This window comes from Microcebus murinus, chromosome 16, assembly GCF_040939455.1.
Source record: "Microcebus murinus isolate Inina chromosome 16, M.murinus_Inina_mat1.0, whole genome shotgun sequence".
Lineage (NCBI taxonomy): Eukaryota > Metazoa > Chordata > Mammalia > Primates > Cheirogaleidae > Microcebus > Microcebus murinus.
The window spans coordinates 65,188,568-65,258,576 of NC_134119.1; the positions used below are offsets into that span (position 1 = coordinate 65,188,568).

Genomic DNA, 70,009 nt, shown 5'->3' on the forward strand with positions numbered 1-70,009 from the left:
CCAGAGCCCTCTCCCGGTGAGCCCCCACCTGCCCCCACCTGAGCCCTGGGGACCCCGGCTGCCTTGGCCTTTGGCTCAAACCTTGCTGTCCTCTGGGCTTCGGGTTCTCCACCTGTGTAGGGGGGACGTTGGGATGAGAAGGGGGTGAGGTTCCTTTAAGACCCAGATTCCGGCTGGGCGCGGTGGCTCACGCCTGTAATCCTAGCACTCTGGGAGGCCGAGGCAGGAGGATCACTCAAGGTCAGGAGTTCGAGACCAGCCTGAGCAAGAGCGAGACCCTGTCTCTACTATAAATAAATAGAAAGTAATTGGCCAACTAATATATATAGAAAAAATTAGCTGGGCATGGTGGCGCATGCCTGTAGTCCCAGCTACTCGGGAGGCTGAGGCAGGAGGATCGCTTGAGCCCAGGAGTTGGAGGTTGCTGTGAGCTAGGCTGACGCCACGGTACTCACTCTCGCCTGGGCAACAAAGCGAGACTGTCTCAAAAAAAAAAAAAAAAAAAAAAAAAGACCCGGATTCCAGGGTCTTCAATTATTAGAATTCCAGAGTCTGGCCCCCAACCTGGGAGGTTCCGAACTGTGACTGCACCCCCAAGCCTGCAACCCAGTGTCCAGGCTCTCTGAACTTTGACCTCATAGAGTCTAGAATGTCTAATATCTTGATTTACGCAAAGCTGGGTTCAGATCTTGTTACCAGCTGTGTTACCCTGGGTGAGTGGGGGCTGGAGGCCTTAAATTCTTCACCTATAGGCTGGGCGTGGTGGCTCACGCTTGTAATCCTAGCACTCTGGGAGGCCGAGGCGGGCGGATTGCTCAAGGTCAGGAGTTCAAAACCAGCCTGAACAAGACCCTGTCTCTACTATAAAAATAGAAAGAAATTAATTGGCCAACTAATATATATATATAAAATTAGCCGGGCATGGTGACACGTGCCTGTAGTCCCAGCTACTCGGGAGGCTGAGGCAGTAGGATTGCTTGAGCCCAGGGGTTTGAGGTTGCTGTGAGCTAGGCTGACGCCACGGCACTCACTCTAGCCTGGGCAACAAGCGAGACTCTGTCTCAAAAAAAAAACAAAAAACAAAAAACAAACAAACAAAAAAATTCTTCACCTATAAAAGGATGATAATGACAAGTGGCCGCGTCATTGGTTGTTGTGAGGGTTCAATGAGATTATTTGTGGGAAGCACCTAGTAGGGGCCTGGCACCTAGCAGGTGCTCAGTAGACCCTAATCTGGATCCTTGAGTGCGGCCTTTATTAAAAGGATTTGTTCTGTAAAATTTGGATGGAGTCAAGGGGCTGCACTTGGGGACCTAGAGGTCTGTAGGTTCCCCAGCATCTGGTGTTGCCTGTCTTCATCCCACTCTCCACCCCAAGAAAACATCTTCTCTCCACCAGAGAAATACACACTGTGACCTCACCCTTTACCCCTGAGACAGCTGGACTCTGCATTGTTTCCCCCTAAAACTCAGACCCCAAGATGTTTAATCCAGGCGACCTGAATGTCTTGGCTTTGGACTCTGATCCTTCTAACCTTCGCTGTTTGCCCCGTTGACCTGCATGTACCCGGCCACTCTGACTTTTGAACACCCAGGTTCAGAACTCATTTTCACTGGCTGTGGGACCCCCTTGTTCCCCCAGCTGCCTGACATTTGAACCCCGCTTCCACCCCTGAGGTCCAGACTATTTACTGTCGATGCATCCCAAGGTTAAGATTTCCTGAAGCCCCTGCTCCCTGTCCCCGCAGGCTGATCTCCCAGATGAACTACTCGTGGGCATGGACAGTGCACACAGACTCTTGGCATCCGGGAAAGACCCCGAGGCAGTGGAGACGGATCTAGACATGGCTCAGGTAAGGGCTGGCATGGAAGGAGCAGTCTTAGCCTCTGTGCTCTGGGGGCTGACACATCTGGGCTTTTGAGACGGGTGGTGCAACGGCTAAAGAGATGAGTGGGTGGGTGGATGGATGCGTGGATGAAGGGACCCTTGTATTCATTGGTTGAATGATGGTGGGTGATGTTTAGGCAGATATTTGGATGGATAAATGGATGGATGGATGGATGTTTGGATGGGTAGATGGACCACTGGTTCATTGGCTGGATAAAAAATAGATAAAGATATTTAGATGAATGATTGATTGAATGCATAGATAAGATGACAGGTAGATAAATAAAATTACATAAATGACATGATGGATTGATTAGTTACGTACTGCTACATAACAACTTACCTAAAAACCTAGTACCTTAAAACAACTAACAGGCCGGGCGAGGTGGCTCACGCTTGTAATCCCAGCACTCTGGGAGGCCGAGGCGGGCGGATTGCTCGAGGTCAGGAGTTCGAAACCAGCCTGAGCAAGAGCGAGACCCCGTCTCTACTATAAATAGAAAAAAATTAATTGGCCAACTAATATATATAGAAAAAACTAGCCGAGCATGGTGGTGCATGCCTGTAGTCCCAGCTACTTGGGAGGCTGAAGCAGGAGGATTGCTTGAGCTCAGGAGTGTGAGGTTGCTGTGAGCTAGGCTGACGCCATGGCACTCACTCTAGCCTGGGCAACAAAGCGAGATTCTGTCTCAAAAAAAAAACAAAACAAAAAAAACTAACAGCTATGTCACATGGTTACTGAGTATAAGGAATCTTGGAGCTGCTTAGCTGGTGGTTTTTGCTCAGGGTCTCTCGTAAGATTGGAGTCAAGCTCTCAGCCAGGGCTGCAGTCATCTGGGGCTAGATGCTTCTAAGCTCTCACACATGAGATTGTTGGCAGTCCTCAGTCCCCCACTGGCTTTGGCTGGAGACCTCAGTTCGTCATACATGAGCCTCTACACAGGCTGCCCTAAGTGTCTTCACAGCATGGCACTTGGCTTCCTCCAAGGCAAGCAATCCAGCAAAGAGAGAGAGAGAGACAGAGAGACAGAGAGAGACAGGCAGGAAGGCAAAAAGATGGCAAGAGAGAGCCTGAGATGGAAGATACAGTCTTGCATAGCCTGTTCTCAGAAGTGATGACCAGGCCGGGCGCGGTGGCTCACGCCTGTAATCCTAGCTCTCTGGGAGGCCGAGGCGGGCGGATTGCTTGAGGTCAGGAGTTCGAAACCAGCCTGAGCAAGAGCGAGACCCCATCTCTACTATAAATAGAAAGAAATTAATTGGCCAACTAAAAATATATATACAAAAAAATTAGCCGGGCATGGTGGCACATGCCTGTAGTCCCAGCTACTCGGGAGGTTGAGGCAGGAGGATCGCTTGAGCCCAGGAGTTTGAGGTTGCTGTGAGCTAAGCTGATGTCATGGCACTCACTCTAGCCTGGGCAACAAAGTGAGACTCTGTCTCAAAAAAAAAAAAAAAAGAAGTGATGACCATCCCTGCTGCCATATTGTGCTGGTCATACAACCCCAGTACAGTGTGGGAAGCAGCTACACAAGAGTGTGAACGCCAAAAGGCAGGGCTCATTGGGGACCTCCAGTGATTCATGTCTCTCCCTATGCAAAATATAGTCAGCCCCTCCCAAGGCCCCCAAAAGTCTCTTCTAATGAAGTCCAGGATATTTTGGGGGGGGGGAAGGGAAAACCAAGCATAAGTCCAGAATCTTATTATCTAAATCTGGTCTGGGTATGGGTGAAGCTCTTTGAGTGCACTTCCTCTCCATCTGTTGGCCTGTGGACCAAAGAGATGAGTCATCTGCCATGCACACCCCCAGCGTAGAGTGGTGGGGCAGGCATAGGGTAACTGCCATAGCCACTCCTATTCAAAAAGGGGTGAAAGTTACCAAGAAGAGGAGGCCTGGAAAAAAAATGAAAAAAAAAAAGTGAGGGGGGGAGGTGAAAGAGGCAGCACACATGTGTCTCTGGTCCATAACAGTTTTGAAATCCGTCTGGGCAAATATGGAAAGTTCCTTGATTAGGATTTATTCGTACTACTTCCCAGGAGTTTTTCTTTTCCTCCGTGGCTCTTAGTGCCACCCTCTAGGCTCTTGGCTGCTTGCTCTGAGTCATCCCTCCTCTTTCATAAAAGGTAACATGTATTTGTAGCTGAGTGGTCTTCTCAACTTGCTTCCTCCTTCTAGAACTTTGGTGATCCAAAGGCCTTTGTTCATTTTATACTGTCTCTATCCCTTCCAGTCCAGGCTGGTGATGTTTCCATTCATATAATTCTCTTTTTAAAACTTTGTGGGTCTTTGGCTCACGCCTGTAATCCTAACACTCTGGGAGGTCGAGGTGGGTGGATTGCTTGAGGTCAGGAGTTCGAAACCAGCCTGAGAAAGAGCGAGACCCCGTCTCTACTATAAATAGAAAGAAATTAATTGGCCAACTAATATATATAGAAAAAATTAGCCGGGCATGGTGGCGTATGCCTGTAGTCCCACCTACTTGGGAGGCTGAGGCAGCAGGATTGCTTGAGCCCAGGAGTCTGAGGTTGCTGTGAGCTAGGCTGATGCCACGGCACTCACTCTAGCCTGGGCAACAAAGCGAGACTCTGTCTCAAAAAAAAAAACACTTTGTGGGTCTTAATTAGCTGGGCATGGTGGCATGTACCTGTAGTCCCAGCTACTTGGGAGGCTGAGGCAGGAGGATCAATTGAGCCCAGGAGTTGGAGGCTGCAGTGAGCTGTGATGACACCACTACACTCTAGGCAGGCGACAGAGCAAGACCCTGTCTCAAACAACTTTGTGGGTCTTACGTGAATTCCTTTGGAGTCAGCTCCACTAGACAAAAGCCACAGCCAAAAATTGCTTCAAGGTAAGCCCTCCTCCACCTCTACTCAGCTTCTGCTGAGATGCTAAGTGATAGTGCCCTTAAGTTAGTTCAGTAGAAGCTCTGTTATTTGATTGAGAAGATCTATGAGGGTTACCTTTAAACTCTAAAGAGTCTTTTGTCTGACCAAAGGACAGGCTGAGGCACCACCTTGCATCTTTCTGGAGCCTGAACAGGGAGTTAAGTCCCACCCTGAGCTTGTCTGCAGCCCATGCTTTCCTGGGAGGGCCTTTCTTTGCTCAGAAACCATTTCTTAATTTTAGCATCCGCTGCCATCTGGAGAGTTCCTACAGTCAGCCAAATTCAAGGTCAACGACACACTCTCTAGACTGCCAAGTCTGCCCGAGCCTTCTGACATTGCTGCAAGTTTGGGGTTCTCCAGAGCCACCCGCACTTCAGACCGGGGTCCCATCAATTAGGAGATTCCCACAGACTCCCTCTTGTTTGAGAATTCACTAGAAGTATTCATAGTACCCAGGAGAGCACTATACTTAGGATTTTTGTTTTATTATAGCAAAAGAATACAAATCAGAACCAGCCAAAGGGAGATATGCATAGGACGGAATTTCTGGGACTAGGAGGGTCCCAAATGGAAAGCTTGCATGTCCTCAGGGACATGTTACAGTCCCAGTGTTTTTCTGCTGCAATAACTTGCAAAAATGTTTTTGTTTTTTTTTTTTTTTTGCTGCAATAACTTGCAAAAATGTTTTTTTTTTCCAATTTTTATTTATTTATTTATTTTTAAAAATTTTGTTTCTTTTCTTTTTAGTCAGGAGTTCTAGTTAAACAGTCCCAGTGTTGAAACATGGCAATGTGTGCATAGAGTATTGCCAACCCAGGGAGCTTCATCCAAGCTTCGGTGTCCAGAGTTTTTATTGAGGTGTCATTACATCAGCATGATCGATTGTGTTACTGTCCACGTAACTGAATTCAATTTCAGTGCCATCCCTACCTTCCCTGGAGGTCAGGCTGGTTTCACGTGGCCCAAAGCCACAGCCCTCTAATCGCATGGTCTGGCATGGCCAGCCCCCATCCTGAGTTATCTCATTAGCATAAACTATCTGGGGGCCTCCCATGAGTCACTTTGTTAGCATAAACTATCAGGTGTGGTCCAAGGGACTCACAGGGGACAGCAAAGACACTGCTGTCACTCAGGAAATTCTAAGGGTTTAGAGGTTACTCCTAGGGGCTGGGACAGAGGCCAGACCTCTCTTTGGGTAAAGTGAATTCTTCACTACATAGGAAGGTTGAGGATTTTCAAAACCTTCAAGCCCCAGATCCTTCATATTTAACATTTCTTCCTTTAAGAAGAAATTTCCTACGCCTGTAATCCTAGCTCTTGGGAGGCTGAGGCGGGCGGATTGCTCAAGGTCAGGAGTTCAAAACCAGCCTGAGCAAGAGCGAGACCCTGTCTCTACTATAAATACAAAGAAATTAATTGGCCAACTGATATATATATAAAAAATTAGCCGGGCATGGTGGCACATGCCTGTAGTCCCAGCTACTTGGGAGGCTGAGGCAGAAGGATCGCTCGAGCCCAGGAGATTGAGGTTGCTGTGAGCTAGGCTGATGCCACGGCACTCACTCTAGCCTGGGCAACAAAGCGAGACTCTGTCTCAAAAAAAAAAAAAAAAAAAGAAGAAATTTCCTTTTTCTCTTGCCTTTTACTATGAGTAGTAAGAAGAGATGAGGCAGCTCCTTCAGCATTCTGGCTGGAAATCTCCTTAGCAGGATCCCCCCCAGTTCATTCGTTAGCAGGCACTGGTGTTGCTAAACTTTCCAGGCACTACACGACAGTCCCCTTTCCTCTGGTTTCCTGTAACACGTTACTCCCTTCCTTCTAAGCCCTCATTGGCAGCCTCTTCAAGGTTCAGATGTTGATCAATAGTTTGTTCAAGGCAATTTAAGATTTCTTTAACGTGCTCTTCAAAGAGTCCTTATACCCATTTTACAGATAGGGAAGCTGGAACTCAGACTCTTGGCCTCAAGCATGCAATGCAGGAGTGGTGGAGTTGGGGCTCCAGCCCAGGTCCACCCGCGCCCAAGGCTCATGCTCTTGACTCCCTCCTGCCCCCCTCAGGACGCCGATGCTCTGGATTTGGAGATGCTGGCCCCCTACATCTCCATGGATGATGACTTCCAGCTCAACTCCAGCGAGCAGCTACCCAGGGCCTGCCACAGACCTCCCGGGCTTGTCCCCCGGCCCCGCGCTCGGAGCTTCCACGGCCTGCCTCCCCCAACCCCTGAGCCCTCCCTGCTGCCCCGCTGGGGGAGTGACCCCTGGCTGAGCTGCTCCAGCCCTTCCAGGGGGGACCCCTCAGCATCCTCCCCTGTGGCTGGGGCTCGGAAGAGGTGAGCCACAGTGAAGGGGGGATGTCACAGGAGTGCAGGGAAGGTCCCTTTCCCCAGTCTTGTCCCTGCCTCTGCATCAGCCTCATCCCTCTCCTTTCCTGCCACCCTGATCTCCACTCTAGCCAGGCCCTCAGTGTCCCCAGCATGTGCCAAGTCTGTCCTAGCTTCTATGCCTTTGCCCATGTTGTGCCCCTTTCTCAAGTCCCCTCGACTGTTCTCAAGGTTCATCCAAATCCCACCTGTCAGCCAGGGCTCTCTCCTGGGGAACGTACTTACATCTGGCCTAGTGACAATTTACATCACAGCTAGAAAGACATGGCCACAATGTCAGGGAAGCTATCTAGAACTAAGTCTTTTCACACCTTTGAGAATCTGATGAAATCTATGGACTCTTTTCCAAGCAAATTTACACACACAATTTTGCATATAATTTTGGAGGGTCTATGCCCCCCTTCCAAAGGCGTTAGATTACTAATACTCAAGTTTTTGCTCTCTAGGTTGCACGCATGTGGCCACTTAGTATCCAGAATGGTCTTTTACTGTCTTTAGGAGGAATTTACAGATACATCTTGGTATCTTCCAAAGCTCCTAGCTTGGGGCTGGGTATACAGTGGGTGCCTGATAAAGACTTATTAAATGAAGGAGGGAGGGAATTATTAATGAATATAGTGGCTAGGTGGATGGAAAGATGGATGGATGGATGGATGGATGGATGGATGGATGGATGGATGGCGAGAGGGTGGATAGACAGGTGGATGAATGGAAGGATGGATGGATGGAGGTTGTAGGGGTGGGTGATGGATGGTCAGTTGGATGAGTGGAAAGATTTATGGGTGTATGGATGGGAGAATGAATGACTAGGCAGATGGATGGTTAGATGGTGAGGGGATGCATGGTCAGAGAGGTGTATGGATGAAAGGAAGGATGGATGGAAGATGGGGTGGTTGGGTGGGTGGGTGAGGGATCATTGGATAGACAGATGGGAAGACGGATTGGGGGTGTGTCAGTAAAGGAACGAGTAGGTGCTTGGGGGAGTGAACGATCGCACATTAGTGCTTACGCTGGGGCCACACCTGCCCAGGTTTGTTGCCTCCTGAGATTCCTGCCTGTTTTCTTCCAGGGCCCTGAGCCAGAGCTCAGAGGACGAGGCCGAAGGAGTGGAGCTGCTGGGAGTCACACCCCCCAAACGACCCCCCAGCCCAGACCCGGAAAACCTTCTGCTGTTTCCCCTCAGCCTGGTATGTTGGGGCATTAATGGGATCCTCTGGCCCTCAGAACCCAGCAGGCTTAAACCTCCTCGTTTATAAATGGGAAACCAAAAAGGAGCAGGGCTGGCTGCAGGTCTCACAGAAGGGCATGGGCCCGCTGAGACTAGGACTTTGATCTTCTAGTTTCACTGAGGGGTGTGAAAGGGCTTTGCAAATGCGTGTAAGTTGGCGGAAGGTGCAAAGAAAAAAAGTTAAGTAGGGCGAGGGGAGAAATGGCAGGTGGCTAGTATCTGCAGGAATCTTCTTTGCTCCCATGGGACCCTCACCCCAAACTAGAACAGGTAGGTCTTGGCCTTGGATGACGGGTGCAGAATAAAGAGTACAGACACTAGAATCAGACGGACTTGGGTTCGAATCCCAGGTCTGCCTTCTAGTAACTGTGAGACTTTGGGCAGGGGACATCACCACTCTGAGCCTCAGTTTCCTCATCTAGAAAGTGGGAATAGTTACTATCTCACAGGCCTGCCATGAGGATTAAATGATACGAGGCCCTTAGCTGACACTCAGTAGGCTGCCCATAAATGGAGTACAAAAACAAACCAAACAAAAGCAGCAACCCCTGCCAGTGTCCCTGCCTTCAGTCTCACCCCTCCTGTCCATTCTGCACAACAGCAACCAGAACACACTTTCTAAAAGCCAGCCTGGGCTCTGTCACTTCCACAAGGCCTCCCTCTAGGACCTCCCATGGCTCCCTAGTACCCACAGAAGTACCCTGGCTCCTCACTCTGCAAAGGGCTATTGTAACATGAGGGATGAGGTTGGCAGTATCAACAGCTTCCGTGCATTGAGTGCCTATTATTTGCCAGATGCTGACTGCACTAAGTGCCTTGCATGATTAATTTATTTAACCCTCACAACTACTCTTGGAAATATTGTTGTTGTTGTTGTTATTATTATATACATTTACATACGAGAGGTTAAGCAGCCGGTGCAGCACCCCGGGGCTGGCAGCAGGGGAAGCCGGCACTAGCCCTAGCCTGAAGGTACAGGCCAGGGGTGGCCACCAGATCCTGGAGCCAGTGGGGTTCATTTGATAAGGGCTGAAACCTTCCCTGGAGGGACACAGCCAAGTCACAGTGACCCAACAGGGAAACAGCTAGAAGAATAAACACCCCTCTTGGGCCTCCCACGAGCTGAACCCAACAGGAGCACACAGAGCAAGGTCGCGTGGTGTTGTAGTCCCCCGTGCACAAGCCAACCTCCTGGGGCGCAGAAGAAAGGGAAGAAGTGGGGACAAGGCCCTAGGGGAACACAAGAAGGACGTCTGGGGCACTGACAGGTGGCTGCTGGACCCCAACAAGGACGTTAACCACTGCACCATCCTGCCTCCTTGGATATTGATGAGGATGAGGATGGTGATGGTGACGATGGCGGTGGCTCTGTCTCTCCCCACAGAGTTTCCTTCTGACAGGAGGCCCGGCCACGGGGAGCCAGCACCCTCCCGCCACCCACCTCCCGGATGCGATTGAGCCCCTGGGTGAGTATCCCAGCTGGGTGTCCAGAAGCCCTGGGTCCCCCGTGGATGGGGAACTATCGTGACAGTTCTTACCTTAAGGAGATGTTCTGAGCGACTCATGGAGATGCCACACCGGAAGGGCTCAGTCCAAGATCTGCTATGGCATAAGCACTCAAGAAACGTCCGCCCTTGGCCGGGTGCAGTGGCTCACGACTGTAATCCTAGCACTCTGGGAGGCCGAGACAGGCGGATCACTTGAGCTCAGGAGTTCGAGACCAGCCTGAGCAAGACCGAGACGCCGTCTCTACTAAAAAAATAGAAAGAAATTAGGTGGACAACTAAAGATATATATAGAACAAATTAGCTGGGCATGGTGGTGCATGCCTGTAGTCCCAGCTACTTGGGAGACTGAGGCAGAAGGATTGTATGGGGCATTGAGCTGCCTTTAAAGTTGCCTTGCTTGAGCAGGCTGCCTCAGGGCCTTTGCATATCCTGATCCCTTTGCCTGGAATGCTTTTCCCTCTATTCTTTGCCTAATTACCACATTGTTTAGCTCTCAGAACAAATGTTACTCCTTTCATGAAGTCCTGCCTTGCTTCCGAAGCTCACAGCTTCTAATGCCCGTCAGTCCATAGTTATAGTGACGTAGGTGTTTGTGTCATTATGTGATTACTGGCTGTCTTCTCCCGATGGGTATGAGACTGTGAGCGCAGGGGCCAGGGCTGCCTTGGCCACTGCTGCACTCTACTTCATGCATGCGGCTGGGCACAGAGAAGGTCTCAGAACATTCAAGCACTCCCTCTGTGCCCAGCTTTGTGCAAAATCCTTTATGTCCCACTGTGGAATGTCAGCCCCACGAGGGCAGGGAGTTTCATCTGTCCTGTTCACTGCTGTGTCTCCAGCACCTAGCCCAGTGCCCGGCACATAGTAGGTGCTCAATAAATGTATTTTGCAGGAGCATATTCTCATAATGAGGTGGGCAGGAAGTCCCCATTTCCCAAGCGCCAACAGCTGACTCACTGAGCGCTCACCAGTACCAGTGATTGCTTAAAGCACTTCACTCGGATTTACTCATTTAGTCCTCACAGCAGTCCTGGGAGGGAGGTACTGTTATTAGCCCATTTTACAGATGAGGGGACTGAGGCACAGAGAGGTAAAGCCACCTGCCTCAGGGCACACAGCAAGGAAATAGCAACACGCAGAGTCAAACTAGAGCAGCGTGTGGCTCCGGACTTGGGTTCTTAACCCCAACCCTAAACATGCAGAGGTGTTTAGAGAGCAGAACGTGCCCAAGATTCCACTGCTGTATAAACTGAGGCAGGCCTGCCTCACCACCCGGGGTTTTCACTCCCAGGAAGGGAAGACAGGTTGGAGTGATAATTCTCCACTGATTGATCTTCCATCTTCCCCCACAGGCCTGGGCCCCTCGCTGCTCTCTCTCTATCCGGACCAGGACACTGCCCAGCCCAGGAGCCACTTCCAGCCGGCGGCAGGCGTGGCCCAGGCCCACTGAGCCAGCCCCCTTCCCTTGTCCCTTCTCCTTCCCCAGCAAGGACCTCAACCACACTCCAAGCTGGCAGCCAACACACAGGACGGGGGTGCCAGGAGAGGGGCCCCTCTCTTCTCCGAGTGCCCCCCGCCCACCTCGGGCCTACCTCAACCCTCCCCCCTCTGCCCGCTCCCAATCTGGGGGCTCTTTGGGGCATCAGCTCAGTGACCTCTGGGAGGGGGTCCTGGCCCCTCCTCCTCTTCCTCTCAGGACTTCGCTTGGGGTTCTCAGTACTTCGTTACCTCATTATCCCTTTCTCAGACTCTCTTGGCTTTATTTTGGGGAATGGGGGGGGAGGGTTGGGGATCAGATCTGTGATTTGGGGCTCTGGGGAGGATGGATAACCGTAACCACATCTCTGTCTATCCCTCTTTTATTATTATTTTTATTTTTATTGATTTCATGATATGGTTTTGAATCACTATGAATTGTTTGGGGTCCATAAGAATGTGGGACTCTGATCTCGCCCCATCCTCAGGCGTCACTGGGGGAGGCTCTGGGCCAGACCTCACCCCCAGCGACCTCAGCCTCCCAAGCTGCCACCCAGCTCTGTCTTCCCCTTCCACTCTGGACTTCCTGCTGCCCCCAGCTCCACCTGGACACGGACTTCATCCACGGTCTTCCTATTTCAGGGGCAGCCTCGAACCTCCTCTGCTTTCAAACCATACACCCTCCAACCTTCTCTGGTTCTAGACTGCACAACCTCCAACCTTCACTGGTTGTAGACTGCACAACCTCCAACCTGGTCTGCTTTAGACCTTATCCTGAAAATCTAATTCTGGACCTCACAACCTCCAATTCTGTCTATTTTCCAACCTCAACAATCTCCAAAGAATTGTCTGGTTCTGGCCTGTACAACCTCTAACTCCCTCTGGCTCTAGAATCTATGACCACCAGATTCCAGTGGTTCTAGAATGCATTCTCTTAGCTTCCTCTGGTTCTAGACTTCTCCCATAAATCCCTCTTGTTCTAGATCTCACTCCCTTCAACTCCGTCTGGTTCCAGATCTTATATTCAATGATTTCCTCTGGTTCTGGGACACCACAACTTCAAGCTTCCTGTTGGGTCTAATCTTCTCAATCTATAATATGGTACATTTGGTTCCAAATCCAGACCTCTTAAGTTCTAAATCATTTTGGTTCCAGACCTCATGAGTCCCAGCTCATTCCTCTTCGACTCTCTACAATCATGACTTGTTTTCCCTGTCAAGAAGAAGTCAAATGAGTTTTATGTCTTGATCTTATAACCAGTTCTATGGCCTCCACCATTCACTGTAGACTGCACAACCTCTAGACTTTGTGACCTCCTGGATCTTCTGATTCCAGATCTGATTTTCTACCATTTTTCTGGTTCTAGAACTGAATTGCAAATGTCTTCTGAGTCTAGATCTCATCCTGTAAGTCCCCATGGTTCTAGAACTCACAGTGTCCAACTTCCCTTCACTGTAGATCGTAGGATTCTAAATGACCTTGGGTCTGGAACTCAGCCATCAAACATCTTATTTTAGACCTTGCCTTATAAATTCCTCTGGTTCTAGACGTTACAACCTCCCTCCAATTCCTTCTGATTCTAGAGCTTATGGTACCAAAATCTCTCTGGTTCTAGAACTCATCCTTTGGGCTTTTTCTAATTCTAGTCTTCACTCTATAAATTCCTCTGCTTCTAGGCCTCACAGCGTCTAATCAGGTTCCTCTGATTTCAGATCCAAATCCCTCTGGTTCTAGAACCTGGCTTTCAAATGCTTCTGATTCTGAAATCTAGACTTTACCTTGCAGATTCCTCTGGTTCTGAATCTTGCAACCTCTGAGTCCCTGACTGCAGACCCCACCCGCCTAACTCTATTCTGGGCTTCCCACCCCACTGAAAATACCCCAATTCCTACCCTGTCCTAAGTCTTCCAGACTCCTACCTTCCAGGACTTCTTGATCAAGCCTCTCCAACCTCATGTCCCTGTAGTTCCTGTCTTAGAAACCCCTCCACTGCCCACCCCAGCTCTCCAGATGTGCACTTACCTTGACTCCACCCCAGATGTCTGGGAGACCTGGGGCTCCCTCACCCCCATGGGGGTTCACAATCCAGAAGACTCTTCCAGCCGCACTGGCACACGCACAGCCCTATCTGCAAATCACAGGGTGGGGAGAGAGGCCCGGACCCCTCAGCTCTCTGCCACCACCTACGTGTCCCTCTTACCTCCCTTTCTATAATGGTGCTACTCTTCGTCTTCCACAGGAAAAGGTCTCCCCTTCTCAGCTCCATTCATCCCCTTTTGGGAAGGGACTGATAGCTCTGTTTTGTCAGGGGGTGACCCGTCCAGATTGGTGCGATGGAGGGAGTTAGGGTCTGTCCCCTCCTTCCATCAGGGGGTGATGTGGGTCCGTAGTGGAGGGAGCTGTGCTGGGCTAGGGGAGAGGAGGGGACCGGACCAGCCACGCTGGCTCTGAAACTCACTAATCTCTGTACCACCATAAAGACCTCACCTTGGCGGGCACCGGAGCTCTGTGTGTTGACTCATCTTTGGGATCGCTGCTGGGGCTGTGGGCGCACTGGGCAGCTGAGAGTCCACGTTATTAACACTTTCTGATTCTGTGTGTATGCGACTGTCTTCCTACAGGGGTCTGTGTCACGTGTGTGTCTGATGATGTGGTCATTCTGTGTACACACGTAGGTCTTTGTGACAATTCCGTGAACCTGAGTTGGAGAGTTGTAATTCCTTCCACGTGTGAGTGTTAGTATCTGGGTGAGATGATTTTGCCTTCTGTATCTCTCTGGTGACTTTGGGTGTCGTGTTCTGGAGTGTGAGAGGTGTGGTGATTCTTTGGCACCTGTGTATGCCTGTGTGACGTTGTGATTCTGCGTATGTGTGTGGGACCGTTTGACACTGTGGTTCTGGGTACCGAAGTGTGTCTGTGTGCCATGATTCTCTGTACTTACGTGAGCATGTGAGTGGGAGAGAGAGTGTGTGTCCATAGATTCACGTGCAGGTGGGCATGTCTGTTCTGTCTCATCTCTTTCGATCACCCTCATAACCTCTCTCTGCTGGTCCACGTAGGAATATTTTCAAGAGAAGAAAACCACTTTTAAGCCTTTGAACTTGCTGTTCCTTCTGCCTTAAATGCCGTTCTCCTTTCCTTCCTCCCCTCACTTGGTTATCTCCTGCTCCTACTTCAGATCTTGGTTCAGACACCCTCTCTTCCAGGAAGCCTTCCTTATCTGCCCCAGTTGGGCAAAGTCTTCACACAACCCTTTGAAAGCTCCTGTCCGCATCACAGCACTAAGCACTCTGCCCCACTCTTGAGTATTTGTAATGGAGTGAATATGAAAAGAACTTACTCTGTGTTAGGCCCCCTGACATTATAATTCTACATAATGAGCATAAGTTATTATCCCCACTTTACAGATGTTGAAACTGAGGCTCAGAGAGGGTGATCACTTGCCCAAGGTCACACAGCCAGGAAAGGACTAAGGGGGACTTAAATCCAGGATTCAAATCCATTATGGCACCCTCCCCACCCCGTAAAAAACAAAAACAAAATAAAAATTTGCAAATCCTCTGGCATATACAGAGGCAGTAGAGTAGCGATTAAGATGACAGGGACAAATTCAAATCCTGGCTCTGACACATCCTTGCAGTTTGACCTTTGGCAAGTGTATTGACCTCTGCAAATCTCAGTGTCCTCATCAGTGAAATGGAGATGACACTGATAGCTACCTTCTAGGGGGATTGTTGGTGGTGGAGGGAGGCGGTGGTTGAGGTGGCGTTACATAGACGGGACAAGAGGTTTAGGCATGGGATGGCTTGTGCCGCCAGGAGGGGAGCCCCAATAGAGCCTTAAAGGACTTAGTGCTACAGTTCCTCGTGCATAGAGGCTTAGGGCTTGGAAAGGGTGGACTAGAAGGGTGTACAGTGTGTGGGGGTTGAGGGAAGGGGGTAGGGTCTGGCTAGACTATTTAGGGTTTCATAGGTCATCAAGAGTGGGTGTTCTCCTAAAGGCACCAGGGAGCCATGGAAGGCTGGGGGTGGGGGTGTGCCATGGTCTTATCCTGTCTTAGATCTCTCTAGCTGCCATATGGAGGGTAAACTGGAGGAGGGAGACTGAATCAAGCAGCAGAGAAGGCTGATGGTGTGATCCAGGCGAGAAGAAAAAATGCAGACACACGCACATGAGTCAATTTGAAGATTCAGCAGGATTTGGGAACCGAACACAGGGAAGAGAAAGGAGATGTACAGCAAACTTCCGTGCCTTGCTCAGGACTTGGGGACCCAGGATGACTTCAGTTCAAAATTTAGAAACACTGACCCTCAAGGTTGGAAATTTATTTGGTTTGAGAAGTCACCCACTTTCCAGAGAGGGTTCGTTGAGGCCCTGGAGGAGGGGAAGATTTGTTGAAGGTCACGCAGGCAACTGGCAGTGGGGCTGGACGCCCAGCTCCGAGTCCGCGTCGGCCGGCACGGTGCTGCCTCGCAGAGCAGGCGGCATTTGCAACCCCCCACCAACCGGAGAGGAAGGCGGGGAACCCCGACTTTAGGACCCGAGAAACTTTTGCGGCCTCGGAACACGGCAACTTTGGGATCAGAGGCCACACCAGGTCTTTTCCTCGCATGCCCTTTTTCTCCTTCCCTATTGGCTCATTCTACAACGGGTGTCGTCTGGGGATCCTGTGGTCACCTTGTCCCCGCGCACTCCAGCGAGAGGGCTCTGCGCAGGCGCGCGAAGAGGCCCGCGCTTTACGACACTTGTGCGACAGCGGCTGCAGCCACCCGGCCCTCCTTCGCGACGGTTCGGCCGGGTGCCGCGGGCGGCCGTTGCCAGGGTGGGGGTCGCTTTGCGGCATGGCGATGGCGGAGGGCGAGCGGACTGAGTGTGCTGAGCCCCCCCGGGACGAGCCCCCAGCTGATGGCGCTCTGAAGCGGGCAGAGGAGCTCAAGACTCAGGCCAACGACTACTTCAAAGGTACGCCCGCCTCTGGGGGACGGTGGACAGCGGCCCCGGCCGAGGGGTGCCGGGCCCGCGCGGAACCATGGCAACGCGGAGCTGCAGCCTGGGCGCGGGGCAGACACTACCAAGTGACCAGGCGTGGGGAGGCCCAGGATGGCGCTCCCAAGGGGCGACATAGGGGCCTTTGAAGAGGAGGGGTAACACCTAGAAGTGGTGGCCGGAGCGGGTGCTACTAAGTGGGGAGACCCAGGAGGGCGCTACCAAGTGTGGGGCCGCAGGGGGACCGGAATGAGGGCGCTACCAAATGTGAGATCTGGAGAGTCGCTACCAGGTGGTGAGACCTGAAGAGGGCGCTACCAAGCAGTACCATGTGGCAGGGGAGTGATGGTGGTGCTAGCTAGTGGGGAGACCTGGGGTGGATGCCACCGCCTGGGGGGTTCGGGGGGACAGTCCTAATAGAGAAGGCAATTATGGGGGTCGCGAATAGAGCATTAGATGGTGTTATGGGGGGTCAAGAAGTGAGAGATTGGGGTAGCCCGAGCAAAAACGATGTGTGGGGTGCCTTTGGGAGCAGAGGTGGGGGAGTCCCCCAAAATAGCATGACTTAGGATTTGGGGGAGGACTGAGGTGTGGGGACATTCATTCATTAAAAAATGTTCATTAACTACCTACTGCAGACCAAAGATGGCGCTAGACTCTGGGGATATAGCAGTGAATAAGACAGACATTGCCCTGCCCTTAGGCGGCTTGTAATTGAGTAGGAGAATCAGACATTGAGTAGACATGCAAATAAATAAAAGTCTCAAATAGTGATGAGTGCTTTGAAAGAAAACCGGTAGAGTGATGAAGTAGAGAATAAGGGTTGGAGGCTACTTTAGATAGGGTGGTCTTGGAAGGCCTTACTGAGGAGGAGGCATTTAAGCTGAAACTCAGAGAAGGGGAACTGGGGAGGAGTGTTCTAGGTGGGTGGAGCAGCATGTGCAAAGGCCCTGGGATGGGGAAAAGGCTGGCATGGCTGGAACTTTAGGGAATTAGGGGGGAGACTGATACAAGAGAGTAGGACACAGGCCAGACCATGCAGGGTCGCATAAGTCATTGCAAAGACTAGTTTGGATTTTACTCAGTTATTCAAGAGGACACACTGAGTAGGTAGATGGGCCAGTCTGGACTGGAGAAGAATTTGGGCGTGATCAGCCTGTGGTTGGAAATGCTCCGAGAATGGATGAGGTCATCTAGGAAGAGGGTCTAGGGAAGGGGCCTAGGACAGTGAGGTGGAAGGAGAGCCAGAAAAGCTGAGAGAAGAGATGCTTCTGGAAGGAGGAGCTGGTGCCCCGAGTCGGATGCTGTCAATGTGAGCACCACGAATTGACCGTTAGATTTGGCTGCATGGATGGCGGTGGTGACGTTGACAAGAGCAGTTGCTGGGGAATCGTGGGGCTGGTAGCCAGCCAGGAGGGTGCTGAAGAGTGAATGGGAGGGGAGGAAATGGAGACAGCAGATGTTGACAAATGTTTGGAGTATTTTTGTTCTGAAGGGGAGTGCAGAGATGGGGGAGGGTGGCAAGAAGGGGAATGGGTGGTGTCAAGAGAAGGTGCCTTTTTTTTTTTTTAAGGGGTGGAAGAGGGTAGAATATGGTCTAGTAGAGACAGAATTGATTCTGCAGGAGAAAGGAGAGACTTGCAGCAGCAAGGCCCTGGAGGAGGTGGAGAGTGGGAAGGATCTAGAGCCTTAGAGGAGAGTTGGCCTCTAATGGGAGCGGAAACAGATTCAAAGAGTGGGGAAGTTTGATCAAGCAGGAGCAGAGAGGTGGAGGTAGGCCCGGTGAGATAGGAGGCCAGAGATAAGCCTTAGAGGCCAGATTGGGGAGCACAGGTGTCGTCTTGACGGTAGTAGGGAGCCATGGAAGGTTTTAAGAAAGGGACAACGCGGTTTGATCAGTGTTCGAAAGATATCTCCTGACCACTGTGCAGAGACTGGACACCAGGGCAAGACTGGAGACCAGGAAGGAGACTAGGATGGTAGACAGGTGAGGGGTGGTGGTGGCCAACCAGGCAGGAGGGACAGAAATAGACTTTAGAAGTGTTTCAGAGAGGAAGTGAGAGTGGCTGCCCAGAGAGAGGGGGAAGGGTACTCTAGGCAGAAAAAACTGGGTGGCAAAGTCCCAAGGTGAGCAGAGCCTGGCACCGAGGTGGTGAGTAGAGGAGGCGGGAGTTTTTGCTGAGGCTGCAGGGAGGAGCTGGGGCTTTCTGCTGAGGGTTCTGGGAGCCATGGGTGGTTCTGAGTAGGGTAAGGACAGGGTCAGGGTGGGCTTTAGAAACACCCTTCTGCAGGGGCAGGACTGGAAGCTGGGAGACCAGGGTGGAGGCTGGGGCAGGCGCCTGAGCGGGCGAGGACAGAGGCCAGACCAGGGCGGGACGGGGCCAAGAGGGGTGGAAGGGAGTGTGTGGATCTGAGAGGTGTGCAGCAGCCTGATTTGAAGAACGAAGTGACCACCAGGCTTTGAGGGTTGAGGGGTCGGGGGTGTCCTGGAGGGGGCCCATTCTCAGCTGGGTGTGGGGCTGGAAGGTGGCCTGTCCCTGAGATGGTGCTTGGGAAGAGCAGCCAGGCCCGGGATCGCTGCCGAGGCTGTGAGAATTCTGGGGAACCATAGCCGTTGGGAGGAGCCCCTTGTCCCCCAGGACTAGGGATCCAAGCTCTCGGGAGCCGTGGGCCTGGGCAGGCGGCCAGAGGTGCCTGGCTTTGAGCTGGCAGGGAGGAGAATACATCCCTGCTGGTCCAGCCCCTCGCTGTCTGGCAGGCAGTGGCAGGCACAGAGCCCCAGGCTCCAGGGCTGTGGGAATAACAATAAAAAGAGTAATTACAGCTCACCTTAATTGAGCCCTGCCGTGGCCAGGTAAGCCACTGGGTTTAATCCTCCCTCGGGGCTGGGAGGTAGGTAGGAAGAGCCCTGTTTGTTTTATACACAGAGGAAACAAGGCTCAGAGAAGCGAAACCACTTGCCCAAGGTCAGAGTGTGTGAGCTGCAGGGCCCGGATATCCCCTTCCTTGCCACGTGCTTGGCTCCCAAGTTCAGAGTCCCTGCCAGAGCCCATTCTAGTCCTGTTAGAGAAAAAAGGGGCCCCCGTGGGAGGAAGGGTCCCAGGAGCTCAGAGGGCAGCCCCCCACCAGCTGTGGCTGGTTGCTCTGTGAGCTCAGGCCCATTCTAGAGGTCCTGGGGGGGCAGAGCCTGGTCCCTGACTCAGGTCCAAGTCCAAGGGAAGTGGCTCTGCTCTCTTCCCCTCAGTGTATCCCTTCTGTGAAACAGAGGGTGGGGGTTCTGCTTAACCCCTAAGGAGGTGCCAGGTCTAAGAGTTGGTGGAGAGGAAGCACGTCATCATAAGAGCTCAGGCTGCCTGGGTTCTATTTCTTCCTCTTTCCTGCTCTGGAATCCCTGGGCAAATAACCCAACCTCTCTATGCCTCAGTTTCCTCATCTCTAAAATGGGGAGTGTCTTGACGCTTACATGTGCTCATATTTCTGAAGCGCACAGAGCAGGCCCAGGATGCGGTGTGTAGGCCCACGTAGCAGGGCCCCACCCATTTCCTCGCCTCCCTCTGCTACTTCATTAGTCATTTATTCATTCACTTCTCTTACAAGCATCTGCCGACTGCTGCTTCTGCGGAAGCCAGTCTTCACGAGTGGGTTCAGAGAACCCTCACAGCCACCCAGGGAGGCAGAGCTGGTCGCGATGCTCAGGTTCCAGGTGAGCGGATGAGGCTCAGAGAGGGGAGGCTGTCTGCCTGAGGCCTGCTGTTAGGGATCTGCAGAGCTGGTGTCAGGCTTTGTGACACTGGGCTCTCCACCCGGTGCCACTCGAGTAAGTAACAGCTCACCCGTCAAGGGCGCTGGCCGGCCGGCCTCTGGAGCACAGCCAGGAGGCTGGAAGGAGTCCTCGAAGGCACTGGCATTCCAGGGAGGGTCAGTCAGAGCTGGGCTGCCCAGCTCTGCCCTGGCTTGTTTCTGGAAAGTCCTGCCCGCCTGCGGCTCACAGTGACAGCTAGAGTGCATAGGACTGGGATGGGGGCGCAGGGGGCTGGGGCAGGCCGGTGGGAGCACTGGCCCTGCCTGGGGGAAAGGGAGGGCTTCACATAGTGGGGACAGCTGAGCCACTTGAAAGATCGCCAGGAGTTAGGCTGGCCACATCCCCAGCACCCAGCTCCTCCTCCTGTCTCCAGTGTCCATCTCCTTCTCTGGGTGCCTCCCTCCCGGAACCTTTCATGGAACCTGGGACTCCCTTCCTCCCCTCCTCTTTCCCTGACTCGTTCTCATCCTCCAGGTCTCAGCCGCAGTGTGCCCTGGGCTGCCGATTCTGGGGCCATCCCTGTCTGGGGATGGAAGTGTCTTCTGTGAGCTCTGGGAGGGCAGGGCTGGGGGCTGCTGTGTCCCCAGACAGGGCAGGGGCTCAAGGAATTAAGACAGGGCTCAGGTTTGAAGGGGGAGATGGATACCAAGCAGACAAACAGAACAAAGGAAAGTCATGGTTTAAAGTGGGGCTTAGAGCAGGGACTCTGTTTAGAAACTCAAGTCCAGCGGGGGTTCCCAAGTGGCCCAAGGACACCCAACTAATAAGAGGCAGAGTTAGGAATTGGGCCCCGACCTCCTACCCCTGCATCTGTGCGTGCCCCTGTGCCAGGCTCCCACCCAGAGGTCACCCTGGCATGGGAGGTGAGAGTGGGCATATTTTGGCCTTGGTGTGGCTCAGAATCCCCGTCTGTCTTTTGCTGTGTGACCTTGAGCACAGGCCTTACCTCTCTGAGCTTCACTCCCCTCGTGTGGAGAATGGGGCAATGCAGTCAGCTTGGGGTTGTGAGGGTTGAGTATGGGCCTTGTGAAACCCTGCGTGGCACCGGGCACATCACAGTCCCCCAGTGTGGGCAAGGCTGTAAGGCTGTCCAAGCCTTGGTTCTCCTGACTGTCAAATGGGCATGTGGGAGAGGTCAAGTTGGCTCTTTAGGTGCAGACAGGGGGGCTGACCTTGACCAAGACCCTGTGGCTTGTCTAAGTGAGTACCAGGTGGTACTTACGCCATGGAGACATACGTGAGGGTTCCACAGGTCAGGATGTAAAGTGCAGGGCACAGCCATGGCTTATCCCCCTTAGCCAGATGTCACAGCCTGTGCTCTACATTAGAACATCAATGTCCAGACCACGCTGTGGCTGCCAGGACCCTGGGGATCTGTCCCTCCTGCCTCCCTGCCTGCTCTCCTCCCAGATCCCTCCACGCCGGCCTCAGACTGGAGATTCACCCTGCCTCAGGGTCTTTGCTCCTGTTGTTCCTTCTGTCAGAGCACTCTTCCTCCAGGCCTGTGTCTCGCTCCTTCAGGTCTCTGCTGATGTGTCCCCTTCTTCTTGAAGCCTAAGTAGGTTCCTTCTTCCCCACTTCCTGGTCTCCCCTCTTTGGGCTTGTTTACTTGATTTGGGAAACTACAGGGGGCTCAGGACAGACTCAGCATTGCCTGATTCAAATCTGAGCTCTGGCCCTCACTAACACACCCCCTGGGGACCACAGGGAGGATTCAAGAAGCCCCTCCTGAAGTCCTGAAAGAAGTAGTGTCCAGCTGGGTGGTGGGTGGGTGTGTGGAATCAGTTTGGGTCCTGGAGATGGTGGCCTGAGGGGACAAGGCCCAGGCTAGGGAGGCATGGTCAGTACAGGGAAGAGGGGCAGGCTCAAGAGACGCTTCCGGCGAACCTCAGCTTTCCCACCTGTGAATGTTGGGGACCGGGCCATACCCAGCCTGGGGTGTGTCCCTGCCGGGGTGGAGCACCACCTCATGCCTCCTCCTCCATCCCCACAGCCAAGGACTACGAGAACGCAATCAAGTTCTACAGCCAGGCTATCGAACTGAACCCCAGCAATGCCATCTACTACGGCAACCGCAGCCTGGCCTACCTGCGCACCGAGTGCTATGGCTACGCGCTGGGTGACGCCACGCGCGCCATCGAGCTCGACAAGAAGTACATCAAGGGCTACTACCGCCGCGCCGCCAGCAACATGGCGCTGGGCAAGTTCCGGGCTGCCCTGCGAGACTACGAGACGGTGAGCCGGGCCGCGGGGCGTGGGCCAGCGCTGGCACCTGAGCCAGGCGGCTGCCAGGGGGCGGGTGTGAGGGGCCATTCTTGTCTTCGCTCATTGCTCACCCATCCAGCGAGTACTCGTGGGTCTCTTTGGCTGGGAGCAGACTGCCCGGGTCACCTCCCTGCTTGGCTATCCCATGCTTTGTGATCCCGGACAAGTTACCCGGCCTCTCTGTTCTTTCCTTTCCCCGTCTGTGAAAGGAGCACAGGAGGACCTTCCCTTAAGGGTTGCTGGAAGGAATAAGTGAATTTTTGCTTTTCATGCTTAGACCAGTGCCTGGCGCCCACTCAGCGTCCTGTGGTGATTAACCTGATGGTTATTGTCGCTGTTGATGGTGGTGGTGACTAGTGGCCACACACTCCTTCTGGTGGAGTTTGTAATTCAGGCGGGAGCAAAGAAAACCCCACCACTGATAGATCAGCAGCATAATTGCAGACGAGGATCTGAGCTTTGAAGAAACTAGAGCGACATGCTGTCTCTGCCAGCAGATGCGACATATTGCGATGAGGTGATGAGAGAGGGGACCTGGAGCCCGGCTAGAATTCACTAGTGTCCTCGAGGATCTGCCACTGCCGGTGATGTGCTCTGATGATAATCATGACAGTCGTAAGGACCTGCAGGGCGAGCGCACACCTTCACACCAGGTGTGTTCTGCCCCTTCCTTCGCAGAGGCTGGCTGACTCCAGTCGTTGCAGCAGCCTGGGAAGTGGGCAGTGGGATCGCCCCCGTTGCACAGAAGAGCAAACTGAGGCCCAGAGGTGTTAAATCACATGCCCAACAACTCCCAGCTGATAAGTGGCGGAGCTGGGATTTTAACCCATTTGGCCGGGCCTTCAGGGCCTTGTCCCCTCTCAGTCCAGAGTGGGCTCCCCGAGAGTAGGGGTGTGCATTTGCTCTGTTCACTGGGACGGTACAGCAGCAGCCCACTCAGTGTGTGTTCTGCTCCCACACGCAGACGCACCTTCGCTCCCCGCTTCCACTGCATCCATCACACGCTCCAAGCAGCTTCTGTCACCTAGGGAAGGGCAAACAAGGGGGGCCGAGAAGCCACAGTCTGCAGTTGGTGGGAGCCAGGTCAGACGGCCTGGACTGGCTGCTGGCCTGGGGTGGACGGTAGACTTCAGGCCAGGTAAAGGCTTGAGCCAAGCCTGGGACCAGCGGATACCTGTGTCAGAGTGGAGGCAGAGGCAGGCATGGAGGGGGCTGGAGTGACAGCCAAGAGGGTAAAGGACAGCAGAGCAGAGTCTTTCCGAGCTTTGGCTCCCAAGCCGTCCCCTGGCTCTGATGATGTGGCGTGAGTGCAGGTCACTCGGGTACAGGGCTCAGTAATGGGTAACCAGGGAGGACAGTCGGGGTTGGTGGGGGCTGGGCTCCCTCCAGACACCTCTTGGGACAGATGCTGTGTGACAGAGGACATGCCCAGGCCCTGTCCTCTTAGACCAGAAGCTCACTTCGGGGCAGAGCCGAGATGGGACCTTGGTGGAAGCTAACAAGCCCGAGGCTGCCTTTTAGCAGCTGGGGTCCTCGTGGGAGCGTGTGCTGGTGTGCTGGTGTTCCCGTGTGCGTGCTCACTCTGGGCCCAGCACTGCTGGGAGCTCTGTGTGTGCCTGAATCCAATCCAGCCTGTTTCACAGGAAAGAAACTGAGGCATGGAGAAGGGAAGCCCTTCCTCCAGGGTCACACAGCAGGGAAGTGGCAGAGCTATAATTTGAACCCAGAGTCCGTGCTTGGAACGTTTGTGGGCAGCAAAGTCAATTGAATGTCTTGAGATCAGCACTTGTGTCTTCCTTAAATAGAGAGGAAAAAGCTGTTCATTGTTTGGAGGAAGTGTGTATATATTGTTTAATGAAAACTACTTTTCACTTACATAAATACAAGTGTGCATTCGGTTGGTGTAGAAGGGCCGGGGTTGGAGGTGCAGGCCCAGGCTCAGGATGTCCAGGTTCACAGCCAGCTCAGACCGGATCCCAGCTGTGTGTCTCCCAGTGCCTCGTCTCCTGGGCCTCAGTGTCCTCATCTGTTAAAGAGGGTGAGAATATAGGAATAAAAACCAGTGTTTTTTTCTATTTCCCACTGAGTAATCAACACAGAAAACTGTGACCTCCGGTCGGTCACCAAGAAATATGTAGAGATTTCTTTTTATTTTTTATTTTTTTTTATTTATTTTTTTCATTAGCAAAGACTTCAGGAATATGTAGAGATTTCTTCCCACCAGCTACTAAGCATTCAATTTTGTAGGGGACGCTAGCTGGGTGTCCTGTAATTCAGTTCAATTCTGATATTATCTATCAAGATAAGGGCAGATCCCACAAGTGGAGGCCTTAGTCCCACAAGACTGTCCCTGGTTCTAACGCTGATTGTAAGCCTAGGTTATTTTACCGGTGCCTCTGACCAACTGGCTGTAAATCAGGGCTCCCACGGCCCTTTCTTTGGGTTCAATTAATTTGCTAGAGAGGCTCACACAACTCAGGGAAACACAGTTACTGGGTTATTACAAAGGATATGGGTGAAGAGATGCATATGGGAGGTATGGAAAGGATAGTGGAGCTTCTATGCCCTCTTGTGGCGCACCACCCTCCAGGGACCTCCACGTGTTCACTTACCTGTAAGCTCCCAGAACCTAGTCCTTTTGGGGTTTTATGGCGGTTCACTAGGCAGGCGTGACTGATTAAACTGTTGGTGATCAACTGAACCTTGGGCCTCTTTCCTCTGTCTAGAGGTTGGAGGGGTGAGACCAAAAAGTTCCAATCCTACATCCTGCTTTGGTTTTTTTCAGTGAGCAGACCCCACCTTGAAGCTACCTAGGGGTGGCCAGCCATCTGTCAACTCTTTAACATACCAAAAAGACACTTATCACTTTGGAGATGCCAAACATTTTAGTAGTTGTATGTATGGGAATGAGATGAGATGGATACCAAATATGTATTTCACAAATCACAGTCTGCACTTAGTCTCCGAACATGGTTCCCTTACATCAAAAGGATATATAACTCAAAGATATTGACACATTATTAGTACAGTTCCATTCAGCTATTATTAATCTAGTCTGTTGACTCAAATAAATGACCGAGGCAAAAATCTCAATCAAGAGGTTTATTAAACCAAACTGGGGACTCACCCCAGAAAAATGCTAACCACTGGCAGACCCGCAGCTATTTCTCAAAGGGGAAGTTGGAGCCTTCAGCATTTAAAGGCCTGTAAGGACAATGGAAGGGGGACTGATGAGGCAAAATAGTTATCGTCTTGCGAGGCCCAGGAAATTTGCATTTTACATCAAATAAGGGGAATGTTAGAAGAAAAAAGGGGGGTGGAGGAAGCATCAGTTATGTGGATGTAGGTGGAAGAATGTCTGATTCCGTGTGGCCCCAGTTCTGTTATCTGTACAGTTCTGTTATCTGTAAAGGTAAACTTTATTAGTCATTATTAGTGTGGAATCAAATAGGCTTTAATTTTAGATTCTAGACAGTTAAACTTTGCATGTCCGAGCTCAGGTGAGGTGAGCAGGGAATTTCCTTACTGTTCTTCGCAGGAGCCTGAGGCCTTTACCTTTTGCATGTGGAGTTGGAGGGTGGCCCTGAGGTTTTGATTTTCTTTTTACAAGCCCATCATATTGTATGAATATGCCTCCCAGGATGAGGTCACTTGGGTTTGCAGGTCTATGTTTGATCTGGGCAGGTTCCAGAAGCACAAGTGGTCTTGGCAAACAGCTTCACCTTTTCAGGCATCTGGTATAATTGAGGTAAGCGATAGTGCTGTCCCTTGCTCTGTGCCTTTTTTGAGAGATTAATATAATAGTGGGTTTCCTTCAGTTCATAATCCACTTATTCATTCCTTTACCCTCAGCTGCTGTTTCTCCTCCTCTTCATTTATACTTACTGACCTAAAGGAAGAAACTGAGGCAACATTAATATAGGTGGAGAGTTTCTTTAGGCCAAGGTTGAGAACTACAGCCCTGAAAACGTTTCTAAGTTAGCTTGGGAAGTGCTCCAGGGGACAGGGCGTGAGTTCTGACTGTGGTCCCCAACCCCCCCCCCCATGCCCTGTTAGGGACCAGGCTACAGGGCTCCAACACCAGCCCCACCACGCCCCCTCAACACCCCCATGCCCCCTCCATGGAAAAATTGTCTTCCATGCAACTGATCCCTGGTGCCAAAAAGGTTTGGGACGCTGAGTTATGGTGTCTACTCATGGATTTGTTAGGTTGATTTATAGCTATTTGTGGCATTTGTCTAGAGCCCACAGAGAAAGCTGCCCTCAGGAGATGATTACTTTTCTCAAGGGGGTGTGAACTAAAATAAAATCTTAAGCCTTCCAGCTGACTGAATGAACTCCCATAGTCCTGCCCCTTCCTTTTGGAGTTATACTTTGTAACAATAAGATGCTCGATCATTAGCAGGCCTAAGGCTATTCTAGACAAAGCTTAAATCATACCTGCAGGCCATCAATTTACTTAACAGATTACTTGAGTTCCTGTGAATGTCAAGGCTTGTCTCTGATTAACAGATATCCTTATCTTAAGTTAAAACATTCCAAGGTTTTACACAAAGCTTCATTCTTTTAACCAATTACAAATCAAAGAATCTTTAAACCCACCTATAACCTGTAAGCCCCCCCACTGCAAGATGTCCCACCTTTCCAGGCCAAACCAATATATGCCCTCCACAATTTTTTTTTTTTTTTTTTTGAGACAGAGTCTCATTTTGTTGCCCAGGCTAGAGTGCCATGGCGTCAGCCTAGCTCACAGCAACCTCAAACTCCTGGGCTCAAGCGATCCTCCTGCCTCAGCCTCCCAAGTAGCTGGGACTACAGGCATGCACAACATGCCTGGCTAATTTTTTCTATGTATTTTTAGTTGGCCAATTAATTTCTTTCTCTTTTTAGTAGATATGGGGTCTCTTGCTCAGGCTGGTTTCAAACTCCTGAGCTTGAGCAATCCACCCACCTCGGCCTCCCAGAGTGCTAGGATTACAGGTGTGAGCCACCGCACCTGGCCGGGAGAAAGGTTTTTTAAAGGTAGTTTGGTGGGTGCAAAACAGGTTCGTAGTACAGAAAGATAGGTGAGCCAAGTACACCAAGGAGAAAGCTAAGGTGGGGACAGACACTCCACTGGACCACCCAAATAACATGGCCCTCCTCAGTAGGTAAACAAAAACAATAAAAGCCCAGAGACAAAGAGCTCAAGAGGCTGGAGTCCCAGTGGATAAAGACTCTCGAATAGCAATTTCAGGAAAGCAAACTAGGAACAATGGCTGGTTTTATAGATATGTATGAACTGTGCCTGTACCTGCGCAGAATTCAGGCCCCTACCACAGTTCTCGATTTGTGGACTTGTATTAATTTTATTTTATGTTTTTCTTTTTTCACCTTTCATCATCATTCCCAAAACTTATATTAATTTTATAAAGGGTGGTTTCAAGAGAGAAACCCAAAAGCCCAATTGGGATGACATTACAAAGTGGCAAAAATGAGACCTTAGGCTGGGCACGGTGGCTCATGCCTGTACATCCTGGCATGTTGGGAGACTGAGGCGGGGGGGATGCTTGAGCCCAGGAGTTTGAGAAAAGCCTGAGCAATGCAGTGAGACCCTGTCTCTACAAAATTGCAGAAAAAAATTAGCCAGGCCTGGTGGCATGGGCCTGTAGTCCCAGCTACTCAGGAAACTGAGGCCAGAGGATCCCTTGAGCCCAGGAGCTGGAGGTTGCAGTGAGCTATGATGACGCTAGTGTACTCTAGCCAGGACAATAACCTTGACCCTCCTCCCCCCAAAAAAAGAGCTCAGTGAAGTCATTGATTTACATAGCTGTTCTCTCTCTCTTTTTGAATAATCTCCAGTCTTCAGAATACTATGATTTTAGTTTTCTTGGTAGAACTAAAGCAATGAGAGATTCATAGTATCAACAGAAAACTCAAACTCTGTAAAATAATTTAAGAAGGTTTCTTCTGAATCAAAAATACGTGACCATAGCCTGGAGAGCCACACCCAAGAAGCCTAGAGCAAGTGGTCTCACCATGCTTGGGTTAACAGTTTGGTTTTGTACATTTCAGGGAGACACGGATTACATGTAAAGTCAAAAGTTAGTAAACAGAAGGCGTACATTGGTTTGGCCCAAAAAGGTGGGACGTCTCCAAGCAGGGGGCATTACAGGTTATAGGTGGGTTTAAAAGATTCTTCAATTTATAATTAAAGAAATGAAATTTTGTCTAAAGGCTTGGAATGTTTTAAGATAAGGATGTCTGTTAATCAGAGACAAGCCGCTGGACATATGTTTGACATACACCCAGACTCAAGTGATCTGTTAAGTAAATGGGTGACCCGCAGGATGACCTGTGGTTTAAGCTTGTCTTGCGGAGCCTTAGGCCTGTTATTCAGTACAAAGGACATCTCCAAGAAGGGAGGGGCCATGAGGAGGCATGTCTGATTTCCCTTCTCATGGCAACTCTGCTTTAGGGTATTTCTGACCTCTCCTTGGCCAAGAGGTAGTCCATTCCATCAGCTTGGGCTCAGATTTTATTTTAGTTACAATAGTATTAATAATTTGAATAGGCCGGGCGTGGTGGCTCACGCCTGTAATCCTAGCACTCTGGGAGGCCGAGGCGGGGCGGATTGCTCAAGGTCAGGAGTTCGAAACCAGCCTGAGCAAGAGCGAGACCCTGTCTCTACTATAAATAGAAATTAATTAATTGGCCAACTAATATATATAGAAAAAATTAGCTGGACATGGTGGTGCATGCCTGTAGTCCCATCTACTCGGGAGGCTGAGGCAGGAGGATCGCTTGAGCCCAGGAGATTGAGGTTGCTGTGAGCTAGGCTGATGCCTCGGCACTCACTCTAGCCTGGGCAACAAGTGAGACTCTGTCTCAAAAAATAATAATAATAATTTGAATAGTAGAATGCACATAAGGATTATAATGCACATAAGGATTAAAATCAAAAAGAGAATTTGTATGCCAGAATGAAAAAAAAACAAAAACCCTATTGCATTAGGGAGCCAACTAGAAACATCATGAAGAAGATTAAATCCTGATTCTTCTTTGGAGACTTACTATAGTCAGGAAATAATTCCAGATTCAGTCCAAATTATAGGCAAATAATAAAAACACAAAAACAATGTATGGTCAGGGCTAGAGTCTAATGACAGGTGTGCTACTCAAACGTAATTTTTCTCTTGCCAGTCCCCAATTTTACCAAAGATAAATCAAAGTAGGACCAATTTATTTGCAAACAAATTTTAGTATTGTTATATGTGTCCTGATGATCTGCATAAATACAGTAAGAATAACGATTGATCACGGAGGAGCCTTTTAGGTTAGCTTTGCTGGAATGTTTTTAAAGGAATTTCAGATTAGATTTTTAAAAGCCTCTTAAGTCTGGGAAGCCAAGCCAAGGAATCCCCATCAGGCTGTGGCTGTAATATCTGCACAAATTGGATGAAGTTCTCTCTCCTCAAGGTCCTGATTTTTTTTTTTTTTTTTTGAGCTACAGTGCTGTGATGTCAGCCTAGCTCACAGCAACCTCAAACTCCTGGGCTCAAGCGATCCTCCTGCCTCAGCCTTCCCCGAGTAGCTGGGACTACAGGCATGCACCACCATGCCCGGCTAATTTTTTCTATATATATTAGTTGGCCAATTAATTTCTTTCTCTTTTTAGTAGAGATGAGGTCTCACTCTCACTCAGGCTGGTTTCGAACTCCTGACCTTGAGCGATCCGCCTGCCTCAGCCTCCCAGAGTGCTGGGATTACAGGTGTGAGCCACTGCGCCCCACCTAGGTCCCGAAATATTTTGAGCATTCCTGGCCAGGTCAGAAAGTGACATTCTTACTGTAAGATCAAGAACGTTGTCAGAGAACCGTGTAGATGAGGTACCAGGCCAGTCTTTTTCCAAATCTTTTGGTTTTATAAAGTCAACCTCAGTCCCTCAGAGCACTCTGGTCACATCTGCAAACATGCCATTCCAGTCAAGCCTTGGTAGAATAACTAGTGTCTCCAGTGTGTCCTGTTACAAAAGCAAACAGAATCTTATTGAATTCATGCAAATGACTCTATTGCTGTAAAATAAGAATGTTCATGAATAGTTTCTGAATTCTGGAGAAATCAGGTAGAGATAAAAACAAATGTTTCAGTATTGTTCACAAAAGTATACTTTACCCAATTGGTATAAGCTATTAATAGCTCAAAAGGGAAAAAAAAAATGTTTTCTTGACTCTGGAAAATAAAACATCAAAAGAATCAACCATATTTCAAACAAAAAACTCATTTCAGTCCTTCATCAGTTCAGTCCTGCGTAATTAATTCTGGTTCTGGAAGTTTTTACCTTATCCAATGATGTGGTGTGCAGTGTTGTCAGAAACCTACATTCAAAACTACTTGTCATGGTCATTTACTTGAATTCTCTTGAAAAAGCAACATATTTTTTGACTGTAGCTGATTGTAAATGCACAAAGGAGAGACTTGAGGACAAATCAGGAGACGGGCAATTATAAGAGTTTCAGGAATCTCATTGGCTTATGGAAATAACATAAATTAGTCCTTGGCTATACATTTTTGAACCGTGGGGTGTGAGTTATGGTGTCTGAGTGTGGCATGGTTAGGTCCCCGGAGCAAGCAGCTTTAGGAGATGTTTACTTTTATCAGGGGGAGTGGCCAAGACTGCTCTCTCATTCCATTCCATTGCCACTTTGGGCCTGATAGTTTTTTTTTTTTTTTTTTTTTTGAGACAGAGTCTCGCTTTGTTGCCCAGGCTAGAGTGAGTGCCGTGGCGTCAGCCTAGCTCACAGCAACCTCAAACTCCTGGGCTCGAGTGATCCTTCTGCCTCAGCCTCCCGGGTAGCTGGGACTACAGGCATGTGCCACCATGCCCGGCTAATTTTTTTTTATATATATATCAGTTGGCCAATTAATTTCTTTCTATTTTTCAGTAGAGACGGGGTCTCGCTCTTGCTCAGGCTGGTTTTGAACTCCTGACCTTGAGCAATCCGCCCGCCTCGGCCTCCCAAGAGCTAGGATTACAGGCGTGAGCCACAGCGCCCGGCCGGCCTGATAGTTTAGAAGAGGCTCACTTTCCTCGGATAAGAAGTTTCTTCTCTTTCTCTACCCAGACTTTTCCACCTTTGGAAGGGACATTAGAATCAGCTACTGTGCTGGGTCTATATTTTAGGCAACAGTACAAGTCTAGCAAGTGCCTCCTTTCAGTTCTCTCCCATTCAGATAGAGTAAGATTGCACAAGTGCAGAACTTGTGAGCTGTTTTAACATCAGACAATATATTAATATCAATAATATATCTTAATAATAATAGCTGCATTCATTGTTAGCCCCAGTTTTGCCAGATGGGGTGAAGGTCCGGCTCACCCCCATCAGGCCCTTAGGAATTCTGGCTTAAGGTTTAAAAACATAGTTACAGTTTCTTGCTTAGGAATCAGGCCTGCTTCCAGCACTTGTAGCTGAAGCTCTGGTCCTAGGACCACTGCAGCAGGTAGTGGGAGGAAAGCTGAGGGAATGTGGGGAAGAAAAAGAAAACAAGTATGATCATTTTACCTGTGTGCTTCTCCCTTGGCAAGAATTGCATAGTCACACCAGCACCCTTCCCCGTCCCCTCTTCGCCAGATCTTTCGTTTAATGCTGCAGCTCAGGAGTCGGGAAAGGTGCTGATAGTCTGCTTGGCTGGCGGCTGAAACACGGATCAAAAGATGGCCCACCACGACTGAGATGGAGATGCCCGATCTCTCTTGGTTAACATAAAAGAGATTCAGAGGCTTAGGGAGATTAGAATGCCAGAGTGTATTTGTCACTCAAAACCTACTCACCCACTGAGAGGGTCCAGAAGACATACTTTTCACTAATTCTTTGAGAAATAGATTTGAGAGCAGGCCCCAGCATCCCTGAAGAGCTGCACGCTTGTGCCTCTCTGTGTGCTGGACCTTACAGTGGGAGCCGCAGTCCCTCAGTTGGAAAACTTGAATACAGTAAGAGTAATTGGATCCCAGGGTGGCAGGTGCCAAGTGGCAGCACTCGACCAGAAGGCAAGGTGTCTGTCGCGGACAGCAGAGGCAAACAAGCTGTTGCCCTCCAGTCAGAGTAGGGGTCTGTGGAGGTCAGGTGATCAGTGGAGTTTGAGCCCAAGTCCAGCTCACAGTGGATCCACTGGGTCCCTGAACCCTTCCTGTGTCATTCCCCCAGTTCCAGAATGCATCGGCAGGGTAGACATACTCAGCAGCTGGCAGGATCCCCACATTGGTCCCCTAACCTGTGCAGTGAGCATTTTGGTAGAAGTGGCCAAAGGGAAGCCATAGAGCTGCTCCTACCTAGAAAGTGGGAAATCAAAACGGTATCGCATCCCTGGAGGGACAGCAGAGATCGGTGCCACCACCAAGGACTTGAAAGGTGTAGGGTGGCGATTCCCAGCACATGCCCACTCATGCACTGCGGGGGACACAGCTGTAACTGAGCCTCGGCCCTGCCCAAGGAGCCGCCTTCCAGCCCCATTCCCAGCAGTGCCCGGGGCTGGGAACCCAGGGACCTGTGGGAGCCTAGAGGGAGTGCCTGACCCAGCCTGGGCAGGGTGAGGAGGGTTCCTGGAAGAGGGGCTGAGACCTAAGGAAGGAGAAGCTAGAAAGGAACTGGAGGTGGAAATGCGGTGTTCAGGGCAGGGGCAGCCTGTACAAAGGCCCAGAGCTACGAGGGAGTCGCTACACTGGGGGCTTGAGAGCGGTCTGGCTGGGCAGTACTCGGCAAACAGACAGTGGCGAGGTGGGCGGGGCTGCATGGGCCGGGCCATGTGCTGGTTTGGACTTTATCCCTATCCCGGGCGTGGATTCATACCCTCTCCCTGTTGGGACGGACTCCAGGGCCTGTCTGGTGCTGCCACCCTCCCCTGCCTGGCACCACACCACAGGCCAGGCGGAGCTGCCAGGCAGGCGCCCTGGCCTGGGCCCGCCCGGACGTGGGCAAGGCCACTGCCTGCTGCTCCCCAGCTGCTTCCCACCCTCTGCTGCTGGCCACCACCCCGCAGGGGTTAGCGAGTGTCTAGGCACAGGTTTCTGACTCACTCTGCCGGGCTCGCCACGGGCTGCCCCTGCTCCTTGAGGGCCAGCTCTGGCCACTTCCCTCTGTTCCCTGGCACAGGAGCTGTGGGGGCCAGCGCCTGGGGAGGCCAGAGAGGTGGGCAGGTCAAGCACGGTCCACAGTGTTACAGTAATAGTTACAGATAACCAAGCTGAGACGCAGAGCAATGAAGTCACTTGCGCAAGGTCACATAGTAAGTAAGTGGCAGAGTGAGGATCTGAACCCAGCCCTGTCTGCTTTTTGAGGGTCAGAGTTTGCAGTAAGTGGGGGAGAAGGTGGAGAGAGGGGCAGGATGGGCTCCTTTACCTGGGAACTTACCGTGTCCCAGAGCCCCATGAATGGGGCCAGGAAGAGCAGTCAGTGCCTTGCGGAGGTCACCCTTGCCTGGCACTGCTGCGTTCGCTCACTGCATTCCCACAGCGGCCCTCGGAGGTGGGTGGTGCCGTGAGCCCAGCCTGATGGGGAACTGCCCCGAGAGGCAGCCTCCCCTGCCTGCGGTCACCCAGCTCATCGCTGGCAGAGCTGGGATTTGGCTTCAGGTGGCCCAGCTCTGGGGCCAGCCTCGCCTCTCTCCACCGGAGGACACTGAGGGAAATCGTTTGTCCCAGGTCTCCCCAGAGATCATGAGGAACGCGACGTCACTCAGTGCCGCTGCCTGCCAGGCCCTGTGTCTGCTTATCCCTCCCAGCTGCCCTGGCAGGGGGAGCCCCTCATCACTCTTGTTTTATAAATGGGGGAACTTGGGCTCAGACAGTCTGGGTGACCCAGCAAATCATTGACACTTCTGGCGCTATTCACTGTGCCCATGGACCCGCGTGTCCTTTCCTCCCAGACTCCCATCGCCTTGGTGACCACTACAGTGACATCAGGGTGTGTGCCTGCTCGGCACTGCTCACGCCTGCGCTGGTTCCCAGAGGGACCTGAAGCTGAGCACGCCGTCCTCAGAGCAGAAGTTCTGTTTGCTTTGAGCGGTAGCCATAGCTCGATTGATGAAGCACACCTGGGTGGGCAGTCCTGGGTGTGGAAACCAAGGCTCAGAGGTGAGACTCATCCAGGGTTGTGCCACCAGCACGTGGTGGCCCCATGGTGGCCCCAGCAGCCTGACTTCGGCACTCATGGAGCCAGCGCTGGGTAGCCCCAGGTGGGCCAGCCCCCACCTCGCCTCAGTGTGGATGCCTTTCCCTCTTGCACAGGTGGTCAAGGTGAAGCCCCACGACAAGGACGCCAAAATGAAATACCAGGAGTGCAACAAGATCGTGAAGCAAAAGGCCTTCGAGCGGGCCATCGCGGGCGATGAGCACAAGCGCTCGGTGGTGGACTCGCTCGACGTCGAGAGCATGAGTGAGTCCGGCCTGGGTGCCCCACCCGCACAGTGCACGCTAGGGGTGGCCCTGTCCCCAGGCCCCTGTCTGTGGCTCCTCTGCCTGCATCCCTGAGCACAGTCCAGAGCTGGGCCTCGTGTTCCCAGCGGGCCAGGCTGGGGCCTGGGACCCCACCCACGCCATTGACCCTCCTCCTCCGCCTGGGCCCTGGCTGCCTGTTGCCATCTCTACCGTGCGCCTCCCTGCCTCCCGGCTTGAGCCCCAGCCCCTCACGGGCCTCCCTGTCTGATTGAGCTCTGGGTCCTCTAGGTGCTGAGAATACTCAGCCATTCATTGACAGATAACTACCGAGCATCTCCTGTGTGCCAGGCTCCTTCCAGGCACTGGGGATACAGCTGCCGCCCTCATGGAGCCCATCCTCCAGCGGGGAGAGATGAGGAGCAAGTCAGGAAATGCGTGGGCAGTGTTCAGTGCTATGAGATGGGATAGGGCAAGGGGAGGGGGACGAAGAGAAGAGCCAGACCTGACCAGGGAGGGGACTCTGCACTTGCTCCGTCCCCCTCTTGACCTGGGTGTCCAGGGCCCGCTCTGCCCTGTCCCTGGGAGCCAGGCCCCCCCCGTTCCTGCTCTCACAACGACTGTGGCCACTGACTCTCATCCCCCGTTCACACACCAGCCATCGAAGACGAGTACAGTGGGCCCAAGCTTGAAGACGGCAAAGTGACAATCACCTTCATGAAGGAGCTCATGCAGTGGTACAAGGACCAGAAGAAACTGCACCGGAAATGCGCCTACCAGGTAATGCACTGTACTGGGCCCGCCTGGAGCCCCGGGAAAGTATCTACACTGCCCACCGTGGGCACTGAGCAAAGCGGGAGGAGAGGGTGGTCAGGGCAGCTGACGCTGCGCTGGGCATTGTGCTGAGGGGTTACCACGTGACCTCATCTAGTCCCACAGCAGTTTGGGGAGGGGTGGCAGGCAGTGCCATGTCACAGGTGCAGAGGCACAGGGCCAGAGAGGTTAGGTGACCAGGCCCGGGCCAAAGGTGAGGAAGCAGCAGAGCCATTTGCTGAGAGTTTTGATCCCAGGCTGTTGGGCATCTGTGGCTGTCATTTGCTGCAGGTTGTTTTGGACTTGATGATTGGTTTAAGCCCCTGAGACCCCCATGAGGGCAGCTGGCCACAGGATCTTGAGCTGGTTGATTGAGACCCAGGCTCTGGTATCATGTCTCTTGATGAGACCCCTACGAGACCCTCTGCCCTGACCTCTTAGGGACACAGGGACCTCGCTGTATGGTTGGGGAACTGCAGGGGTCCAGCACCTCCCAGGATGGCCATGAGGGTGCAGGGCTTCCTGTGAGTCCGGCAGGTGAGTGTGGCAGGTGATTGGGAGGATTTAGGGAGCAGTGGGGGCTGGTGCACTTAGGGGTTCACCCACCCCACCTGCAGGAATGAGTGAAGCTGCCAGCTGATGGATCCTAGAACTAGATGGCCTGGGGTCAGATGTCTGCTTTCCCACTTACTAGCTGTGCATCCATGGGCAGATGGCTTCACCTCTCTGTGCCTTGATCTCCTTGTCTGTAAAATGGGGATAATGATATTGCCTCCACCAAAGGTGGTTGTGTAGATTAACTGAGTTTAATCAACAGCAGTGCTTAGAACAACGGTGCCTGGCACAGGTAGCGCTCTGAATGGGTTAGCTGTTACGCTGACCACGTTGACGAAGGTGAGCACAGAGGAGGAACGTCCGCATTCCTGGTTGTTTTTGTTTTTGTTTTTTTGTTTTTTTGTTTTTTTTTTTTTTTTGAGACGGAGTCTCACTTTGTTGCCCAGGCTAGAGTGAGTGCCGTGGCGTCAGCCTAGCTCACAGCAACCTCAATCTCCTGGGCTCAAGCGATCCTCCTGCCTCAGCCTCCCGAGTAGCTGGGACTACAGGCATGCGCCACCATGCCCGGCTAATTTTTTTTTTTTTTATATATATATCAGTTGGCCAATTAATTTCTTTCTATTTATAGTAGAGACAGGGTCTCGCTCTTGCTCAGGCTGGTATTGAACTCCTGACCTTGAGCAATCCGCCCGCCTCGGCCTCCCAAGAGCTAGGATTACAGGCGTGAGCCACAGCGCCCGGCCCCTGGTTGTTTTTAATTGACGTATAATTCACGCACAGTAAAATGCACAAATCTGAAGTGTCCGGTTAGATGAATTTGAAGTTTGTGTGCCCACCGCCCAAACAAGTTACAGGCCATTTCCATCACCCAGCAAGTTTCCCTGGCCCCTAGCCCGTCAGCCCCACTCCCGTCCCAGAGGCAGACACCGGTCTGGTTTTTTAATGCCTTCAATTAATTCTGCTTGGTTTCGAATTTCATGTAAATGTCATGTAGATTTATAATCCTTAGTGTCTGTTTTCTTTCACTTGACATAATGTGCGAGCTTCACATGCGTGTGTTGTGTGTCAGTCGTTCGGGAACTCTGTCATATGAATGGTCCACTATTCACTCATGCAGTCTTTGCGAGACATTTGGGTCGTGTGTCCACTGCGTGGCTTTTATAAATAAAGCTGCTGTGAACTTTCTTGGACAAATCTCACTTTGTGTTTTCATTGCTTGTGTTGAATTTCTCTCTTGACTGTCTTTTTTCTATTTCATTAGATTTTCATTCTTTTTTTTTTATTCTCTTCTGCATGCTTGGGGCTTACTTTGCCACCTTCTAGCTTCTGATGGTAGATGTTTGTGCTGTTGATTTTACACCTTCTCTTTCGTGCAAAGCATTTACAACTAAATTTCCTTCTAAGAAGAGCTTTAGCTGCATCCCAGGAATTTTGATATGTTGTGTTTTTATTATCAGTCAGTTAGAATTGTTTTCTAATTTTCTTTGTGATTTCTTATTTTACCCATAGGTTATTGAGAAGCGTATTGTTTAATGCCAAACATTTGGGGACTTTCTAGATACATTGTTGTTGCATTCTAATTTAGTAGTGTTTTGGTCAGAGGACATACTCTGTGTGATTCCACTTGGAGCTATTTTTAGGCCTATCTTGGCAAACATACAGTGTGCACTGGAAAATAATATGTATTTTGCAGTTGTTAGTCACAGGGCTCTATAAATGTCAAATAGGTCAAGGTGATGGAGACTGCTTTTAAAAATCTTACAGCCTTACTATTTTTCCTAATTGTTGTATTATTTATTGAGAGAGGGCTATTAAAAACTCTAATTAATGAATTCATTAGTTTAGTTTCTCCCTATAGTTCTATCAATTTTTGCCTCCTGTATTTTGAAACTTTTTTAGGTACACATGTAGGATTATTCTATTTTCTTGATAAAGTGACTCATCATTAATGAAATGACCCTAGCAGTACTTTTTGGCTTGAAATCCATTTTATCTGTTATGAATATAATTATACCTTATTTTTCATGCTTAGATAAGTTTCTACCCTTTTATATTAAGCCTATTGGTGTCTTTTAAGTGTTTTTCTTGTAAATATGTACTTGGGTCTTTTTTGTCTAGTTTAACAATCTCTACTTTTTTTTTTTTTTTTTTTTTTTTTTTGAGACAGAGTCTCACTTTGTTGTCCAGGCTAGAGTGAGTGCCGTGGCGTCAGCCTAGCTCACAGCAACCTCAAACTCCTGGGCTTGAGTGATCCTTCTGCCTCAGCCTCCCGAGTAGCTGGGACTACAGGCATGCGCCACCATGCCCGGCTAATTTTTTATATATATATATCAGTTGGCCAATTAATTTCTTTCTATTTATAGTAGAGACGGGGTCTCGCTCTTGCTCAGGCTGGTTTTGAACTCCTGACCTTGAGCAATCCGCCCGCCTCGGCCTCCCAAGAGCTAGGATTACAGGCGTGAGCCACAGCGCCCGGCCTACAATCTCTACTTTTTAATTGGAGTGTTTTTTGTTCTTTTGTTTTGTTTTGTATTGAGACAGGGTCTCACTTTGTTACCCAGGCTAGAGTGAGTGCCGTGGCGTCAGCCTAGCTCACAGCAACCTCAAACTCCTGGGCTCAAGCGATCCTCCTGCCTCAGCCTCCCAAGTAGCTGGGACTACAGGCATGCGCCACCATGCCCGGCTAATTTTTTCTATATGTATTAGTTAGCCAATTAATTTCTTTCTATTTGTAGTAGAGACGGGGTCTCACTCAGGCTGGTTTCAAACTCCTGACCTCCAGCAATCTGCCCACCTCGGCCTCCCAGAGGGCTAGGATTACAGGTGTGAGCCCCTGGGCCCAGCCTAATTGGAGTGTTTAGTTCATTTATATTTAATGTAACTGTCATATGGTTGCATCTAAATCTATTCTTTTTTTTTTTTTTGAGACAGAGTCTCGCTCTATCGCCCTGGATAAAGTGCAGTGGCGTCAGCCTAGCTCACAGCAACCTCAAACTCCTGGGCTCAAGCGATCCTCCTGTCTCAGCCTCCCAAGTAGCTGGGACTAAAGGTTTGTGCCATGATGCCCAGCTAATTTTTCTATTTTTAGTAGAGATGAGGTCTTGCTCTTACCCTAGCTGGTCTCAAACTCCTGACCTCAAGCAATCCTCCTGCCTTGGCCTCCCAGAGTGTTAGGATTACAGGCGTGAGCCACTGTCCCCAGCCTAAATCTACTATCTTGATATATCTTTTCTATATGCCCATTTATTTTTCCCCCTTTTTTCCTTTTGTGACTGTGTGAATTACGAACCTTTTAGCATTTAGTCTGTTTGAATTTTCTGTTACACCTTAGCACAGGGGCGAGAAACTTTTTCATGTTGGAAGGCCTTGTTAATTTAGCTATAATCAAATAAGGCCACATTCAAGAAATTTCAATTAGGTATAGTTAAAAATGTACATTATTTTGCAAAAATCTAATACTATATACTTAATAATTTCAAACAATGAAAACTTTTATTAATTTTAAAGTTAACCTTTTAATGACTTTGTGTCTGCTTTTTGTTGGAAAGCATTTGAATATTCAGTTGCAGCATGAAGGTCGCAGTTTCAGTTGATGGCCTAGATGGGTATCAGTCATTTGTGACCTTAGGGGCATCTTCATTAGGGTTAGATAGGAGAATGTAGATTCGATGCAATAAGTGATCGAAAAGCAAGAAAGCATTTTTTGGGCATGTTGCCAAAGGTGTAGGTATTCTACTACATTTTTCCATATTTCAGTTGGATATTTCTTGGCATCAAACAATGACTTTAAAATGTAATCTACTTGGCCAGGTGTGGTGGCTCACGCCTGTAATCCTAGCACTCTGGGAGGCAGCAGGATCACTCAAGGTCAGGAGTTTGAAACCAGCCTGAGCAAGAGCGAGACCCTATTTCTACTAAAAATAGAAATAAATTAATTGGCCAACTAAAAATATATGTAGAAAAACTTATTCAAGATGTGGGGGTTGAAAAAGAAATTAAAAAAATTAAATAGAAAAACATATTTTTTAAAAAAATATATATATATAAACTTAGCCGGGCATGGTGGTACATGCCTGTAGTCCCAGCTACTCGGGAGGCTGAGGCAGGAGGATCGCTTGAGCCCAGGAGTTTGAGGTTTTTGTGAGCTAGGCTGACGCCACAGCATTCTAGCCTGGGCAACACAGTGAGACTCTGACTCAAAAAAAAATTTTTTTTAAATAATAAAATGTCATCTACTGAGAGCTCAGTTAATTCCATCTGTAGTTCTTTGGGTGCCTTGGTGACACCAACTAGGCGAGGCTGCAATGCTGATTTGAGTGTGATGTCAGGATCCTCAAAGTCCGCGAGCCTTTCATTGTGTTCTCCAATCAATAGGCTGTAACAGCTGCGTGTTCTTCAATGACTCGCATATATCATCCTGCTCATCATTGACCTTGGCTAATGGGGGGAAATGTTCACCCGGAATTTCCTTTTGCAAAAACGTTTTGGAAAAAGATATCTTTTTTTCATAATGCTTGGATTTTTCGCCACATAATATCATACATAGAGTCAGTTTTACCTTGTAAAGAAATTTTCAAGTTGTTTTGATTTGACATGATATCACATGGAAATGCTGCATTCCTATAGAAATCTTCTTTCAATAATTCATATTGCTGATTTTATTCTTCGTAAAATTTATCTGTTCTTGCAGAGATAAAATTTTGGCTAACACCTGTCTGTGCCTTAGCCAATGCACTTTAGAATTATACCGAAAATTCACACTGAAGACCTCATCATTCAACTTTAGCATGTTAGGAAACTGACAGTTACATTTTGCATGCATATAGTTAAAAATACTTTTAACTTGTTGCAAAGTGTAACTTAAAATAGTAGCTATATATTCACGAATATGCCTTCGATAAGAAAAAAAAATAGTAGCTTTAGCACGGAGGTTTTGCTAATGGAAGATGCCATGAAAAGAAATGAGAGCATCTGGGTCTGTTAATGCAGACTGTTATCTGTGCAGTAAACCCTTTGTGTTTTCCTGTCATGGAAGGTGCACCATCTGTACGTACACTCACTACATTTACCAAATGCGGTCCAACTTCATGACGTTTTTCTTTAAAGTTGTTGAAGATATCTATTCCCTGTGTGCCGCTCGCAGGAGTGCCAAAGCAAGTAACTCTTTGTACCAAAGAAAAATCTTCTGTTATGACCCGAATGAAGTATAAAACCTGCACTGAGTCAGTGTATCAGTTGATTCATCCAAAGCAATAGACTAATATCTATTTTCCTTTTGAAGTAGTGTGTGAAGTTCTGTTAACTTGAAGGTTCTTTCGTGCTACTGATTAGTTCTGGTTCTCCTTGAAAGAGGCAGCTGTTTGTACTTTGAAACATTATCAGGGTCTAAGCATCCTACAACTTCGACAATGTATTCTTTCACAACTTCCACACCACTGAATGGCTTCCCTTTTCCCCCCACGTATATAAGCTGCTTTATAAGTTACTTCAGGGGCATTATTTCCAGGTCTTATTGCTACTTGAAAAAATTACCTTTGCTTTTGCTGCTTTTCATTTTTTAATTTCTGCAATACAACCTTTCATACCTCTCCAATTTAAAATATTTGTGGTCCTTATGAGTTGTAATGCTGATGAGCATTAATGTTGATATTGCAATATCACAAAGCAAGCAAATCATCTTATCTTTAGCAGAAACAAGATAATATTGCATTTCCCAACCTCATTAAAAACTGTTTTTTTCCTTCAATGTTCTCTTGGTCTTCTTTGACATAACGAGCTATTAAGCAGACAGAATTAAAAAATACTGTTGAGCTGTGCAACTATTCACAAATTCCACTTCAAACAGAAACACAGTGCACTGTTGTCAAAAGCTGATAACAGGCCAGGTGCAGTGGCTCACGCCTGCAATCCTAATCCTAGCACTCTGGGAGGCCGAGGCAGGTGGATTGCTCGAGGTCAGGAATTTGAAACCAGCCTCAGCAAGAGCGAGACCCCGTCTCTACTATAAATAGAAAGAAATTAATTGGCCAACTAATATATAGAGAAAAAATTAGCCGGGCATGGTGGCATATGCCTGTAGTCCCAGCTACTTGGGAGACTGAGGCAGCAGGATTGCTTGAGCCCAGGAGATTGAGGTTGCTGTGAGCTAGGCTGATGCCATGCCACTCACTGTAGCCTGGGCAACAGAGCAAAAAAAAAAAAAAGTTGATAACAGGCCGGTATTGTGGTGATTCACGCCTGTAATCCTAGCACTCTGGGAGGCCGAGGCGGGAGGATCACTCCAGGTTAGGAGTTTGAGACCAGCGTGAGCAAGAATGAGACTCTCATCTCTCCTAAAAAAAAATAGAAAAAAATTAGCTGGACAATTAAAAATATATAGAAAAAAAATTAGCTGGGAATGGTGGTGCATGTGTGTAGTCTCAGCTACTCGGGAGGCTGAGGCAGGAAGATCGCGTGAGCCCAAGAGATTGAGGGCTAGGCTGACGCCATGGCACTCTAGCCTGGGCAACAGAGTGAGACTCTGTCTCAAAAAAAAAAAAAAAAAAAAAAGCTGATAACAGACCAGCATACTCAACCCTCATAAACCCTCGCCAACCAGCCTCATAGAGTAGTGTAGTGTGCTATAAACCCCACGATAAACACATTGTTATTATTTATTAAAGAGTCAATAGTCTTTTGAAGAAATTTATATATGTATACACACTCTTATGTATATGCAAATAGCTAATGTTTTTCAGAGGTCTTTTATGTTTCCTACATATTTATCCTTTCTATTATTTCTTGTTTCTTCTTCCAAACGTTGGCTTCTATCTGGTATCAATGTCTCCTACCTGAGTACTTAGCATTTCTTGCAGCACACGTCTGCTATAGAGTAATTCTCTCAGCTTCTGTCTACCTAAAAATGTTTTTTGTGGTTTTTTTTTTTTTTTTTTTTTGAGACAGAGTCTTGCTTTGTTGCCCAGGCTAGAGTGAGTGCCGTGGCGTCAGCCTAGCTCACAGCAACCTCCAACTCCTGGGCTCAAGCGATCCTCCTGCCTCAGCCTCCCGAGTAGCTGGGACTACGGGCATGCGCCACCATGCCTGGCTAATTTTTTTTTCTATATATATTAGTTGGCCAATTAATTTCTTTCTATTTATCGTAGAGACGGGGTCTCGCTCTTGCTCAGGCTGGTTTCGAACTCCTGACCTCAAGCAATCCGCCCACCTCGGCCTCCCAGAGAGCTAGGATTACAGGCGTGAGCCACCACGCCCGGCCTAAAAATGTTTTTATTTTGCTTTCATTTCTTAGGGTTATCTTTGCTGGATGTAGAGTTTTAGGTTGACATTTTTTCTTTCAGTGCTTTAAATGTGGTTTTCTTCCATTGTGTTTTGGCCTCCCTTGTTTCTGGTGAGAACTCAGCCATCATTCATATCTTTGTTCCTGTAACGTAGCCTGTCTTTTTTCCTTCCTACTTTTAAGATTTTGTCTTTGATTTTCGGTAGTTCGGCTATGATTTGCCTTGATGTGCTTTATATGAGTTTATCCTGTATTCACTGAGCTTTTTAGAACTCCAGGTTAATATCTTTTATTAGCATAAACATAAAAAAAATCTTTCATCAGTTTTGGAAAGATCTCAGCCATTATCTCTTCTGTGTTTTTTCCCATTTCTTCTGTCCTCTCCTAGAAATCTAATAACATTCTTTTTAGAACATTTGATACTTTTCCACAGATCTTAGCCATCTGAGTTTTTCAATTTTTTTTCACTAGTTTTTCTGTGTGTTTATCAGTTTGGATAACTTCAGCTGTCTTTGTGCTCACTGATTCTAAATGAATTCTTTATTTCTGACATCATCCTTTTTATTTGCAGTGTTTCCATGTAGTTGGGGATTTTTTATAGTTTCCCTGTCTCTGTCCTGTATGCTCGTGCCTACTGTCCACCTTTTCCACCGGGCTCTTTAGCACACTGGCCATCATTATTTTAAAGTCTGCATCTGCCCATTCCATCATCTGCTTCGTCTCTGAGTCTCGGCTTCTGCTGTCAGTGTTCAAGTGCCTCATAATTTTTTATCGTATTTCAGACATTTTGTGTAAAGGAACAGAGATTGAGGGAAATGAAACTTTTCCCCAGAAAATGGTGCAGCGTCCTCCTGTGGGGCTGGGAGAGTGAGGGGCTGCGTCTGCCTCACCTGCAGTTCAGGGGCAGCGTTTGCTGGAGTTCATTCACCGCTGGCTTCATGTTTTCACAATGGAACCAGGACTTGCCCTTCGGCAGGGTTTGGGATTTTAGCCCTGGTAAAATTCCAAGGATGTCTTTTTTTTTTTTTTTTTTCCTTTTTAAGACAGAGTTTCACTCTGTTGCCTAGGCTAGAGTGCCGTGGCATCAGCCTAGCTCACAGCAACCTCAAACTCCTGGGCTCAAGCCATCCTCCTGCCTCAGCCTCCCAAGTAGCTGGGTCTACAGGCATGCGCCACCATGCCCGGTTAATTTTTTCTATATATATTAGTTGGCTAATTAATTTCTGTCTATTTTTAGTAGAGAGGGTCTTGCTCTTGCTGAGGCTGGTTTCAAACTCCTGACCTTGAGTGATCCTCCCGCCTCGGCCTCCCAGAGTGCTAGGATTACAGGCATGAGCCACTGGGCCAGGCCACAAGGATGTCTTGATGATTTAAAGGCCCCAGCTTTTGGGACTGTGGGCGCTCTCTCTGCTGCCAGGCTTTGGGCTACTGGGCGTCCTCTGCGGTCCTGTCCCACCTCCACTTCCAGGCCTCAGGGGGTCTCCACCTTGCTTCTTCCTGCCCAGTCGTCTGCGGGGTTGTGTGAGAGGGTTGGCAGGTGGGGCAGAGGCATCCTGCGCTGGAGCTCTCTGACGTTCTCTGTCCCGCCTGCCCTGGCGTGGCCATGAACTTCCACTGGCTTCCCTCCCCATCAGCCTTGGGGATCTGCCCTCCCGCCACCACCACACCGCCAGGATCAAAGCAGCTGTGGCCTTCTTCCCCCAAGAAAGGGCTTGCCGCTGTCTGCCATTTGACTCATTTAGGATCCTTTGCCTTGTTGGCTCTCAGATGACTTTCTTTTCAAAAACACTTTTTTCCCCCAGTTTCTTTTGGAAATTGTCAAGCCTACAGAAAAATTCAAAGAACAATACAATTATCATCCACACACCCTTCACCTAGATTCACCAGTTGTTAACATTTTGACACTTTCTGTCTACTTACACAAGCGTGGGTGTGTCTGCTTTCATCCTTTTTTCCCTGAACCATTGAGAATAAGTTGCGACCGTGGTAACCTGGATCTCCTACAAACAGGACATTCCCCTGCACGACTGCAGTTGAATTGTCCCCCTTAGAAGTTTACCACTGGCACGACAGTAGTGACTGGTGCACACAGTCCATAGGCTGTCCGTAAAATCTGGAAACGTTGGCAAATATATGTGTCATTGTCAAGGTCATCTTCAATCTGTGAAAAATAATAGTATCTGCATTTTCAGAGTGATATTTTAATTTCCTCCAAGTTTCCTTACAACATCCTTTCTAGCTGACTTTAAAAACCCAAGATCCACTGAAGGCTCAGACTTTGCATATCACCTGCCTTTTTACTTCTTTTCATCTGAAAAGTCCCACCCTTGTGTGGGAGACCTTTTATGACAGTGACGTTGAGCCACATCCAGGCCAGTTTTTATAAAATGTTCTACACTCTGGATTCAGCCGTATGTTTCCTTGTGATGCTGATTAAGAGAAATCAAGGGTCAAGTTTTTCCCATGAAATAACCCCCATGTTTCAGTGTTTCATAGGCCACTCAGGGCCCAGGTGGGGGCCACCTCCATGCCGGCCTGCACCTGCTGGTCCTGGCCTCCCCGCCCTCCTCCCATCTCCCCGCTGCCCCTCCCCCTCAGCCCAGCCGTGGCTGCTGGGCAGTCCAGGCTCCCAGGGCCGGAGTGGGTGGCAGGCCTTCTGGCCAGGCTCGCTCACAGTCTGCCCTGCCTTCCAGATTCTGGTACAGGTCAAAGAGGTCCTCTCCAAGCTGAGCACGCTCGTGGAGACCACACTCAAAGAGGTGCGTGTTGTGGGGCAGTGGCCGGGGGCCGGGGCCTTGGTGGGGCTGGGGGCGCCCTGGCTGGGGAGGGGCCACGGAGCGCAGGAACTCACAGACCCACCTCCCTCTCTCCCTGACACCCCCACCCTGCATCTTTCCTCCTGGACATCCCTCCTCTTCTGCCCTTTCGGTCACTGTCCCGCCCTCTTTCATTTGTGTCCCCTGCTCATGCCTCTTGCATAATTCTTCTCGGTCTGCTGCGACCTCCTGCCCCTCGCCTCACCTCTGCCCCCTCCCCATGTCTCTCTCTGGGCCCCTCCCTCTCCGGTGGCCTCTTTTCTTCCAGACAGAGAAGATTACAGTGTGCGGGGACACCCACGGCCAGTTCTATGACCTCCTCAACATATTCGAGCTCAACGGTTTACCCTCCGAGACCAACCCCTATGTATCCTTCTCAGCAGGGCCACCCCTGCCCCTGGATTCGCGGGGAGGGTGGGGGGCCCCGGCTAGGGCAAAGGCGTCGCCCTGGAAGGAAGCCCCCAGCACAAGGTGCGGGTGGAGCAGCAGGCTGGCCTTGGGGGGCTCTGGGCTCAGACCGGCCACGGCCAGTCCCACGTGCTGCGTGACCTGGGCTGGGGGCTCAGTCTGTCGTGCCCCGGCTCTTCTGCATCTGTCACAAGATACCATCTGAACAGAAGCAGGTTACCTCGCCGCTTGGTGCCTCAGTTTCCTCACTTGTAAAAGGGGGATAATAATAGGGCTGATCTCACGGGGTTCTGAGAGGAGCAGATGAATTAGGACAGGGCTGGCCCACGCTTGATGATGTCACTGTGCTGTTTGCTTGGTAAATGGCCGCCGTGTGGGGCCATCAGGCCTATGCATTGTCGAGAGGGCCCATGTCCCCTCTGGCTTTGGGCTTCTTCTTGTGGGGAGCTGACTGCTAGTGCCTCCTGTCATCATTGGCTTTCTGAGAATCGGGGAAGGTTGGGGTCCTCAGGACCGTCCCACTGAGGCCCAGAGGCTAGGTGGCTGGCCAGAGCCACACAGCAAGGACAGGGACAACAGCCCAGAGACCCTGAGTCCTCACTCCTTGGGCCATGCCGACACAAGCCTTGGGTGTGTGGAGACCAGGAAGGAGCAGCCCCTCTGGCCCCTCTGCTCTCCCACACCCCACCCCTGCCCCTGCCGTGTTTTCCTTAACCGGGCAGATATTTAATGGAGACTTTGTGGACCGCGGTTCCTTCTCCGTAGAAGTGATCCTCACCCTTTTCGGCTTTAAGCTCCTGTACCCAGATCATTTTCACCTACTCCGAGGTGAGCTGAGTGGCAGGAGGGTCTGGGGCCATTGTGGGGACCTGGGTAGGGCACTCACTTTGCCTTCTGTGAGCCTCCATTTTCTTAACCCGAAAGCAAGGATAATAGTTGCAGCCATGATTTATTTGGAGCATCGACTGAGGTCATGCCCAGGGCTGCCTTGTGAGGTTGAGCATGTCGTGTGCTGCACAGTGTCATCACACTGAGGGGCGGCACTCATATCATAGACAGCATAAATGTGCATGCATGCTTTTTTTGAGACAGAGTCTCGCTTTGTTGCCCAGGTTAGAGTGAGTGCCGTGGCGTCAGCCTAGCTCACAGCAACCTCAAACTCCTGGGCTCAAGCGATCCTCCTGCCTCAGCCTCCCGAGTAGCTGGGACTACAGGCATGTGCCATCGTGCCCGGCTAATTTTTTCTATATATATTAGTTGGCCACTTAATTTTTTTCTATTTATAGTAGAGACGGAGTCTCAATCTTGCTCAGGCTGGTTTCGAACTCCTGACCTCAAGCAATCCACCCGCCTCGGCCTCCCAGAGTGCTAGGATTACAGGCGTGAGCCACCGCGCCCGGCCTGCATGCATGTTTATTATGTCCATTTTCCAGCAGACGCAGGCAGGTCTTAAGGACCCCTGTTTTGTAGTTTGCACAAGGATATGAAACAGGCTCCTGAGTGGCCTGACTCCGGCAATGAAGCCGAGCTGAGGAGCTGAGGGAACAGACCGGGGGCTGGGGGTGGGAACAGGGAGACGGGTGAGGAGATGGGAGAGCTGCCTCAGATGCGGGCTCGGGCTCAGATTCGGGCTCTCTTGACTGAAGTAAAGCCTGGAGGGAGGAGCGGAGGCCAAAGGGGCCCTCCAGGTTTGGGGCTAGAGCAACAGAAGGGCCGTGGCTGCCACTGACGGAGACAGGGAGTGGCCGGGAGCTGGGAGGCGCCAGAGACGTGGGCTGGGGTGGGGCGCGGCAGCGCCTGGCACGCGCGCTGCTCGGGAAGCCCCCGAGCGCCTCATCACCGGAGCTGAAGAGTGGGACAGGCAGGCTCTTAGCAGGCTCGGGGCTGAGCAGCTCACCGGTCTCGCCCAAGGCCCTGGGAGAGACAGATGCGGCCGGGACGGGGGTGGAGGGGGCTGTTTGTACAGGATGGAGCTCTGCGCTGGCCGGGCCTGGCAGATGCTTTGTAAATTTTCCTACATTTTGTCGTGATCCCGCTTGGTACCTCTAGCCTGGAAGGTCTGCGGGGGAGGGGGGGGCCTGGGAGTCCCTGTGGCCACGTGCCTGTGGATGTTTCTTAGCCTCAGTTTGCTCCTCCAGAAAATGGACTGAGAACAGCGTCTGTACCTCGTGGAGTTTCTGTGAAGGGCCAGTGGGCTGAGCATGGCCGGGCAGGGGACACTGATGGACCTGGAGCCTGAGGTTTCCCTTCTGTCCCCTTGTCGGCCAGGCAACCACGAGACAGACAACATGAACCAGATCTATGGTTTCGAGGGCGAAGTGAAGGCCAAGTACACAGCCCAGATGTACGAGCTGTTCAGCGAGGTGTTCGAGTGGCTCCCGCTGGCCCAGTGCATCAACGGGAAAGTGCTGGTGAGGACGGCGCCGGGGACCCGTGCGGGTGAAGTGCGCCGGGTTGGGGTGCCGGGCCCTCCCCTCACCGCCGCCTTCCCCCAACCCCCAGATCATGCACGGAGGCTTGTTCAGTGAAGACGGCGTCACCCTGGACGACATCCGGAAGATCGAGCGGAATCGGCAGCCCCCAGATTCAGGTGACTGGTGGGGTCAGGTAGGCGGCCCGTCCCCTCGGGGCCCCAGTGTCTGCGGCGGCCGGGGCTCAGACCTCAGCTCAGCTGCAGCCCTGCCCTTCGCGTCGTGCTCTTGGCGAGGAACAGCAAGACTGAGCCTCAGTTTCCTCCCCTGTAACACGGGGGCCTGCGCCTCCCTGCTGGGGCCATGCTGGCAAAGGCGTCAGTGACCACAGCGCAGGGGGAGGGACGTGGTGAGCGCCGAGCACGCCTGTCCTTGTTTACTCCTGAGTTCAACTGCCGAGCCCTGAGAGAAGCGCTGGGGCCCCCATTCTAGAACGGGGACAGATGGCAGCGAGTATTCTCTCTCACACACGTGTAAGTGCTGTGGAGGACACGGACAGGGTGGAGCGCTGCTGGGTGGCCAGGGAGGTGACATTTGAGCTGACACTGTAAGAGGTGCTGTCGTGCACGGAGCCTGGCAAGTGCGTTCCAGGCACGGGAGAGGGTCCCTCGGTGAGGAGAACGTGGCGGGTGGAGGGGCAGCAGAGTGACTGCAGTGGGCAGGGCTGACGCTGGACATGAGATTACCTGGGCTGTGTCCTGCAGAGTCCTGTGGGCCTCGGTGTGGAGCTTGGGCTTTGTTCCCAGGGCACTGGGGAGCCACAGAAGGCTTCAAACAGGAGAGGGACCCAATCTGATTGCGATATTCCGAGCTCTGTCTGGCTTCAGGGCCCCAGTGGATTGAGTGGGGTCTGGAGGGAAGAGCAGTGGGGAGGTTGTGGGGGCAGAATCACAGTCACATGTCCTGGCCCTGTCCACAGTGATGTTCCCTGCTGGACCCCCACCCAGGCTGTGCCTGGGGGCAGCTCCTGGCTGGGGCAGGATGTGGCTTGTGAGTGCCCACCCCTGGTGGCACTTGTCCCTGACAGTTCCCTCCTCTCCCACCAGGGCCCATGTGCGACCTGCTTTGGTCAGATCCACAGCCACAGGTGAGTCTGGGAGGTGGTGGGAGGTAATTCCAGGGCTGGCGGGTGTGGCCTGTGGATGGAGCAGTTCAGGGGAGTGACAGTCACCCTGAACCCCTGTCTCTCCCGCCTGCCCACCCCCAGAATGGGCGCTCAGTCAGCAAGCGCGGCGTGAGCTGCCAGTTTGGGCCTGACGTCACCAAGGCCTTCCTGGAGGAGAACCACCTGGACTACATCATCCGCAGCCACGAGGTCAAGGCCGAAGGCTACGAGGTGGCACACGAAGGCCGCTGTGTCACCGTCTTCTCTGCTCCCAACTACTGGTACGTCCCACCTGCCCCACCCAGGGCCTCTGCCCAGGCCACAGGCTTTTGTCTTTGTTTTAACTTTTTATGATGGAACATGGCAAAGACCGCCGAGAGCTGATCCGACAGTTTAATCAGTGCCACTCACCGTCACCAGCCTCCCCAAGCAACCACCCGCCCCACCCCTGGGGAGGGTCACCGCAGACCCCGGGCCTCTCGTCTTCCTGCCATTTGTTCCCCAGCACGCAGTTGACAGAGCCACTTTTCTTTTTTTTTTTAGACAGAGTCTCACTTTGTTGCCCAGGCTAGAGTGAGCGCCGTGGCGTCAGCCTGGCTCACAGCAACCTCAATCTCCGGGGCTCAGCGATCCTACTGCCTCAGCCTCCCGAGTAGCTGGGACTACAGGCATGCGCCACCATGCCCGGCTAATTTTTTGTATATATATTTTTAGTTGTTCAATTAATTTATTTCTATTTTTGGTAGAGACGGGGTCTCGCTCAGGCTGGTTTCGAACTCCTGACCTTGAGCAATCCGCCCGCCTCGGCCTCCCAAAGTGCTAGGATTACAGGCGTGAGCCACCGCGCCCGGCCAGAGCCACTTTTCTTAATAACCACAATACCACCTTCACACCTTTAAGAAAGGGAGTGACAGTCCCCTCCGCTCCCCACCAGGTCCCATGTGCAATTCCAGGTATCACCTGAATCTTCTCCAGTTCCGTTTCTCCTCGGCTCTCGTAAATGTATTTCTTCAGTTGCTTTCTTCCAGTCAGGACCCAAATAAGGGCCACATTTCAGTGGCTTTGCCTGTGAGGTCCCTGTCCGTCCCCCACGCCCCGCCCCCTCTGCCATGCGTATTTGCTGAAGACACCAGGCTGTGCGGGCTGCAGTCACCTGGGCTCTGGACTAGCTGACGCACCCGTGGTGCTGTGGGAGGCATTCCTCTGCCCCGTGTCAGGTGCCTTCAGACACCAGGCCCAGTCTTGGAGGGGCCCTGGCCCTGGCTGGGCCCTGCTCCTCGCCTCTGCATTCCCCTTTCCGTCCCTGTCTGTCCGCCAGGGCCCCCCCACGCCCCTCCCTCTTTCCCTCTTCTCTCTCCGGGCCTCTCTGCCCTCTTGCCTCCTCCCCCGCCCTCCCCACTCTCTGTCTCTTTCTGTTTCTCTCTCTCTCCCCCACCCTCCCCTTCTCTCTTCCCTCCTCCTGGTCTTTTCTTGAAGCCCCCAGCCACCGTCAGCCCCTGACCTCCTGTCCCCTCTGCTCCTGTCCCCACAGCGACCAGATGGGGAACAAAGCCTCCTACATCCACCTCCAGGGCTCCGACCTGCGGCCCCAGTTCCACCAGTTCACAGCAGTGGTGAGTCAGGACTAGGGGGAGGAAGCCCAGCGAGACCACGGGGGGGGGGGGGGGGTCTGCACTTGGGTGCTCAGAGGCACCCCGGAAGCCGGCTCAGTTCTGACTCGCTTGTCCGTCCGTCTGCCTCTGCCCCCGCAGCCTCATCCCAACGTCAAGCCCATGGCCTACGCCAACACGCTGCTGCAGCTAGGAATGATGTGAGGCGACCCACGGCGGCCTGCGTCCCAGGGCCCCTCCCGGCCCCCAGGCCCCAGCTGGTGGGGGAGGGGAGGCAGAGCACGCCCCGCCCCGGGGCAACGTTGGACCCCCTTTTACTTTGTAAAGTTTGTATTTATTCCCCTTTAGGTTTGCAGAGGGGTTGGGGGCAGAGTCAGGGCTGGCTAGAGGGGCTGTGCCTGGACAGAGGACAGAGGCGGAGCAGCCGGGGCTCGGGGCTCAGCCAGGGCCTTCTGGAGGGAGGCCGGCCTCGGGCGGGGCGGGGCCACGTGGCTGCCCTGCCCCCTCCGTGCATGGCTCCCCCCACTAAAGCAATAGGGCCCCGCCATAGGAAGACCCCCAGAAAGAGGGTCATCAGGGAGGCCTCGCCCGTACCCCTCCAGGAGCCCCGTGATGGGGCTAGACTGGGCCCACCCCCTCCCCAGCTATTTTATGTCTGTAATTAAATATGTTAAAATAAAATCATTATTGTACGTCAGCTTGTGTCGGATAGTGCAGCCTCTCCCCCGGGGGCTGCCAGCATTGGGGTAACCCTTTTTCCCGGAGAACCCAGGGAAGGGGAGGCCACACGGTCCCACCAGTTGTCTCGTGTCTGCCTGGCCTAGTGGGCTCTGGGAGTGTCCTCCTGCCCCCGACAGAAGGGCCCCGCCAGCCGTCCATCTCGGACTCGGGGAGATGTGGTCCGGGGCGGGCCGGTGAGGACGGGACGGCGCAGAAGCTGGGGGCAACCCTCACCCTTTCCTCCACCTGTCCCCGCCAGCCAGCGCTCACGCCCTGCCCGCGGGTGGACCCCTCTCAGGGTGGGCCCAGCTCTGGTTCTTGACATCATGCCACGACACAGACATCTCCAGTGGCCAAAGGAGGGGGATCTCTACCACTCCCCCCGGCCCCGTGCACTGAATCCCACCCGGGGCCGGCCTCGGCCCTGCAGAGCCCCTGCTTCCAGGGCCGATCCTCTGGCCTCGCTTGCTCTGGGGGGTGCAGCGTGCAGGCATTGTCCACAGGCAGATGACACCTGGAGGGCGGAGTCCAGTGAGTATTTGGGGTTCTTTGGTGGCCTCCCAGGCAGAGAGGAGGTGACCGCAGTCCCAGTTCTGCTTGGGCATCGGGGTGCTCTTCTCTAAGGCCCGTCAGTGCTGCAGTAAGTCGCCCGCCTTTGGGGGGGGCGCTGCGGTTTAGGGGCTTCAGGAAGACAGGTGTGAGTCCTGGGTCGCCAGTGCCCTGCCCTTCCCACGAGAAAGACAGGAAGAAGCTACGGTGGCTGTCAGGAAGGCGCCTCAGACCTCCCATGGGATTCGGCCAGGTGGGAAGCTGGAATGTTCTCAGGCTCACTAGGGGGATGGTTCTGTTCTGCTGGTCCCCAGCCACGCTCATGGTCAGGTTTAACCTCTGACAGGACAGAGGTGAAAATCTGCAAAGGGAAGAGGCGCATAGGGGAGAGTCCAGGACAGACCAGGCACTAGCTCCCAGCTGTCCCCTCGTGCTAGAGTCACGTGGGCGGCACTCACTCCTCCCTGCATGATGTGACCGGCGCGTGCTGGAGTGTGGCCACCTACCTAGAGATGCTCACCCGGGCCTCCGTGTCCAGGTTTTCACTGGGGGTTGGTCACAGCGACTGCCCAGCCCACAGCTGACCGCAGCCTTTGGAGACGCATAGCCCCCACCGGAAATCACCCAAGGACCCAGAAAAACAACGACGATCTTAGCAGGGAGGACATTCCAAGGGCTTACAGGTGGCCTGCCAGGAGCCTAACCTTTCCCGGGCAAGGCTAATCCTTGCCGCACATCTGTGTAATAAACCACATCACTGACTTCAAAAGTGTGTCGCCCTCTTTCTGGGTTCTGCGATTAACTGGGCCTGGTGGCACAGGGCTCACCTGAGGACTCGGGCATTTGTAGTCCATTGGCATCTGGGGCTGGAGTCACGTGAAGACTGGCCTGGCTGGACATCCAGGGCAGCTAGTCCCGTGACTGGCAGCCACCATGGGATGTTAGCTGGGCCGTCGTCCCTGGAGCCCCTGCACGTGGCCTCCATGTGGCTTGGGCGGCTCACAGTGTGGCAGCTGGCTTCTACCAGGAGGATCCCGGATGCCCAGGGGAGCCTTGGAGGGAGATCACAGCACATCGCACGTTCTGTCAGTCCGAGAGTCACTCAGGCCACCCCAGGTCTAAGGGGCTGGAGAAGCCGGCGCCACCTCTTGCTGATGGTGCGACCAGGGCAGCCGGTGGGATCGGAGCCTCTGGAGCAGCCTCCTCAGGGGACACCGCCGGTCACGCCAGGCCCAACAAGACTCACAGTGACAGCCTTGCAGAAGCAGCTTATTTTTTTTTTAACTTATGATTGAAAATAGGCCGGGTGCGGTGGCTCACGCCTGTAATCCTAGCTCTCTGGGAGGCCGAGTCAGGTGGATCACTCAGGTTCAGGAGTTCGAAACCAACCTGAGTGAGAGTGAGACCCCGTCTCTACTAAAATATAGAGAGAAATTAATTGGCCAACTAAAAATATGTAGAAAAAATTAGCCGGGCATGGTGGCGCATGCCTGTAGTCCCAGCTACTCGAGAGGCTGAGGCAGCAGGATTGCTTGAGCCCAGGAGTTTGAGGTTGCTGTGAGCGAGGCTGACGCCACGGCACGCTAGCCCGGGCAACAGAGTGAGACTCTGTCTTAAAAAAGACATTTGTAAGTTGAGCCCAAAATGCTTAGAATTCACATTAAGCCAAGAGGTGCAATTTTTCCTATGGTAAGGGCCCCACAGCTAGCACTTATTAGATCTGTCAACTGCCTGGCTTTGTGTGGTAAGGACAGTCAATTCTAGATGGTGTGTTGTTAGCATTCAGACTTTTTATTAGGAAACAACTTGAAGCTGAATAAAAATTTGCAAGAAAAGTACAAAAAGCACCCATGTACCCTTTACCCAGATTTCACCTGTTGTAAAACATTTTGCCCTGAATGCTTGCTGCTGCTGACGTGTGTGTGTTTGTGTGTGTGTTCGTGTACCCATTTTAAAGTATAGATCCCACAGTATCTCTTTTTTTTTTTTTTTGAGACAGAGTCTCGCTTTGTTGACCAGGCTAGAGTGAGTGCTGTGGCATCAGCCTAGCTCACAGCAACCTCAAACTCCTGGGCTCAAGTGATCCTCCTGCCTCAGCCTCCCAAGTAGCTGGAACTACAGGCATGCGCCACCACGCCCGGCTAATTTTTTCTATATATATTAGTTGGCCAATTAATTTCTTTCTATTTATAGTAGAGACGGGGTCTCGCTCTTGCTCAGGCTGGTTTCGAACTCCTGACCTCAAGCAATCCTCCCGCCTCGGCCTCCCAGAGAGCTAGGATTACAGGCGTGGGCCACTGCACCCGGCCCCCAGAGTATCTTTTTATCTTTAGACTTCATTGTTTGATTTGTTTTTTGCCACGTGCACGTTTAGTTTTATGACAGCAGATGTACAGGATTTACTTCACTGTGCTGGTGTGAGGGTCGGGTTAGGGTGCCTCTCCCCACACCCGGGCTGCAGGGAAGTTTCCTCAGGTTTCTTCTGGTATTTGCGCAATTTCCTTTGCATAGGGATCTGTTTGGACTTCCCTCTGGGACCTGGTATGAGGGGTGGGTCTGACTTTATCTTTTTGCAAGTAGCTGTTGGAAGGTTTTGCTGTGGGCACTGAGGGGCTCACCGCTAGGGTTGGAGGAGGTTAGGGTCACCAGGCTGGGGGTGTGGAAGGCACACGAGGGGCGGGGAGAGATGCTGAGGTCAGGTGCAGACTCCGTGAGTGTAATGTCAGAGGTCGCCTGCAGTGTCGCAGTCTGGGCAGGAGCAGATGCCGGAGTGCCAGGAGTCATGTGCATGGACGGCGGGCCCCAAGAAGTCCCACCAGCCCCAAGGAGGCTGTGAAGGAAAGGCCCGAGGACCAGGAAGGGGTCTCAAAAGCCTCCCGCTGACCATCCGGGACCTGGCTTCTCTCTTCCTGTCTTTCTCTTGCTCCCTTTCTTTTCTTGTCTGTTTGATTTTATTTTGTGGAGACAGGGTCTCACTCTGTCACCCAGAGTGCAGTGGCATCATCATAGCTCACTGCAGCCTCAAACTCCTGGTTTCAAATGATCCTCTTCCCTCAGCCTCCCAAGTAGCTGGGACTACAGGGGCATCCCACTGAACCTGGCTAATTTTTAAAATTTTTTGTAGAGATGGGGTCTTGAGGCCAGGAGTTCAAGAGAGGCTTGTCTGGAACTCCTGGCCTCAAGCGATCCTGGCCCACCTTGCCCTCCCCAAATGCTGGGATCACAGGCTTGAGCCACGGTTCCCAGCCACTCTTGGTCCCTTTCAGGCTGCCTTCTCACCTGCCCCTTCATCTGTCAATGGCCACGTTTAAGTCACAGGCCCAAGCTCTGGCCACCAGGGGCAGGCAGAGAACTGACCAGCCCTCCACAGCACACCAAAGGGACAGATGTGTGTCGGTTTCTCTGTAAGACTATGTGAGTGTTAGGGTGACTGTGACGCAGGCTGATAGGAGCCCAGGGCCACACCTTGAACCCAGCAAACCTCCCCCAGACTCTGCCAGGAACGGTTCTCAGCAGGCTCCCAAAGTCACTCTCTGTGTAATCCCCGCATATTGGGGACTTCTCGTGTGGCCAAAACCAAATGAATGCAAAACGAATACAAACAAGAAAGGAAAGCACAAAGCCAGAGAGTGGGTAGGACAGACCTGCAAACGGAAAGGCAGCTTTTAGCTGGAATACAATTTTTTTTTTTTTTTGAGACAGTCTCACTTTGTTGCCCAAGCTAGAGTGAGTGCTGTGGCATCAGCCTAGCTCACAGCAACCTCAGACTCCTGGGCTCAAGCGATCCTCCTGCCTCAGCCTCCTGAGTAGCTGGGACTACAGGCATGCCTCGCTAATTTTTTTCTATATATATCAGTTGGCCAATTAATTTCTATTTATAGTAGAGATAGGGTTCTCGCTCTTGCTCAGGCTGGTTTTGAACTCCTGACCTTGAGCAATCCACCTGCCTCGGCCTCCCAGAGTGCTAGGAATACAGGCTTGAGCCACCACCCCGGCCTGGAATACACTTAGATTCAGGTAAATTCCACCTCCTGACCTAACTCTCCCGGCCTGGTGCAAGGCAGGCGGCATCTTTACCGAGCTGACGCTGGGGAACGAGATGAAGCCAAATTTTCATCCGATTTCCCAGAGATGTGAACAGGTTCTGGAACAGCTAAGAAGGAGGGATGAATGAGAACTCCAGAGACAGAAGGTGACTCCCTCCCCGCCACCCCCACCCCCTGCGAGTGAAGACCAGGGAGTTGGAGTTAGGCCATGTGAGCTGCAGCCCTCGTGTCGCCCACCGAGGGGCACTCCAGGACCGCTGGCTAAAGACGCCCACGCTGCGGCTTCCTGAGCACGCAGGTGCAGGCAGGATGACGTGCCCGGATTGACTCAGCTCTGAAACGCAGAGCTGCGATTCGATCCCAGTTATAACAGTAACTAACATTTCTTTTTTTTTTTTTTCTTTTTGCAGTATCATGTGCCTTCTGAAGTAACTAACATTTCTATAGCTGTCTATATTCCAGGCACTGTTTGAAGCACTCAGATTGTTTTAATGCAAGTTTAGTTACTCTTATTGTGCACATTTTACAGTTGGGGAAACTGAGGCTGAAAGAGGGTACTTGTCCAGGGTCACACAGCACTGGAATTTGAACTCATTAGATTTCAGTTTCTTGAGCAAAAAAAAAAAAAAAAGAAAAAGAAAAAGAAAATGAACTCAGGCCCACTGGGTTTGACTCAGAGCTCATCCATGTGATTCTGGATTCTTCTGCCACTGGACAAGCCCCACTTCTTGTCTCCCAGACCTCAGGCAGGGGGGTAAGTGGGTTGTGGGACCAGGAGCCTGGGGAGCCGGCCGAGGACAAAATGGTCTCTACGCACACGCCCCCAGCCCCACCGCGGTCACGGTCAGGTGCGGGGGAGGGTGGCAGTGACCGGCAGCTGATGAATAACGTTTATTGGAGCAGCTGAGAGTTTCAGGACAGTCGGGCGAGGGTTGGGTCGAGTTCACTGGGAACCCTTCCGCTTCCCTCTTCTCCAGTCTGGGACTGGGGGCCAAGAATGTCCCCACCTGTCTCCCACGTGGGACAGGACAAGCAAACTCTCTCCTCCACCTTTGTGCTCTGTCGTTTCTGGAACTTCTCCCATCAAATGGTTAAATGTTTCCCCTCCTCGTGAACTTGGGCTAGCCTTACGCCTTGCTTTGAGTTGGCTTGACCAATAGGCCAAGTCCCTTGAATGACTCCTCTCCCTAAACCCTCTAATGGCTTTCTGTGTCACTAAAGATTAAAGCCAAAGACTTTACCATGGTCTACACCTCTTTTCTTCAATGTGGTAGCCACTACTCACACGGGTGATTTCAATTTCAATGTAATTAAATAAAAGTAAACATCCATGTCCCTCATCCTTCATGCCAGCGGGTCTTTCTTCAAATGTCACGTGGGGGGGCGGGTTGTTCCCTGACCACTTATTAAAAATGTAACCCTTTCCCCACACCCTCACTTGAGTTTCCAGAGGTCTGATTGCCCCGGGCACACTCATTTGTTTCTCCATAGCACACGACTGCACTTGTAAGGGTGATTGATAGAAATTGGTGACAATCAGGAAGTGCAAAAGGAGGGCAGTGAGGCTGTCCAGAGGTTACTAACGCAGCAAGTGGCCCAGGCCCCAGGGCTGGAGGAGCACGTGGAAACGCCGCTGCCCAGAGCCCAGGTCACCGCGGTGGCTGTCGCTGCTGCTACCCCCACATGGCGTCCCTGCCCCGGGCTCTCCACCTCCCACCAGCGCCCCATCGGCCCAGCAGCAGCAGCCCCGGGATCAGGACTCCGGGGCGGTGGCTGAGGGGTCCTACCCGGTAGGGGACAGGTGGGCGTGCAGGGCAGAGGCAGCAGAGCCGCGCAGGCGCAGCTCCCCGGGGACAGGTGTGGCCTGTCTTGTTCCCAGCCCCAGCGCCGAGCCGGCGCGCGGTGGCCGCTCAGTTGACATCTGGAGAATGACGAACCGACGGAGTGAACCACGCGGACTGGGCGAGCCAGAGCCGGGATGCGCCTGGCGAAGAAAGTGCTGGAAAGATACGCCCCCTGCAGGGAGTGGGCCGGGGGTTCAGGGCAGGAGCGTTTGAGGTCGCAGGGGCCGCCGGGGGAGGGCCTGAGGTCCGGAGGGAAGCGCCGCGGCGCGGGCGCGCAGAGGGGACCCGCGGGCCCCGAAGGCCGAGCCGAGCAGCGGAGGGGCGGTTCGTGCTGTCAGCCCCGCCGGTGCTGGGGACAAGACGGGGCAGGAGGCTGGGGGCAGAGACCCTCGGGAAGAGGACGGAGGCTGGACGAGCGCGGGGTCGTGGGGTGGGCAGGAAGGGGTGAGGGGTTTGCAGGGAGCCTGATTTGACCGGACCAGGGTGCGTGTGCGCGTGTCACTCGTGACCCCCGAGCCTGAGTCTGTGTCTCTGTGGGGTGTGGACGTGGACAGGCGTGGGCGTCCAAGTGTCCGTGTTTATTGGCTCTGGGAGAGGGGAGCAGGATGGAGGAAGGGACAGATGGAGATGGATTTTTACCCCCACTTCTCAGATAAAGAAACTGAGGCTCAGAGAGGCAGGGAAGGGAGCTCGAAGCGGGGGCCCCCTCGATGCACCCTCCCCCGGAGGCCGAACCTGTCTCGTCCCCTCCGCTTACTCAAGCCGGGAGAGGGGCGCCCCGAGACTCCCGGGAGCGCGGCGGAGTCCCGGCACTGCGGGGGACAGTGGCTGCGGGCTCCGCGCCCTCGCGCCGCCCCCGCCCTGCGCGGGAAGCCTGGGCGCGCTGCGGTGCCCGAACCGACCACCAGGCGGCGCCCCAGGCCTGTGCGTGCTCTGGACTCTGGCGGGGCCTTGCAAGCGCCAAAGCGCCGCTCGGCCTTGGAGCGCCAGGTACGGAAGGCGGACGTCCCCGCAGGGCAGCGGTTCTCAAAGTGAGGGCCTGACACCGCCGCACCCAGGTCCCCCGGGGACTAGATACACAACCCGCCCCACCCAGACCTGCACACCACGCCGCGGGTGGGGGTGGGCCCAGCGATCTGCGTTTCCCAGGCCCTCCAGGAGGTGGGGACGTGCCACTGCCGTGAGAGCTGCCGCCGTGGGGTCTGCTGTCTCTGTAGGACCCTACGGTCGCGGTTGTCAGCCCGGGCTGCACCTTGGAATCACCTGGAAGCTTCGGGAACCACGCATGTGCCAGCCGCGCCCCGCACCATTGCAGAAGTGCGCGCTGGGCACGGGTTCCAGATCATTCCGGGTGGCCAGGACCCAGAACCGCCGCCCTAGGCCCGTCAGGCTCACCGTGTTGGGGGAACTGGCGCCGAGGGGGGCACATCACACCCTCCTGGGCGCCCTGAGCCGCGCCGGGAGGAAGCTCTGGCAGGCCCTGCTCCGCACCAGCCAGTGGAGGCACCGAGAGCTTCAGTGGCCGCCCGAGGTCGCACAGCCCGCAGGGGCCGCGCTGGGGCAGCCAGGCAGCTGGACTCCGAGCCCCTCCTCCCCCAGTCCCCAGCTGTCTCCTCTCCTCCTGCCACATACCGTGGGCCTGGCAGGGGACCCAGAAAGTGCCCCCGTCTTGGGGTGGCACCTCTCGCCTCCGTGTGTGTTTTGTCATTCTCTCTTTGGTGCCAACGAGGCTGCTTGGTCCAGATACAGGCTGATTTGGAGTGAAATCTCTGGGTTTCTGGGCTTCCTTCTTGGAAAACGTGTTGCATTTGAAACCGCGAGCGGGGAGGCATGAGCGGCCGCGGGTGGGGACTGGGCCTGCAGGCAGCGTTTGAAACCCCCTTGGACCAAAAACCCCGAAGGGCCCGTTGCTGCCTCATCTCGGGTCCCTCGGGCTCCTTCCTGCCTGGGGCCTCTCTGGTTGCTCAGGCTGCCATGCTGGGGACAGGGTCGCAGAGAAGGTTGTGTGCACTGGAGGGAGGGACAGGCTGAGACTCAGTGGGGGACAGATTTGCCCAAAGCCTCAGGGCTCCTTAATGGGAATGTGAGGATAAAAATCTTTTTTTTTTTTTTTTTGAGACAGAGTCTCACTTTGTTGCCCAGGCTAGAGTGAGTGCCGTGGCGTCAGCCTAGCTCACAGCAACCTCAAACTCCTGGGCTCAAGCAATCCTGCTGCCTCAGCCTCCCGAGTAACTGGGACTACAGGCATGTACCACCATGCCCGGGTAATTTTTTCTATATATATTAGTTGGCTAATTAATTTCTTTCTATTTTTAGTAGAGATGATCGAGAGGGGTCTCGCTCGTGCTCAGGCTGGTTTCGAACTCCTGATCTTGAGCAATCCGCCCGTCTCGGCCTCCCAGAGTGATAGGGTTACAGGCGTGAGCCATCTCGCCCAGCTGAGGATAAAAATCTTGTGTGTGAGTTGACAAGTGTGTTTCTGAGTATAGGTGTGTGTGTTCGTGCATGGAGGTGGGTGTGTGAATGTGTGCACACGTGTGTGTGGCCCAGTGTGCATGAAGCTGTGTGCTTGTGTCTCTGCCATTAGGTGTATATGGGTGCACGTGTCTATGTGGGTGTCTGAATGTGTGTGTGTGTGTGAGTGGGTGTGTATGTCGGCACACAGTGCGGGCGTTTACATTGCTCTGTACTTTTATGTAGGCTTGTGTATGTGTGTGTGTGTCTGTACTTACGATTGTTAAAACGCTGTGTTTAAAAATGTGGGTAAGTCTGGGCACAGTGGCATGCCTATAATCCTAGCACTCTGGGAGGCCGAGGTGGGCTGATCCTTTGAGCTCAGGAGTTCAAGACCAGCTTGAACAAGAGCGAGACCCCGTCTCTACCAAAAATAGAAATAAATTAATTGACAAACTAAAAATATATATACAAAAAATTAGCTGGGCATGGTGGCGCATGCCTGTAGTCCCAGCTACTCGGGAGGCTGAGGCAGGAGGATTGCTTGAGCCCAGGAGTTTGAGGTTGCTGTGAGCTAGGCTGACGCCACGGCACTCACTCTAGCCTGGGCAACAAAGTGAGACTCTGTTTCAAGAAAAAAAAAAAAAGAAAAGAAAAAGAAAACAGTCTCCCTGTTCATTAAAAAGGGAAGACGTGTCAAAGCATTTCAGGCATACCACTAAACGGTGGCATAATTTAACCAGTGACATTTAGCAAATGACAGCTTTAAGACACACAGAACGTAGCGCGACACAGTCACCGCTGTGCGTGATACAGTTGGGCTCCCGAGGGAGTGGGGGTTTCTAGCACATTGCAGGCTGGTACGCATCTCAAGTCTCTAGCACCAGGCGGGTTTATCTGTGTTGGCAAAACATCCAGAACATGCCCACCAAAAGGAGGGCGTAAGGGGAGCAGTGGTCCAAACACAATATGGGACCTTCTGCAGCCGCGAAAGGATGGATTGGAGCAGGCGTCCTCAAACTACAGCCCGAGGGCCACATGCAGCCCGCCGAGGACATTTATCTGGCCTGCCCAGTGTTTTTGCTGCCACTGCCTGTCCTGCTTAGCAGCTTTGTCCCGGGCCTACAGTGCGCATGCGTGGAATGTGCGCTGCTCTCTCCAACGGCCTCCAATGGTCTAAGGGACAATGAACCGGCTCCTTGTTTAAAAAGTTTGAGGATCCCTGGATTGGAGCTTCCACTGGGCCCTTCTGAGTGACACAGTGCCATGCCACTTGATGATCCTTCCCCCTTTTTTGGTAAAAAATAAAATACCCCAAATAACCTCTGTAAGTATTCATATATATGTCTGTATTAGGATTTCATGAACAAAGAGAAAACGCGACAGCCACGTCATGCTACAGAGCCCAGGGTTAGGAGCACAGCTACACCCTGGCTCTGTGACTTGCCAGCTGTGCGACCTCAAGTGAGTTATTTCACTTTTCTGCGACTCAGTTTCCATAACTGTGAAATGGGGATAATAACAGTATCTGCCTCACAGCGTGGCAAGGATACCCGTGAAGGGCTTCTAACAGCTCCTGGTACACAACAAGTGCTCAATAATTACAAGGTATGGGTCATTAAGCTGGTTATGTGGGGGGGTTACATGGGCGATCACCACCTATATGATCATTTTCTATAGTCATGTAAACTTGTATGAGTGTGTATAAGAAATTTAATTAAATATATATATATATATTTTTTTTTTTTTTTTTTTGAGACAGAGTCTCACTTTGTTGCCCAGGCTAGAGTGAGTGCCCTGGAGTCAGCCTAGCTCACAGCAACCTCAAACTCCTGGGCTCAAGCAATCCTCCTGCCTCAGCCTCCCGAGTAGCTGGGACTACAGGCATGCGCCACCATGCCCAGCTAATTTTTTCTATATATATTAGTTGGCCAATTAATTTCTTTCTATTTATAGTAGAGACGGGGTCCTGTTCTTGCTCAGGCTGGTCTCGAACTCCTGACCTTGAGCGATCTGTCCGCTCAGCCTCCCAGCGTGAGTCACCGTGCCTGGCCAATGGTAGGTGTTCTTTGGAGATCATCTATCAGGATTGCTGCAATCGTAAAGAAGGAACTTCTTGTAGACTTGTTTTAGAGAGTCCTGGAGGCCGTCCTTATCTCAGACACGCAAGCGTGAGTTCTCCTGCTTTGCATCTCCTAGCTCTAATTTGTCCGGGGCTGATAAAAGGTAATTTTATCCTGGGATCTGCAACTTTCCCAAATCTGTCAGATGGTGATCATTGCTGCAGAGAAAAATAAAGCCGTGAGGTTGAACAAAAGGAGCTGAGCGGTGCAGCCACTATGGAGAATGATATGGAGGTTCCTGAAGAAATTAAGAGTAGAATTACCATATGACCCAGTGACCCTTCCTCTGGGAGTATACACAAAGGAAATGAAATCATCACCTCGTATGAGATATCGGTATTTTCATTATCATCACGGCATTATTCACAATAGCCAGGATATGGAAACAACCTAAGTGTCCACTGATGAACAAATGGGCAAAGAAACTGTAGAAAAAGAGATCCTGGACTGGGCGCGGTGGCTCACACCTGTAATCCTAGCACTCTGGGAGGACAAGGTGTGCGGATCACTCAAGGTCAGGAGTTCGAAACCAGCCTGAGCAAGAGTGAGACCCCCCCCATCTCTACTAAAAATAGAAAGAAATTAGCCGGACAACTAAAAATATATAGAAGAAATTAGCCAGACAACTAAAAATATATAGAAAAAATTAGCCAGGCATGGTGGTGCATGCCTGTAGTCCCAGCTACTTGGGAGCCTGAGGCAGGAGGATCGCTTGAGCCCAGATGTTTGAGGTTGCTGTGAGCTAGGCTGATGCCATAGTACTCTAGCCCGGGCAACAGAGTGAGACTCTGTCTCAAAAAAATAAATAAATAAAGAGATCCTGCTATGAGTGACATGATAGATGAACCTAGTGGACATTGTGCGAAGAGAAATTAGCCAAACACAGAAAGCAAAATACTGCATGATCTCACTAATATGTGGGATCTAAAAAAAAAAAAAAAAAAAAAAAAAAACCAGCATGAATAGATATAAACAGAAAGGACTAGAATGGTGGTTCCCAGGGACAGGGGCATGGAAGAAAGGGATTGATAGAGCTAAAGAGAACAGAGTTGCAGGTCTGTAGGATGAATGAGTCCAGGGATCTAATGAGCAGCACGAAGACCTAGAGTTTAAAATATTTTATCCAGGAAATTTGCTAAGAGAGTAGATTTTAGGTTCTTTTGCCACGTGCACACACAAAGGTGGCTGTGTGACATGTGGATATCTTAATTTGTTTTTCTCTAGGTTGCCTTATTATAATAGAAGAATACAGAATATAATCACATAATGCACAAAATATGCGTTAATCAACTATTTATGTTACACTAAGGCTTCTGGTCAACAGTAGGCTGAGAGTAGTTAAGTTTTGGGGGAGTCCAAATTTCTACAAGGGTTTTTGACCTTGCATGGGGTCTATTCCCCCAATCCCTGCATTGTTCAAGAGTCAGCTGTACATAGGTGTATTTGTTTAATACTGCTGCTGTAACAAATTGCCACAAATCTGATGGCTTAAAAACAATTCAAATTTATGATCTTGTAGTCCTGGAAGTCAAAATTCTGAAATGGATCTCATGGGGCTAAAAGCAAACTGTTGGCCAGACTGTGGTGCTGTTGGGGGCTGCACGGGGGTTCCGTTCCCTGGTCTTTTCCCGTTTCTAGAGGCCGCCCGCATCCCTTGGCTCGTGGCCTCTTCCTCCGTCTTCAAAGCCGGCAGAGAAGTATTTCCAAATCTCTTTCTTTTTCTCTCTCTCCTCCTTCCCCTCAATCCTGTCTGTAATAACCGGACACTCATATACCTGGAGGATGTCACAGCAAGAAGGGAGTTAAGGAACATCTAAGGCAGAGCTTCTCAAAGTGTGTTCCCCGGGGCAGCAGCCAATGGCTCCTGGCACCCCTCCAACAACTGGCTCAGAGCCAGGATGACGGTTCTCGACCTCTAAAACCACCTGGGAGCTTTTATTTTTTATTTTTTTTTGAGACAGAGTATCACTTTGTTGCCCAGGCTAGAGTGAGTGCCGTGGTGTCAGCCTCGCTCACAGCAACCTCAGACTCCTGGGCTCAAGTGATCCTCCTGCGTCAGCCTCCCGAGTAGCTGGGACTACAGGCATGCGCCACCATGCCCGACTCATTTTTTCTATATATATTAGTTGGCCAATTAATTTCTTTCTATTTATAGTAGAGACGGGGTCTCTCTCGCTCTTGCTCAGGCTGGTTTTGAACTCCTGACCTCGAGCAATCCGCCCACTTCGGCCTCCCAGAGTGCTAGGATTACAGGCATGAGCCACCGCGCCTGGCCACCTGGGAGCTTTTAAAGAGTTGGGATGTCCCTGCCCCACCCCCAGAAAGTTGGATGCTGTTGGTCTGGGGTGTGGAAGGGACATCAATAATTCTAAAAGCTTTCCAGATGCTTCTAACCCAAGCCAGGGCCATGAACCATTTCTACACCCATCGCCCCATTCACGTGCAAGGAAATTGGGTAGGGAATTTGCTTTGGTTACTCAGTTAAGTTGGTGACAAAGCAAACACAGAAACCAGGAGCCCTGATTCCCACCCAAAGCTTCTTTTCATCACATATGGCCCCCAAGTTCTGTTGTTGTCGTTATTTTATTATTATTATTATATGCTATGGGAGGACTGATGTGGATTCCTTTAAAGGCTTCCATTTACTTAAATTCATTTTTTTTAAAATTTTTTAAAATTTTATTTAAAGGCATGAGCCACCTAATTTTTGGTTCCTATTTTTAGTTGACTGGCTAATTTTTTTTTTCTATTTTTATTAGAGATGGGGCCTTGTTTTTGCTCAGGCTAGTCTCGAACTCCTGACCTCAAGCAATCCTCCGCCTCTGCCTCCCAGAGTGCTAGGATTACAAGCGTGAGCCACCCTACCAGGCCTGGCTTAGTTACTTAAATTCAATACTTTGAATTAAAACCAATATTCTAACTTAAAATTTATCTACAGTAAAATGTTAATGGTGTATGTGTATCAAAATGATGGGTGATTGGCTCCTCATATTTATTAAGATTTTCTTCACTTTTTATATATATTTTTTGAGATGGGGTCTCACTATATTGTCCAGGCTGGACTCAAACTCCTGGGCTTAAGTGATCCTCTCACCTCAGCTTCCCCAGTAGCTGGGACTACAGGCACAAGCACCAACACGCCCAGCTGTCAAAGTTTTCTGTAATAACACACGTTACTTTGATAGTCAGATAAAGAATATCCATGGCCGGGTGCGGTGGCTCCCACCTGTAATCCTAGCACTCTGGGAGGCTGAGGAGGGAGGATTGCTTGAGCTCAGGAGTTCGAGACCCGCCTGAGCAACAACGAAACCCCCGTCTCTACTAAAAATAGAAAAAAATAGCCAGGCATGGTGGTGCATGCCTGTAGTCCCAGCTACTCGGGAGGCTGAGGCAGGAGGATCGCTTGAGCCCAGGAGTTTGAGGTTGCTGTGAGCTAGGCTGACGCCACGGCACTCACTCTAGCCTGGGCAACAGAGTGAGACTCTGTTTCAAAGAAAAAAAAAAAAAGAATATCCTATATACATGGCACTGGGGTGGGAAAAAACCAAAACCAAGTAGACTGAGTGGGATGGATGTGGAGTATTTTGATGGATATGCTGGCTCTGGCCAGGAAAACAAAGAAAAGGAAAAATGTACAAATGATTCATTTTCCTTTTCAACCTCTGAGCTAAACACCTTCCCCCAGGGTGAGTGGGAGGTTCTGAAAAGCAGCCTCTTTCCTGCATAAACCTTGTTGTTAGGATTGCTCCCTGGTCCTAATATCCTACATCTCCTGTTTCCTCACGTTGAGGGTTTAAATATATATGATTTTTGTTCCCTTCCCTTCCAGGCCCACAAGAGAATATGATCTTCCTTCCACGATACATGGTGGCAAACTCCCAGTTATGTTCATTAAATTTGGTTTACCAGTTGTCTTTGTGCTGTGTCGCCTCTTCAAGTGGATATTTATAACTTTTATTAGATATAAATGTAATATATATTTAGAATCCAAGGAATATAACACACACCGTCTTTTTTTGAAAAAAATAAATAAATAGAATAGGTCGTTCTCTTTATTTTTTTCTTTGGCTAATGGCTTCAGACAAAAAGCAGAATTAGTCACGAGCTGAAACTGTGTTCTCACCCCGTGACATTTTCCAGGCACCAGGAAGAAATGTGATCAGCCCCCATCACGAAGGACAGAAACTTCACCTGACCGTGTTTTGTGCATTTCGTTTACGAGTCTTTTAAGAATGTGCGCTTGCACTGCTGCGTCCTGGTTTTCAGCTATAGAACATTCTAGAAAATAGCTATAATATTTATTTCACTGCTATAACCTGGAATGCGTGACTGTTTTTAAAAAAATATATTTTTAAAATGGTGGACTACGTAACACACATAACAAAACGATGCCCTAACCACACACATACAGTTTAACAAATGCTTTTATAGCAAACTCCATGTTAACTAACCATCCCATCGAGAAATCCTCACCCCCAGCCCAAACCCTCCCTGCCCCAGGGGTAAATAATATTCTGCTTTGTGAGAAATACTTCCTTGCTTTTCTAGAGACATGTATGTTTATTATCAAACTGTAGATCTCTCAACATGGAAGAGTTATTTTTGAGCCTGATATTAATGCAGTTCTACTGGGTGGAGTATTTTGCTGCATGGCTATTTTTTTTTTTTTAGGAAAAAAATAAATCAAGAAAAGAAGAACGTGGGGCCTCTCAGTTTCCTGGCCACAGTTCCTCGCTTGGAATGTCGTTCCCTCCCTGCAGAGAGAGTGGAGGCAGCTGCTAGCTTTTTTATTTTTTTATTTTTTTGTGTGTCAGGAGAAAATTCAGCGCCTGCAGCTGTGGCTGGAACCCGAGCCCCAGCTCAGATGAAAACACATCTCTTCTCCCTCCACCTAATGCCCAGGTCTTGTTGGTTATTTCCAGAAAGGGAGGGAGAACCAACTCAGAACGGCCCAGGATAAAGTTGCCAGGTTTGTGGTATCAAAGCATTGGGGCTTTATTTTAGACTCCTGTGCAATGAAAATATGCAAACCAGACAGTAGGTCTTTTAAAAAGCATCATTACACTGGAATGTAAGCACCAGAGAATTCTATAGGGCACCACCCACCAACCCTTCCCAGCTCTTTATTTGAAATAGCAACAAGTTGGAAACATTGTACATATCCATCCACTGGAAGGGCTATAGGTAATTAACCTATGGCAGCGGCTGTCACAAGTGACCGTGACCATGATCCATGATAAGAAATACATTTTACTGTGACCTAAGACACACACACATATAATAGAAAAGAAAGCTTTATAAAATAACGTATTACTACACAAGATGGACTCAGCTATTTAGTACTGAATTCTATTGTTTCTGTAGAGAAAAATTGTGAAAGACCTTGAAATGTATCAAAAAGATAACTTACGTCTTTGCTGGAAATTTAAATTGTCTGGCCCATCCTTCCAGTTTTGCTGATCCTATGGGGTCTCTGAGTCTTTGAGCTATTTGCACCCTTGGAAATTGTAGATAAAAGCGATGCAAATGATCCTTGGCCGTAGACGGGTAAGTGAATTTTATCTGGTAAAGGTTCCTCTGATTTCTCTCTCCCACTGTGGGAAAAGCCAGTTTTCTAGACACGAAGGAAATTTCCTTTAGCATTCCTGATGGCCCGTGTGTGTGTCCGTTCTTTGGATTGCCCCTTTAAACTGGTTGTACTGTCTCCAGTTAGTTGATGAGTTAAATAAAATGACACACATTCAGTTTGGATTTGTGTGAACCTAGAGGGTTGCTGGACCCTAGCATGGGGGGGGGTCAGGGAGGGCTTCCTGGAGGAGGAGGCAAATAAGCTCAGACCAGAACGACAAGGAGGTATGATCTAGGTCAAGAATGACCAAGGCTTTGCAGAGAGAAGCCCAGGGGGCTAGGAGAGTCCAGCAAAGCTTACAGTGAATGGAGGTGTCCCAGCTGACACGCAGCTCAGAATCCTGCAGTGGCTCCCATGTCGCTCTGAGAAGAAGCCAAGTCCCAAGGCCCTACACAATCTGGTCCCGTTTCCTCTGACTGCCTCTCCCTCCCTCTCCTCCTCCCTCCGTTTCCACGAGCCACACCGGCCTCCTCCCTGTTCCTCAAGCATCTCACACCTCCAGCCACAGGGCCTTTGCACCTGCCGTTGCCCCTGCCTGGAAACCCTTAGCTCCACGGTTCTGCAAGCCCCACGCCCTCACTTCATTCGGATCTCAGAGAGGCCCTCCCTGACCATCCTGTCGCAGATACACTCGCTTGTCCCTCCCCCCTGCCTCATTTGTATTCATGCACCTCTCATTCCCGGCATTATGCCACATGGACGCGTTCACTGCTTAGCTCCTCTACCACGACATAAGCTTTAAGAGGCCAGGGAAACTCTGGG

General features: G+C 51.1%; 2 protein-coding genes across 2 annotated transcripts in view; both read left to right on the forward strand.

Annotated features, from left to right (window-relative positions):
* The window catches only part of HIF3A (hypoxia inducible factor 3 subunit alpha), a 21,860-nt gene extending 10,388 nt beyond the window's left edge, over positions 1 to 11,472 (forward strand). The window contains exons 8-13 of the mRNA XM_012761485.3: positions 1 to 16; positions 1,748 to 1,852; positions 6,832 to 7,103; positions 8,224 to 8,341; positions 9,767 to 9,848; positions 11,243 to 11,472. The exon at positions 1 to 16 is cut by the window's left edge and continues 175 nt beyond it. Of these exons, the coding sequence (XP_012616939.1) occupies positions 1 to 16; positions 1,748 to 1,852; positions 6,832 to 7,103; positions 8,224 to 8,341; positions 9,767 to 9,848; positions 11,243 to 11,340 (691 nt within the window). The 3' untranslated portion in view covers positions 11,341 to 11,472. The remainder of the gene's footprint in view (positions 17 to 1,747; positions 1,853 to 6,831; positions 7,104 to 8,223; positions 8,342 to 9,766; positions 9,849 to 11,242) is intronic.
* Positions 11,473 to 16,114: 4,642 nt separating this feature from the next.
* PPP5C (protein phosphatase 5 catalytic subunit) lies at positions 16,115 to 52,579 on the forward strand. Its single transcript, XM_012761486.2, has 13 exons — positions 16,115 to 16,328; positions 22,148 to 22,389; positions 34,682 to 34,829; positions 35,487 to 35,608; positions 46,166 to 46,231; positions 46,557 to 46,655; positions 47,419 to 47,524; positions 48,965 to 49,107; positions 49,199 to 49,286; positions 50,214 to 50,254; positions 50,375 to 50,553; positions 51,804 to 51,885; positions 52,024 to 52,579. The coding sequence occupies exons 1-13, from the start codon at positions 16,208 to 16,210 to the stop codon at positions 52,084 to 52,086; spliced, it is 1,500 nt and encodes a 499-aa protein (XP_012616940.1). The 5' UTR covers positions 16,115 to 16,207; the 3' UTR covers positions 52,087 to 52,579.
* The last annotated feature ends 17,430 nt before the right edge of the window (positions 52,580 to 70,009 follow it).

Bases quoted from the DNA above. Each gene is read 5' to 3' on its own strand.
- PPP5C (XM_012761486.2), top strand. From the start codon at position 16,208: ATGGCGATGGCGGAGGGCGAGCGGACTGAGTGTGCTGAGCCCCCCCGG. The intron at 49,287-50,213 runs GTGACTGGTGGG...CTCTCCCACCAG, and splicing joins TCGGCAGCCCCCAGATTCAG to GGCCCATGTGCGACCTGCTT. The intron at 50,255-50,374 runs GTGAGTCTGGGA...GCCCACCCCCAG, and splicing joins GGTCAGATCCACAGCCACAG to AATGGGCGCTCAGTCAGCAA.